This window comes from Talpa europaea, assembly GCF_964194135.1.
Source record: "Talpa europaea genome assembly, chromosome: 9".
In the NCBI taxonomy this organism is placed as follows: Eukaryota; Metazoa; Chordata; class Mammalia; order Eulipotyphla; family Talpidae; genus Talpa; species Talpa europaea.
In genome coordinates, this window is record NC_140076.1 from 74057982 (window position 1) to 74130070 (window position 72089).

A 72089-nucleotide genomic window follows, 5' to 3' on the forward strand; every position below is an offset into this window, starting at 1 on the left:
TCTACAAAAAGCTGATGAGACTCAACAAAAAGAAAGTTAATAATCCAGTCAGAAAATGGGCAGAAGAGCTAAAAAGAAACTTCTCCAAAGAGGTAATGCAATGGCCAACAAGCATATGAAAAAATGTTCAACATCACTTGTAATCAGGGGAATGAAAATCAAAACTACAATGAGATATTATCTTACACCAGTGAGAATGGCACATTAAAAAAAACTAGCAACAACAAATGTTGGCGAGGATTTGGAGAGAAAGGAACTCTCCTACACTGCTGGTGGGATTGAAACTGGCCCAACCACTATGGAAAGCTGTGTGGAGATTTCTTAATCTACTAAAGATAGAGCTTCCATATGCTCCAGCAACTCCACTCCTAGGTATTTACCCAAAGAACACAAACATTAATTCAAAAGGACACCTGTACCCCTATGTTTATAGCAGCACTATTTACAATAGCTAAGCTTTGGAAACAACCCAAATGCCCCAAAATAGAAGACTGGATCAAGAGGGTGTGGTACATATACACAATGGAATATTACTCGGCAATCAAAAAAGATAAACACATGCAATTTGCAGCAACATGGATGGAGCTGGAAGGGATCATGATCAGCGTAATAAACCAGAAAGAAAAAGAAAAATACCGGATGGTCTCACTCATAGCAGGAATCTAGAAAACTTAAATAAGGGACCAGGAAAAAGAATAACTATAAGAAAGTAAAAATCAAAATCAACAAACAACTATAGACCAGAGACATACTACAGTGGGGGTTGGGGGAGTAGAAGAGGGATTAGGGTCAGAAAAAGGGGTTAGGAATTGTATGGGGAATATAACCAAAATGAAAATGCATACATTATGCAAATAGAAAAATGATGTAAGAATTATATAAAATAACATAATTTATCTTTTTTGAATGCTGAGTAATATTCCATGGTTACACATGCAATTTGCAGCAACATGGATGGTGCTGGAAGGGATCATGCTCAGTGAAATAAGCCAGAAAGAAAAAGAAAAATACCGGATGGCCTCACTCATAGCAGGAATCTAGAAAACTTAAATAAGGGACCAGGAAAAAGAATAACTATAAGAAAGGAAAAATCAAAATCAACAAACAACTATGAACCAGAGACACTCTACAGGGAGTGGGGGGTGGGGAGGGGAGGAATTGGGGTCAAAATAAGGGGGTTGCAATTGTATAGGGAATATAAAAATAAAATTTATAATAAAAAATAAAAATCATGAAAATAAAAAAATAACATAATTTATTGAAAATATATATGTTTTCATGAAAAAAAAAAGAAATGGACAGAAGAACTTAAAAGACATTTCTCCAAAGAGGAAATGTAAATGGCCGACAGGCATATGAAAAAATGATCAACATCCCTTATAATCAGGGAAATGCAAATCAAAACCACCCTGAGATACCACCTTACACCAGCAAGAATGGCACATATCAAAAAAAACAAGCAACAACAAATGTTGGCAAGGATGTGGTGAAAAAGGAACTCTCCTACATTGCTGGGGTGGGGGGTGAAAACTGGTCCAACCACTATGGAAAACTGTCTGGAGGTTCCTCAGTCTACTAAAAATGGAATTACCAAAAGATTCAGCAATTCCACTCCTAGGAATCTACCCAAAGGACACAAAACCATTGATTCAAAAGAGCACCTGTACCCCTATGTTTATTGCAGCACTATTTACAATAGGTAAAACCTGGAAACAACCCAAATGCCCAAAAATAGATGACGGGATCAAGAAGACGTGGTACATATACACAATGGAATATTACTCAGCAATCAAAAAAGATAATCTCATGCCATTCACGGCAACGTGGATGGAGCTAGAAGGAATTATGCTCAGTGAAACAAGCCAGAAGGAAAAAGAAAAATATTGGATGGTTTCACTTATAGCAGGAATATAGGGGACCCAATAAGACATAAGTGTAAAAAAAATAGTGACAGTACAAAACACAGAAAGCAAAAACAGACTATTATGAATCAGAGACATACTGCAGGGGAGGAGGAGAGAGGGGGAGGAGAAAGAGGGAGGGCGGAGCACAGGGGACTGTGGTGATGGTGCCCGGGTGCCACGGGGAAGGAAATTCTATGGGGACTCAATCTGAGGGGGTGGAGGGAAGCAAATATTGTTTAAAAATAAAATAAAATAAAAAAGTTATAGTTGGTCTTAGTGATGTCATTTCCTAAACCACATCCTTTGGGTGCCATCTTCACTTAAAAATAGACTATTTTTAAAGAAGTTTTAGACAAAACTAGCAGGCAAACTATAAATTTGAGTCATATAGCAGGGGAGGGGTAGAATGAGGGTTTAAATTAGGGGAGGGAAGAGCATAAGGGACGATGGTGACAGTTCACAGGTGATGTGGTGGTGGGAATTTTATGGGGACTACACCTGAGGAGAGAAATCAAACATTGTACAAAAATGAACAATGATGTAAAAAAATGAATTCAAAAAAAATTTTAAATGACTTAAAACCCATTGTCTCCACATAATCAGCACTGGATATTTCAATAAATGATCATACCTTATCTGTCCATATACCCACGTATAAAATTTACATTATATTGAAAAAATAAGCAAAGTAGTTTTAGGTTTATAACAAAACTGATTATAAAGTAGTTTCCATATAACTCTCTCAACCGCCAGAGTACACACACAGGACTCAGCCTCTGCCATCACCAGCCCTCGCCAGAGTGGTACATTTGTCACACTGATGACACAGCTGTATCATCAGATACAATTGACAGTAAGCATCATGCAAAGTCTATGGTTTACATTAGGTCTTACTCTTGGTGTGATGTATGGTAGATTTTATGGGTTTTTGACAGAGGCATAAGTGCATGTAGCTATCATTATAGTAGCATAAAGAATACTAAAAATATCCTTATTCTATTTATTCATCCCTCTCTCTCCCTCTCTCTTCCAAACCCTAGAAAAAAAGATTTTTTTTTTTTACTGTCTTCTTAGTTTTCTTTTTTCCATAAATTCATATGATGGAATCAGACAGTATATAGTTTTTTCAAACTGGCTCCACTCATTTACCAATATTTATTTAGGGTCCTCTAAGCCTTTTTGTGACTTGATAAGACCTCCTTTTACACTGAATAATAGCCCATTGTATGACCGTCCTACAGTTTACTTATCCATTCATTAGATGGGTGATATCTTGGCTACCTCCAAGATAAACATTCATGTACATGTTTTCATGTGAACTTAAGATATCAACACATCTGGATAAAAATACCATGGAGTTCATTTGCTGGATAGTATGGAAAGATTATGTTTATTTTTGTAAGAAACATGTAAACTATCTTCCAGTATAGCTGTGCTGTGAGACCTGGGGTGCTCCACATTCTTGCCATCATATAATGCTACTACTGTGTTGGATTTTAGCTTAAATGTAGTATTTTCTTTCATGTTGCATTCTAAATATTTTCTAACTTTTATTGCAATCCTTTTGGATCCATGAGTCATTTAAAAATTGTTGTTACCAATTTCTAAGTCTCTAAACTTTTAAATTGATATTTAATATTAATTACATTATTGTTAAAAATATATTTTCTTGTCATGGTATCTGTAGAAACTTGCTTTATAATCCAATAGGAGATCATTTTTTTATCACATGCTTGAAAGATTGTACAATCTAACATCGGGGGGACCCTGATTTAGTGTGTAAATGAATGCACTTTACCTCCTCACCCCACCCTCAACCTGCCCAATCTGTCCTGGTACTTTTCCCATTGCCTTGGCTCCTTGAAGATTCAGGCCTTGTCTTGAAAGTTATTGTACATCTTGTTTCATGATCTGAGTCCTACCTTCAAACTTAAGAAAGGGATGGGCAGGCAGGATTAATTTAGACTGCCAAGCACTTAGGGATTTATTTCTCTCTTGGTTACTCCTTCTAGACATTGCATGTGTGCCTGGACAACCCACGGCCTTGTGCTGGGATGATTTTGCTTTGGGAACTAAATCCTCACTCCTTACACAGCTCTGCTATCAGTTTGGGACTGAAAAATGCCCTGACCTGTGTCACTGAGCCAGAACACACCTTTGACCCAAGAGAAATCCCTAGTTCAGTGCCCCACCCTTTCCCTATCATTACTTTCTTGTTATAAGATATATGTTTATGGTCTGTCAATAAAGGCTGTGTTCAAAGTCTAGGGCCCCATTCTCCTAACACATAGTCATGTGTGTGTTAAGAGACTATCAGAAAAACCGCAGTTTCCATCAGTTCACACTGAGACTCTCCATGATGGTGGCACCTGGGGTGGCTCAGCTGAATTCTCTTCCTTCTAATTAATCTACCCACATGTCCCTGCTGTCACCTGTTCCCCTGCTCGAGATCGACCTGAAGGACAAGCATGGCCCTCATACTCACTTTGGTTCTCAGTCTCCTCAAACTGGGTTCAGGTAAGCCATCAAGGCTGGATGTGTCCCTTTTCTTGCAGATGGACAGTTTTAGGTCTTGACCTACAATGGCCACAGCATGGTGGGATGGGGAATCTGTGGTATTTGGATTCCCCCTGCTTCTTCTTGCCCCTGCTAACTCTGTGCCATGGGTGTGGGGCGGGGGCAGTGTGCAGTGTTCAGGCACTGTGGAAACGATGATAATAGAAAGACAGGAGAGAACACTGAAGAAAGGCCGCGATGATGAAGAGGGCACACACCAAGGGTGTTAACATAAATAAATAAAATGTTTGTCCTTTAGGTAGGGGAGGTTTGGATTGAAGCACTAAGGTTTCTGATTTGGGTGCCAGGTGGAAGTATACATCACTTAGGACATTTGAGGAAAAAACAATGTGCCCAGCTGATGACACACTGAGGAGGAAACATCCTTGACAGGTGACCTGGGGTAGGGGAGTTGTCCAGATCATTAGTTAGGAATAACTTGGAACCTGGCATATTCTACGGAGAAAAACACTTTTTTTCCTCATTTCAATGACCATTGAACATCTCTTATGTAGGATATTGAGTAATTCAATAAAATCCCATAGGAAGATACAAGTTAGAGGTTCAAGGAGTCAGAGCTGTAAAAAAGAACTGTGATCACCACTTGCCTGATCAAATTCAGACTTGCCACATGGCTACCTATATCTGCTTAGCTGAAAAAGGAAATAGAGGCACTCAAAACATGCTCCATTTTCTACAACAAAATCCATGAGTCTTACTCATAAGAGAGTCGCTCATGATGTTAATTTTCATCCAACTTACAATGCATTTTTCTGACCGCCCTGTTTCCAGAAGAGGCAGTAGCATGTTATGGAAATGTCTTTATAGGCATACAGATTACTTTTTAAAACTCCCATTTCCTCTGCTTAGAAAGTGTGTGTCGTCTGACTCCACTGGGTGTCAGTTTGCTCATCACAACAATAAGATGATGTCACATACTGACAGTGCTGTTGTGAGAAGTGCACATAGCACGGAGCTCCACTAGCACAAAGTACATGTTTACAACAGGCACTTTTCTCTGATTCTTCAGGAAAGAAGAGTAAAAGTAGAAAGAGTTGCTGCAGGTGAGGAAAATGACAGCAGCAAGTGCTGGTCATAGGAACAGACACTACAGAACACATTCCACACCCCGGAAGCTGCACCGCTGGCTGCCCAGCTGAACCAGACTGGTCCCCAGCACAGAGCAGGGACAGGGTTGTATACAGGTGGTTTGTTTAGAAGAACAAAAGTGAGGGAGCAGGGGGAGTAAAATATGAATGGGGCAAGTCATAGAGGGAGTGAGCAAGTCACTGCCATTTGAAACTGGGACTCAGTTCCACTGGGACTTCCTGAAGAGCCATGCAGATTACAGCTAAACTCTTCCCAACAATACTGCATATGACATAGAGGTACAGGTTTGCACCCCTCAGGTTTATGATACCACACTACACCCACCACCAGAACACCTCTAGCCCTCCACCATAGTGCACTGGTTCCCCTCTCCTCTTTGCTGCTACCCCCGCCTTCTCCTTCCAGTAGTCTCAATTCTACAGTCAGATTTCTAGGGTTTGCTTTGATTTAGTTTTGTCTGTTTCCTTGTTTTCTTTCTTTATATTCCACATATAAATAAAATCCTTCATTATTGGTCATTTTCCTTCTTAATTATTTCGCTTAGTATAATCCCTTCCAGTTCCATTCATGTTTTTGTGAGTGGCACAATTTCATCTTTTTTCAGAGCTGGGTAGTATCCCCTTGTGTATATGTACCACATCTTCTTAATCTACTCATCTGTTATTGGACACTTCGGTTGCTTTCACAGCTTGCCTATTGTAAATAGTGCTACAAGAACACAGGTGTGCAACATTACCTGAATAAAAAATAATATTAAAAAAAATCTGCCCAGCATCCACTGTCTCCTGCCCCACTGGTGAGATATGCCCCAAGGAATATTATTATTATTTTTTGTTTCTTTTCTTTTTTTTATTTTTATATTCCCCATACAATTGCAACCCCCTGATTTTGACCCCAATTCCTCCTTTCCCCGCACCCCCACCAAAGTGTGTCTCTGGTTCATAGTTGTTTGTGGATTTTGATTTTTTCTTTCTTATAGTTATTCTTTTTCCTGGTCCCTTATTTAGGTTTTCTAGATTCCTGTTATGAGTGAGAACATCCGGTATTTTTCTTTTTCTTTCTGGCTTATTTTGCTGAGCATGATCCCTTCCAGCTCCATCCATGTTGCTGCAAATTGCAAATGTTTATCTTTTTTGAATGCTGAGTAATATTCCATGGTGTATAAGTACCACATCTTCTTGATCCTGTCATCTATTCTTGGGCATTTGGGTTGTTTCCAAAGCTTAGCTATTGTAAACTGTGCTGCTATAAACATAAGGGTGCAGTTGCTCTTTGGAATTAATGTTTCTGTGTCCTTTGGGTAAATACCTAAGAGTGGAATTGCTGGATCATATGGAAGCTCTATCTTTAGTAGGTTGAGGAAACTCCACACAGCTCTCCACAATGGTTGGACCAGTTTGCACTCCCACCAGCAGTGCAGGAGAGTTCCTTTCTCTCCACATCCTTGCCAACAGTTGCTGTTGCTAGTTTTTTCAATATGTGCCATTCTCACTGGTGTAAGATGGTATCTCATAGTAGTTTTGATTTGCATTTCCCTGATTGCAAGAGACGTTGAACATTTTTTCACATGCCTGGTGGCCATTTGTATTTCCTTTTTGGAGAAGTTTCTTTTTAGCTCTTCTGCCCATTTTCTGACTGGATTATTAACTTTCTTTTTGTTGAGTCTCATCAGCTCTTTATAGATTTTTGTGATCAGTCTTTTATCATTAGTGTTGGGTGCAAAAATGTTCTCCCAGTTGGAGGGGTTTCTCTTTGTTTTAGTTCTTGTCTCTTCTGCTGTGCAGAAGGTCTTTAGTTTGATGTAGTCCCAGATTTTTAACTTTGCCTTCACTATCACTGCTTTGGGTGATGCGTCTGTAAAGATCTCTTTGAGGTGCATGTCATGTAGTGTTTCGCCTATATATCCTTCTACATATTTTATGGTTTCAGATCTTATGCCTAGTTCTTTAATCCATTTTGAGTTGGTTTTTGTGCATGGTGTGAGGTAGTAGTCAAGCTTCATTCTTTTGCATGTAGTGACGCAGTTTTCCCAGCACCATTTATTGAACAAACTTTCTTTGCTCCAGTGCATATTCTTTCCTCCTTTGTCAAAGATTACTTGACCATAGATCTGTGGGTTTATTTCTGGGTTTTCTGTTTGGTTCCATTGGTTCACGTGTCTGTTCTGGTTCCAGTACCATGCAGTTTTGACTCTTATGGCTTTGTAGTATAGTTTGAAATCTGGGCAAGTGATGCCTCCATTCCCTTCTTTTTTTTTTTTCAGGAGGATTTTGGCTATTCAGGGTTTTTGGTTGCTCCATATGAATTTCTTCAATATTTTTTCTATTTCTTTGAAGAATGACATTGATATTTTAATTGGAATAGCATTGAATCTGTAGATTGCTTTTGGTAGGATGGCCATTTTGATAATGTTAATTCTTCCAATCCATGAGCAGGGGATGTCTTTCAATTTCTTTGTGTCTACTTCTATTTCTTTTAACAGTGTTTTATAGTTTTCTTTGTATAGGTCCTTTACTACTTTTGTTAGGTTTATTCCCAAGTATTTGATTTTTTTTGTTTCAATAATAAAAGGAATGGTTTTCTTGATTCTTCTTCTTCAGATTTATTGTTTGTATATAGGAAGGCTGCTGATTTTTGCATGTTGATTTTGTATCCTGCCACTTTACTAAACTGATTGATTAGTTGAATTAGTTTTTCTGTGGAGTTTTTGGGTTTCTCTATGTATATTATCATATCGTCCGCAAATAGTGATAGTTTGACTTCTTCCTTGCCTATTTGGATTCCTTGAATGTCTTTCTCTTGTCTTATTGCTCTGGCTAGGACTTCCAGTATTATGTTGAAAAGCAGTGGTGAGAGTGGACATCCTTGTCTTGTTCCACGTCTTAATGGCAATGCTTTCAGCTTTTCACCATTGAGAATGATATCGGCTGTTGCCCCAAGGAATATTATATCCTCAGTTTTTCTTGGTCTCCCTGAACCCCTGCTGAGCAGCTTCTTAAGAACAGAGGAAGCCCTCAACAGGGAGGCAGAGGCCAGGCTTCTGGGTGGAGCTGGAACTCGACATGGGTGGGCCTATCTCACTGCTGGAGGGCTCCGAGGTGAGAGAGAAGGTCACAGGTCTCAATGTCTGCTGGGCTTGGTGGCAGCTGAACAGAAATCCTGATCCCCATTTTGTTTCTGAGGACTCTCCTTCAAAATGCATGAGTGAAATACATTTCAGAATGATTTATGAAACATTTAAAATAAGAAATAGGGCCTCCCTGGTGGCGTAGTGGGTTGGGTGCAAAACTGCAAAGCTTTCCGCAGCCTCCACAGTGACAGTTTTATTCCCGGCCGCCCAGGGAGATGCCTAATTGGCGTGGCAGACCTCTCCTGTAGCGCCCACTGCTCTCCTCAGCAGTGTATTTTGGGCCTTCTGTCTGTTCTGTTCCCAGCTCTGTCTCTGGTGGATTCTCTCACCCTCCTGCACATCTGGCCTGTACCCCAGTGCTTGTATAAATAAATAAATCTTTAAATAATTTAAAATAAAATAAAATAAGAAATAATTGATTTTAAAATAAAAATATCCACTTATTTGAAAACTTGCCTATGATATGCTTTGCTCAGGTTACACATCAGTTCCTCCATGTGTCTGTACATACCACATACGAATATATGTGAATTTATAGAGTTGTTCACAATTAAAGGGGTGTGTGCATAAAAATTGAAGGGAGTGATTTTCCAAAGTTTGTGGTCTCTCTAAAAGAAATTTAATCGTGAAAAAATGATGTGATTTATAGCAGGAAAATTACTGGAATGCTAATAAGAGGATCTGCATTTATACAGGGTCTTTCACGCCACTAATTAGCTTATTTAGTCTCTTTGAGACATTGTCTTTTCATCCTGGAAATGGGAATATTAATAACACACACCACGAGGATGTTTGTGAGGACTGAATGAAATAACTGATGTGAACTGTGCAAGGCCCTGGGGTTAGAAGGAGAGTGTAATGAAATCTCCACCCACTGCCAAGCACATCCCCAGGCCACTCTGGCCCTGAGTGGACACTGGGAGGGATTTGCTCAGTTATCTGCTAGTTATCTGCTGTTTCCTCCCACAGGCCAGTGGCAGGTGATTGGGCCAGACAAGATGGTCCAGGTCTTGGTGGGGGAGGACGCAGTGTTCTCCTGCTCCCTGGCTCCTGAGACAAGTGCAGAGGCCATGGAAGTGCGCTTCTTCAGGGATCAAGTCTCCTCTGTGGTCCACCTCTACAGGGATGGGAAAGACCAAGTCAAGATGCAGATTCCAGACTATCAAGGGAGAACGGAGTTGCTGAAGGACTCCATGGTGGAGGGGCGTGTCTCCCTGAGGCTGGAGAAGGTCACTCTCTCAGACTCTGGTCTCTATGGATGTTTCTTCAGTTCCCAGAGTTTCAAGCAGGAGGCCTTCTGGGACCTGCAGGTGTCAGGTCAGTCACCGATTTCAGAGAACCCATGTCTTCGTTGTCTTGTAGAACCATCAGGAATTTTTGAAGTGTTTCTTGAAAAGGGAGTTTAAAAAAATATCTTAGACAATTTAGTTAGAAGACAACCTACTACACTATTTGTTCTATGTGTATAATTCTAAGTTATTTCATCATATGTGTAGATTTACGCAACCACCATGACATCAAGTTATAGATCTGGCCCAGCTCCACAAAGTTTACTGTATCTCTTTATAGTCTCACAAGTCTCTTTATCAACCACTTTCCCAATCCATTCAACCACTAAACTCTTTGCCATTTCTGCAATTTTGTCATTTCTTCAGTGTTATTCATATAGAATTATACAGTATGTAACCTTTTCAGATGGGCTCTTCCATTCAACACTGTGCCCTTGAGCTGCCTATACCAATAGTTCATTACTTCTTACTCCTGTGCAGTACACCATGGTGTATATGTGCCTGGATTACCAGCTATTCACCTACTGATGGATGCGTGTATTGTTTCCACTTTTACTTATACAAATAAGATGTCCATAATATTCATGTACAGGTCTTTGTATACATGTTAGGTTTCCATTTATCTAAATAAATGTCCATTAGTGGAATTTCTGGATCATATGGTAAGAACGTGTTAAGAATGATTTTAGTCAATATTTGGGGAGACAGACAGTGGGTTTATAAAAAAAGAATTTAGCTAGCCATCCCTCCCAGATGAACCCCATACAAACACTGATCTTTTACTTCAGTTTTTGTCTTTCCCAGAATTGCCATATACTTGGAATATTACAGCATATAGCTTTTTCAGATTGATTTATTTCACATTCCAATAAGCATTCAAGGTTTATCTATATCTTTTTATGACTTGATAACTATTTTTATAACTAAATAATTTGCATTGTATGGGTATATTTAATTTTGTTTATCCATTTGTCCATTGGAAGACGCCTTGATTTGGCAAGTATGATGAAATTACTATAAACATTATTATGCAAGATTTTGTGTGTATGTAAATTTCAACTCATTTTGATAAATAAAAACTAGTGGAATTGCTTCATAGCATGTTAAGAGTATGTATAGTTTTGGAAGAAGCTGCTAGACATTCTTCCAAAGTGGTAGTACTATTTTCAATTCCCATGAGCAAAAAATGAAAGATTCTGCTCTACCACATTTATTTTATTTTATTTTTATATTCTCCATACAATTGCAACCCCCTTATTTAGACCTTTCCCTGACACCCCCCACCAAAGTGTCTCTGGTTCATCGTTGTTTGTTGATTTTGATTTTTTCTTTCTTAGAGTTATTCTTTTTCCTGGTCCCTTATTTAGGGCTTCCAGATTCCTGCTATGAGTGAGACCATCCTGTATTTTCCTTTTTCTTTCTGGCTTATTATGCTGATCATGATCCCTTCCAGCGCCATCCATGTTGCTGCAAATTGCATGTGTTTATCTTTTTTGAATGCTGAGTAATATTCCATTGTGTATATGTACCACATCTTCTTGATCCAGTCATCTATTTTTGGGCATTTGGGTTGTTTCCAAAGCTTAGCTATTGTAAATAGTGCTGCTATAAACATAGGGGTGCAGGTGTCCTTTGGAATTACTGTTTTTGTGTCATCTGGGTAAATACCTAGGAGTGGAATTGCTGGATCATATGGAAGCTCTATCTTTAGTAGGTTGAGAAATCTCCACACAGCTTTCCATAGTGGTTGGACCAGTTTGCACTCCCACCAGCATGCTGTACCACATTTTAAACAGCATTTTGTGTTGTCATTGTGAGGGAGTTTAGTTATGCTTTAATTTACAGTGCCCTAGTTACCATGCCTTATGCTTTCTTGATATCTATAAATATTCTTTGGCAAACTATCCAGGTATTTTGTAATTTTTAAATTAGGTAACTTGATTTTTAATTAAGAATTATATCAAAATATAGTTGACAAATGAAGTTCTGTACATTTAAGATGTAAAACACAATTTCATACTTTTATATAGTGTAATATGATTACTGCTATAGCATTAGCTAACACCTTATCACGTTGAAAATAGTCATTTTTCATTTGTGGTAGAGAATTAAGATTTAATTTCTTGCAACTCTGAGGTTTATACTAGAATATCATTTTCTATCATAACTATGCATTAAGTATTTTATCTACTAATTGCCAGTTTGTACCCTTAAACAACAATCTGAAAATTTCCCCACTCCAGCCCCTGGTCAGCACCATTTCACTCTGATTGTTTTGACTTTTTTAGATTCTACATGTAAGTGATAGCACTCAGGATTTGTCTTTCTCTGTCTAACTTATCTCACTCACTTAGCATAATATCCTGAAGGTCCATCCATTTTGTCACAAGTGGCAGGATTTCTTTTTATCTTATGGCTGAAAATATTCCAATGTATATGTATATTTGGAGATTAGAGTATATGTATATTGTTGATTAGAGTGAGCAGTTAAAATCATGGAAAACTTACCCCATGTAAAGAAAATTCTATGTCAGTCTGCTCCCCTAGCCACAGTAAAAACCAAGAGTGTCTCTTCCCTAGAAAGAGTGTCTCTTCCCTTACCAAATGAGTTTTGTAAGTAACAAATTTTATCATACATTTTGGTGCATGTGTGATGTTATTGGTCTTGACATCTGATTCAAATTTTGGGTGGGCATGGTGGGGTTCTCCTCCCACTACTGGAAGGTGATCACAACAGTATATATTTTTTCATCCTTTTACTTTTACTCCTGTCATTGTATTTGATATGACTTTTTTATAGTTGGGTCAATTCTTTTCTAACCTATTCTGCCAAATCCCAAGGTTTAATTGGTTTGGTTGACTTATTTAGATCATTAACATTTAAGTAGTTGTGGAGATTTATGACTTCATATGCCATTTATTTCTGCTTGTTTCCTTTAATTCTCCTTCACTTTTTTCTCTTTTTGATTCTGTGACTTACTGGAACTTTGTTTTTAAGACAACATGTTGACTAATTCATGGTTTTTTGAGCACATCATTTTGTATAGTTTTCTTAGCAGTTATTTTGGTTATAACAATATAAATAAATATTTTATCACATTTACTGCTACCAACATTTCATCACTTTAAGACAAACCTTACTTGGGTCTTCCTACTTTTGAAATAATATTGCCTTGAGCACCTCTATGATAGTGTTATAAATTTTGATTCAACCATCACATGAATTTTCAAAACTCATATGGATAGTCTGGTTTGTTTTTGTTGTTGTTGTTTTAATTTTACTTCTTTCTTGATGCTTTAAAATCCCTTCCTTTAATATTAATTTTGTGTGAAGAATTTCCTATATACATTCTATAAGGTTATGTTGGCTAGCAACATATTCTCTAGTTTTTCTTCTTTGGAGAATGTCTTAATTTCTCCCTCATTTTGGAAGAATAGTTTTGCCAGATGTTAGATTTTTCTATTGACAGTTCTTCTATCACTTAAAAGATGTTGTGTCATTATTTTCTAGCCATCAGTGTTTCTGAGGAGAAATCTACCGCCATTTTAATTGATGTTCCTATATATGTAGTATGCCTGTTCTTTCTCTGGATGCTTTCCTGCTATTTTCCATAACTTTAGTTTTCAGAATTTTAATTATCATATGTCTAGATGTAACTTTTATTGTTTTTTTAATTTGGTATTCACTCAGCTTCTTGAAACTATTGATTTTTGCTTTCCACCAAAATTGGAGTTTATCTGCCATAATTTTTTCTAACATTTTTTCAGTCCCACTATCTCTCTTCTTTCTTTTTTGGGACTCTGATGATACAAATGTTTCAACTTTTGTCAGAGAACTGAAGGCCCCTGAGGGGTATATCCTTTTAAAAACAATTATGTTCTTTCTGTTGCTCAGACTTGATAAATTTGATTTCTCTATCCCCAAGTTCTATTTTCTGTCACCTCTACCCCTCTGTTGAACACATCCAATAAGTTTCTTATTTGTTATTTAATTTTTAAGTTATATAATTTCTACTCGATTTTTTTTTAAGATTTTATTTTATTTATACAAGAGCTGGGGTACAGGCCAGTGGTACAGGAGGGTGAGAGGATTCACCAGAGACAGAGTGGAGAGCAGAGCAGGCAGATGGATTAAAAGCACTGCTGAGGGGAGCAGTGGGTGAGACAGGAGAGGTCTGCCTCACTATGTGGGAATCTCCTTGGCCGGCAGGGAATCAAACCCGCACTACAGAGGCCGCGGACAGCTTCACAGCCAGGGAGGCCTCGATTCTTTTGAAAAAACAATTTCTATGATTTAGTGAGGTATTCCATTTTTCATTTGATTTGAGATAAATTGTAATCATTTCTTGAAGTACTTTTCCTGACAACTATTTAAGTCTTTTTCAGATATTTATCTCAGTGTTGACTTAAATAAATTGTCTATTATCATATAAAATAATATATTCTTGATTCTTTGTACAATGAGTAATTTTTAATTGCAATCTGGGTGTTTTGGTTATTATTGTATAATTAAGTGAACACTATCTAAAATTTCTATTTTAGTATATAACCATGTTGTTTAAGTCTAATTCTGAGTTTCCTGGCATGCTTTGACTAGTTGTCCCTTGATGGACAATTCAATTTTCTGATATATTCTAGTGTTGCTTGTTGAGTAGAAAGTGTGTCCCAGATGAGACGCTCTGTTGTACATAGCCTCACACCCATTCTTCCTCACACATCACAGTCTAGAAATGCTAAATGCTCATATGTTGCCTCAGTCAGCTAGAGCTGCTATAATAAAAATATCACAGACTGGGTGGATACACAACAAAAAATTATTTCTCATTGTTCTGGAGATTGGGAAAGTTCAATATCAAGCTACTAGCCAATTTGTTTCCTGATGAGAACCTGCTTCCTGTCTTATAGACAGTTGTGTTTTTTTGCTTTTTTGTTTACGGTAAGAAGTTTCCATAAGAGTACAATGCCATCATGAGAACTCCACCTTCTTAGTCTAATACTTACCAAAGTCCCACCTCCAAAATCCATAACATTAAAGGTGAATGTTTCAACAATTTAATGTTTGGTGGACAAAACCATTCAGTCCACAGCATAGGTCCTTAAACACAACATGACTTGTCTGTTTTTTTCACCATGGTATAAAGCTGAGCTCTGTTTGGCATGTTTCTCTCTCTACTCTCCCACATGCAAAACACCCATTAATCTGACACAGCAGGATGCAAATATCACCTCCAGGAAAGTGTGACTTCTCCTGACATTACTCACTCTCATTTCAGTGCTCAGTTGGCCATGCTTCCCTAGGTGCATTTTTCACAATGAAATACAATTTTTATAGTTGCATCCTCTTTTGGCAATGAGTTCTGAGAGCCTGGTTCCTGTTATTTTTAAGGCTTAATCATAGGAAATTACAAAGGTTTTAACTGATAGGCCGCATGGGGGAAAGCTCCCTCCCACATCAGCCTTAGTGTATAGACAGTGTTTTACAATCTCTGAATGAATTCATTGTAGTCAAGGCTCAGACTCACTGGCTATTCATGTTCTCATGAATATTTATATTCTAACCCCATGTTCCTTCATTCCTAGTTGTTATCTAAAACCTTGGGAAGTGTTATCCTCAGGCATCTCTGCCAAAACCTTCTTATCAGAAAGAGGAAGGAAAACCTTGAATATACTTTTCCCCACTCTGATTTAGTACCCTATAGTTTTCTACAGCTCCCCATCCCTGTCCTTTTGAATGCAGAGTCCATGAAGGTGCTGGAGGTGTTTGTTCAGGGCACTCCCCAATAGTGACACAGTCCCTATTTCTGCATTGATACATTTATTCCCAGGCTAGCATGTCATTACATGAGGGGAAAATGGAACAGGGAGGAGTCACCATGTGTATATGCTGCAATAATAAAGGTTAAAATTTCACTGCTACTTTGATTTTGAGTCATTGCTAATTTAGACAATTTATTCTGACAGTTGGCAATTTAGATCTCTCTCCCTTATTCCCCACTATGGTCCTGAAAAGTTCCTTATTAGAAGGAGTACAATCTTTTTCATATTATACTTAAGCCTTATCAGTATGCATGCTAACTGAACAAAGATCATGGAAAATCTTCTCTCAGTGTTGTAAGTGTATATATGTATGGAAGAGAGACAAATGCAGGAAGGGTGGTGTTAGGTATTCAAGCTTCATGAATTTGGCTCAAACAGCTACAGCCTTGTAGTTAATCTTTGCATTCACTTCTCTCCTGTTTTCTCAGAACCTGGCTCAACTCCTCTCATTTCCATTGTGGGCTATGTTGATGGAGGCATCCAGCTGTTCTGTCAGTCCTCGGGTTGGTTCCTTCAGCCCACGTTGGTATGGAGAGGTCCACAGGGACACGATTTGCCCTCGAGCTCCAATGTAAGCAAAGATATGCATGGCCTATTTGATGTGGCGACCTCTCTTACAGTCCAAGAAAATGCTGGGAGTATATCATGCTGCATCCAGCTCACTGACCAGGGTCAAAAGGTGGAATCCAGAATATGGATAGGAGGTGAGTGGGGATAGAAGAAACTAAGGAAGTGGGTGCTTAGGTAATCCAGGGGAAGAACAGAAGCATCTATTTCAGAGTCATTGTGTGATACTGTCTAATTTTAATGATTAGTTTTTAAAGCCAAATATTGATGAGTTATAAAAATAAAATTACAAACATTTAATTTGTTGGACATAAGTTTATTTACAATTCTAGAGGTGGTGAATTAGGTGTTTCTTTCACACATGATCATTTTCATGGCACATGCCTCCAAAATCTACATATGCAAATTTAGGGAAGATAATGTTAGGAACACGAAAAAAATGCTGACTTATTTTCTAATAATAAATGAAAATAATAAAACACTACTCTATAAGACAGAATTTCAGGAAGAGAATTTCAAGAAGAATTTTATTTTTTTAAGATTTATTTATTTATAGAAGGGCTGGGGTGTAGGTCAGAGGAGTAGGGGTTGAGAGGATTCACCAGAAATAGAGTGGGGAGCAGAACAGGCAGATCTACTGAAATACGCTGCTGAGGGGAGTAGCAGGTGAGACGAGAGAGGTCTGCTGTGTCATATGTGGGTCATGTCCCTGATTGGGGATCGATCTCAGGCCACAGTGGTGATAGTGCTAGGTCTTGACCCCTAGGCTACCAGGGAGGTGCCCCTCAGGAAGAATTTTAAAGATAATTTCAGGAGGATTTTAAAATAGTAAGATAATTAATGTAAATCCAAGTATGTTAGTAATCACAATAAATATAAACATACTTGACTTGCCAATTAAAAGAATGTTAGATTGGATTAAAAATAATAACAATAGGGCCTCCCCGGCGGCGCAGTGGTTGAGCGCTGGGTTGCGAAGCTGCCGGCGACCTCTGCGGCGCCGGTGGTTCGATCCCCGGCTGCTCCCCGGCCACCTGAGGAGGGTCCCACATGGCGCGCAGACCTCTCCTGCCGCCCGCTGCTCCCCTCAGCAGTGTGCTTAGGTCCTTCTGCCTGCTCTGCTCCCCGCTCTGGCTCTGGTGAATTCTCTCACCCTCCCGCGCTTCTGACTGTACCCAGTGCATGTATAAACAAAAAACAAAACAAAACAAACAAACAAACAAACAAACAAATAAATAAATAAATAAAATAATAATAACAATACAAAATACAACAAAACAAAACAAAAACAAACAGACAGTTATAAACCAGAGACATCCTACAGGGGAGGGGAAGCAAGAGGGGTCGGAGGGAGGGAGAGAGGAGCACAGGGGACTGTGGTGATGGTGCACAGGTGCATTCGTGGAGGAAATAATATGGGGACTACACCTGGGGGAGGGGGGAGCAAACGTTTAAAAAAAACAATGATGTAAAATATATATAAATAAATTTAAAAAATTAAACTCAAGGTGTCCTCCCTGGTGGCAAAGGATTAAGTCTCAGGGGGCTATCACTTCGATGGCCTGAGTCCAACTCCCCCACTGCTCCCCTCAGCAGTGTATTTATTTCAGTTAATCTGCCTGTTCTGTTCCCCACTCTGTCTCTGGTGAATCCTCTCACCCCCCACACCTCTGACCTACACCCCAGTTTTCTGATGCAAAAATAAATGAATAAATTTTCAAAAAAAATGAACTCCAGTGTTACAATTCATGAGGAAAAAATGTAACACATATGAAAAATTTTCAGTAGCAAAAGCATAACAGATAAATGTTAACCAAAAGAGCACCACAACAAACATATTAGTGTCAAGAAAAGCAAAAAAAGAAAAAAAAGTTTTGAGGGAAAAAAGGCCTTATTAGAACAGGTATTTCATAAAAAGTTTATAATAAAACTTTCAAACATCTATGTATATTAAATTATTTCTATTAACATCATTTAACTGAATTATATCATGCTTAGAGAGTGTTGTCTGAATGATGCCAATTCTATGACATTTTCTGAAAGCCACTTTATGTCCTTGTTCTTCGTGGAAGCTTACAAGGAGAGAGATGTAATTTTTTAGGTAATGTGATGAAATATTTTAAAGGTACCATGTATTCCATAATTTACCTATGTGTTTAATATAATTCTATTGAAAATTTGAACAGAGTATTCTTGGAACGAGAGTATTTGATTGAAAATTTATGTGACTGAGTAAATGGCCAAGAATTGCCAAGACACAGCAAAGAAACTGAAATGCTTCCTCTGATGATGTAAGACATTTCTCAGAGCAGCGATGATGAAGCCAGTCAAAATATGGGCACAGGGATAGACAAACAGACAGTGTTACAGAACAGAGAACCAGAAAATAATCCACACCTGAACAGAAAGTGCTGTGCCAGAGGTGACGTTACACATAGAGGTGTGTGAAGAAAATTCCATTCAAACAACATGTAGGAGAAATTATAGAAAAACATATCTTAAATCAAGCTATATTTCTATTCAGAAATAACTAAAGGGTCTGTGGGTTATTTTTCAGAGATATTTTTCCAGCCCTTCCCCTGGAATTTGGTGTCTCAGTCACTGGGAGTTCTCTTCCTTGTTCTATATGGTGTTATCATTGGTCTGAGCATTTTCTTCCACAAATACAACAGTAAGTGAGATAAAGCATGGGGCCCTGACTCATTCATGCATCTAGCATGGCCCGGGTCAGGGACCCGGGTTTGTTCCTCCTGGGTTTTGTTCCTTGACCACAAGGACCACAGTCCTCATCCTCCTCCAGGTTGACCTGAAGTCGCTCCCTTGGAAAATGTCCCTTCTACCAGGCCCATTCTACTTCACAGAGGGTCCACAAATGGGGATGGAGAATTATTTCAGTACCTATAGGACTGGCATACATTTCTAAGAACACCAACAAGAACCCAGTAAAGAAAGTTTCAATGTAGTTGAAAAGACTTAATAACAGAGGAAATAAAAGTGAAGAAAATATGATCAAATAATAGTCCATTTCAATAAGAGTTTCTTATCCCAAGAATGAATTTTCTCCTCCTTGGGAGTAATATTGCTCTGGAGAATGCATTCCACAGTCCCACCTCCCTCCCAGCTGCCTTCTCCCTGATGATCCCCATCTCTACTTCCGGAGAGTCCTACGTGTCATTTCCCCTTCGTCAGGGTGAATGTTTCTGATCTCTCATTTTACCCCAGATAGAGATTCTCAGTACAAGAGCTGAGACTGGGTTCAAAAAGCAGTTCTAGGGTACCCCTACCTTTACCCACAACTCACCCTCCTGAGTGGAGCTAGAACTGTTTGTACCTACACTTCTCTGGGTCAACCTCTGGATATTGTGTGTTTTTTTCCAAAGAATATCCAGGCAGAATTGGGTCAGTATCCTGTCATGCTGTGAGCCTTCCAATCCTGGTGCTTCTGGGTCCCTCCTGTTCCCTGGGTTGAGTCATCTATGAGATGTCTTGCTTCCAAGCTGGACAGGGTGCATGGGGAAACCAGCCAGAGCAGCTGACTTGCCCTCCCATCTATTAACTCATCCTCAGACATTTGGGGATTTTTAAGATGGCTGTTGGGATCCTGATCCTTCTAAAATTGCCTGCAAATTATGACTATTGGTACATTCAGTAAAGTGAGGAGCTATGGACTTCATGAGATCTCTTTGGGGGTATAGACCCAGAGTGATGGATCCCTTTGGGAATCACTTCCTCCTACCTGCTGTGATGCTTTGCTTTGTGCCTTTATCCAAGTTTGTATCAAACATGAAATAGTCTTCTTTTTGTATTAGGGAAACTGCACATAAACCAGGTAACAATGTTACCCAGAATGGTTTCCTCTCTCCCTTGGGAATGTGTTACATGATATGAGCCTCTCTTTTTTTTATATATATTTTATTATTTTTTATATATATTTTATTTTTTTTTATTGATATAAACCTGCAGGTAGGCAAAGTCACACATCCAGACCCATGACTAATGAGAACTATTTCTAAAGAAAATCGAATTTCACCCTATTTCTTCTCTACTCCCCTATCTACCTGTCCTTACATATTTCTATCTGTAAAGAGATATCTGGAATTGCACTCAGCAAGAGATGATAATCACTGTTATTGGGTGGTGGAATTAAACTTTTTTTTTTTTCATACCATCTTTCTTTTTTTTTTTTTTTTTTTTTACAATTGCAATCCCCCCATTCTGACCCCAATCCCTCCCCTCCCGCCCCCCGCCCCCCAAAAAGTGTCTCTGGTTCATAGTTTTTGTTGATTTTGATTTTCACTTTCTTATAGTTATTCATTTTCCTCTGTCCATTAGAATACTTATTTAAGTATTCTAGATTCCTGCTATGAGTGAGACCATCCGGTATTTTTCTTTTTCTTTTTGGCTTATTTCACTGAGCATGATCCCTTCCAGCGCCATCCATGTTGCTGCAAATTGCATGTGTTTATCTTTTTTGAATGCTGAGTAATATTCCATGGTATATATGTACCACATCTTCTTGATCCAGTCATCTATTTTTGGGCATTTGGGTTGTTTCCAAAGCTTAGCTATTGTAAATAGTGCTGCTATAAACATAGGGGTGCAGGTGTTCTTTGGAATTGATGTTTCTGTGTTCTTTGGGTAAATACCTAGGAGTGGAATTGCTGGATCCTGTGGAAGCTCTATGTTTAGTAGGTCCAGAAATCTCCACACAGCTCTCCATAGTGGTTGGACCAGTTTGCACTCCCACCAACAGTGCTGAAGAGTTCCTTTTTCTCCACAACCTCGCCAACATTTGTTGTTGCTAGTTTTTTTAATATGTGCCATTCTCACTGGTGTAAGATGGTATCTCATGGTAGTTTTGATTTGCATTTCCCTGATTGCAAGTGATGTTGAACATTTTTTCATATGCCTGTTGGCCATTCGCATTTCCTCTTCAGAGAAGTTTCTTTTTAGCTCCTCTGTCCATTTTTTGACTGGATTATTTTCTTTGTTGTTGTTGAGTCTCATCAGCTCTTTGCAGATTTTTGTGATCAGTCCTTTATCATTAGTGTTGTGTGCAAAAATTTTCTCCCAGTTGGTGGGGTTTCTCTTTGTTTTTGTTATTGTCTCTTTTGCTGTGCAGAAGCTCTTTAATTTGATGTAGTCCCAGCTGTTGATCTTTGCCTTCACTATCACTGCTTTGGGTGATGTGTCTGTAAAGATGTCTTTGATATGCAAATCACATAGTGTTTCGCCTATATTTCCTTCTATGTATTTTATGGTTTCAGGTCTTATATGAGCCTCTCTTATGTTGTCTGTTTTCAGATCCGAGAAGGAAGCATGGAGTGGAAGGTGAGAGAAGTTGCTCCTCCCACAAACCATTTATTTGTCACTTCTAAGGCCCTAGTTTATGATTTCTTAAACCTGAGGCCTATGGGACTCTGAAGAGGCAAACTTGTAATTTATTGCAGATGCTATGCATTTTGTATGGCACGCCATCATTTTCATCAATTTCTGGTGGGTCTAGGACACCAAAAATGGGCGCCACCCTTGGTATTTTTCCTCTCTGTTCCATTGCTCTCCATTTGAGCACTGACCATCCTACTCTTTTGCTTTTTTTCAGAATTGAGAAAGGCCCAACAGTATGAAGGTACCAACACCTGGGGAATTTGAGTGAAACAGAGCCTTGGGAGGGCATGGGAGGCAGAGCTACAGAGATGGAACAACTGAAGGACGTTGAAAACCACCTGGCTACAGATGATGAGTCACTGACACCTAAGTCCACCCAGGGAACCACTCCCCCAGACCCACTCTGAATGTGGGAGTAAAGAGGCCTGGGGCAGTGTCAGGTAGGGGTAGTTACAGGGAATTGATGGCACTAGTAAATGACCAGGGAACTGGACTGAAGGGAAAGAAGTGAAGTTTGGCAGAATTGAGAAGGAAGCTGGATATAGGAGACAGAGGGAATGATTAAGCCCTGTAAAGTCAAATAATGGGTTTTACTAGTAGAAAAATAGTAGGGTTTGGGTGATATACAAAAGTTGGTTTCATAATTGGGCATTACTGGGCATTGATGACGCCCTTAGCTTCACTGAGATGGAAGAGGGGCTGAAGGCACAGTGTGTGGAGAAATTCTGCCTCTGTGACCTCCCCTGGCCACACCCTGCGTTGGTCTACAGTGACCTCTGGGCCTAGCCCAGGTCTCTCCCCAGTAACTTGTGTTTTCTCTCTCAACACACCCAGCGGACGTGACTCTGAACATGGACATGGCTCGCCCCCAGATCTACACTTCTGAAATCTATAGGAAGAAGGATCCCTTCTTAAAGAAGAAATTTAATACCAAGATTGTGGTGGCTCCTCAGAGTTTCCAGGGAGGGAAACATTACTGGGAAGTGGAAGTAGGACACAATGAAATGTGGTGTTTGGGTGTGTGCCTGGATATGGACAGGAGGGTAAATGAAATTTTGTCTCCCTACAATGGTTACTGGGTCCTTGGGTTGGAGACAGAACATGAGTATTTCACATTTGATCCCCACAGAATCATCCTCTCTCTCAGATTCCCTCCTACACGAGTGGGGATTTTATTAGATTATGATGGTGGGACCATCTCCTTTTACAATATAAATGATCAATCCCTTATTTGTACATTGAAAAATCAATTTGAAGGCTCATTGAAGCCTTTTATCCTATATGGTGAGAAATACAAGACTCCCATAGTCATCTGCCCAATATCCCGGCATCAAAAAAAAGCCCATCCTCAGAGGAACCCCACCCCGATAGAAACAGAAAATCTAGAGCCCTCCTCACAGGTGAAAATGCCCCTCCTCTCAGGAGTGGGACTCAGTGGGAAAACATCTCACACTCCCCTCCAGGACACTGGCCTCTCTCAAAAACCAGAGCCCTGTGGCAACCACCAGTAACAGCTTCCAAATGAACAGAATTTGGACAGTCATGTGGGAGTCAGGGTGGGGAAGAAAGAGGTTGACAGTGAATTGAACTTCCACCAACTCTGCATACTCAGATGACTTTTTGAAAGTCACAATTCCCCAGGTTCCTCACCTGCTAAGACATTGATTCCCCCCTGAGGGTCCTATTGCAGGCTTCTGAGACAATGAATTTGAATCAGACTGCATCTTGAGAATGCAATAATGTTTACTAATATGTGTTTTATATTAAAACATTTTCTCAAATAAGATCTCTTTATTTATTATATAATTCATTTTTCTCTATTACAAATCACTCATGGAATAGTTTTGTATATTTCCTCTGTACCAAATCAATATAGTCAGAATAGTTGAAGAAGAGGGATACTTCCCTTGTTAAACATTTTATAAAACCTATTTGCCTTGATCCCAAAATAAAAACATAAGAATCAAAAAGGAAAGTTACAGGTCTATATCCCTCAAGACCTTAGATGCAAAAGTTCTAAATAAAATTGTGACAAACTGAATCTACTCTGTATTCTAAGGATAACAAATCACTTCACAGGTAATTTATCCCAGGACTACAAGGCTGGTATAATCAATGTCTACTACTGTAATTCACTACATTAAAAAATTGAAGAGAAAAACAAATCATCCCAATAGATGCAGAGAAAGAACTTCACAAATCCAGCATCCATTATTGATTATAAAAAAAAAATCTGTCAGCAAAGAAGTCATATTCATCACTAATAAGCACATGAAACTATGCTCTACATCATTAGATGTTAAGAAAATGCAAATTAAAACAATGAGATGTCCTAACCACCAATTAAAGTGGGTAAAATTTTAAAAATACTGACCAAACTCAGTGTTGGTGAGGATGTGGTGAAACTGAAATGCTCATTCATTATTTATAGGAAGGCAACATTGGACCATCACTGTGCAATACAGTTTGGCAGTTATTTTAAATGTTTAACAGTCACATACTATGTGATCCTATTGTTACACTAAGAATTTGTCAATAGAAAAGGAAATACTTGAATATTCACAGCAGCTTTATTTGTTTTTTTTAAAGATTTATTTATTTATCCATACATACAAGAGCCAAGATTCATGGGAGGGTGAGAGGATTCACCAGAGACAGAGCAGGGAACAGAACAGGCAGACTGATGAAATACACTGCTGGGGGGAGCAGTGGGTTAGGCAGGAGAGGTCTGATGCGCCATGTGGGACCCTCTCTGGCCGGCTGGGATTGAACCAGCGCTGCAGAGGCTGCGGACAGCTTTATAGCACTGCGCTCAACTGCCTGAGTGACCAGGGGAGGCCCAGCAGCTTTATTTTTAATTGCCAAAAGTAGAAAAAGCCCCAAACCAGCCAAGTATATTAACACATTATCATTTCATATAGCTACATTTTTTGAATGTAAGTGTTTTCGATCTCTTCTTTTAAAAAATTTCAAGTTATCAATGCAGTGTTATTAACTATGGTCACCATGCCTTCCATTAGACCCTCAGAATTTATCTACCTTAAAACTGTAAGTTTTTACCCTTTGACATACATGTCCTAATCTCCTCTTCCTCAGCCTCTCACAATCACATTCTACTCCCTGTTTCTATAAAATCAACTTAAGAATCCCACAGTAAGAGTTATTCTGTGCATTATATCTCTTCCTCCATCTGGCTTGTCAGTTAGCATAATGCATTCCAGCTTTATCCATGTTGTTGCAAGTGGAGACATTTCCTTTTTTAATGAGTGAATGATATTTGAATATATATTTCATATTACATTCATCTCAGATATATAATCCCATTTCTAGGATATACATCTGAAATAAGTAAAATCAGTATCTCAAAAAGATATCTACACCCAAAGGGGGAGCGGGCACCCACTGCCAGGGCAGACCAGGTACGCAGGGGAGTGTGTACCCGCATTGCCATTTTAGAACAGGGACCTTTCCTCAAACCGTCAGAAGGCTCCCTGCGGAGCCAGAGGTGAGCTGGGAAGTTCGCCCACACTAGGCCCCTTCTGGCCAGCAGTAGGAGCCCAGAGGGGGAACAGAACCCAAGGCCCTGGCAGACAGGGCAAGTAGGGGAGTGCTTACGTGCATTGCAATTTTAGAACAGGGAACTTTCTTCAATAAAGACTGCTTGAAACTGACAGAAGGCTCCCTGCGGAGCCAGAGGGAGAAGGTTCCCTGCACAGTCAGAGGTGAGCTGAAGGCTGGTCCTGCCTGGCAGGAAGTTGGAGCCCAGAGTGGGATCCAGTTTTTTTGGAACCCAGAGTGCAATCCAGCTGCCCCACCTCCAGGGTGGTTTGTGGGACTTCAAGACACACCTTTGTAATTAAACACAGAAGGAGAAAATATTCTGTGACAGTGACCATTAACATACTCAAAGTACCACAGCCTCACTAGACTTCTGGCATAAGAGAATTTGACTCGTTTGGACCACCAGTTTCCGAAACCCCACAAAAAGCACACCAAAAAGATGCCGGCCAGTACCAGCGGCACAGTGTCCAAATGCACACAGCAAATGAGAAGACAGGCAGCAGGGAGAAGAAAAAATACATGCAACTTAGCAAATCCTCAGGAGAAAGACACACCACAAAAAGAAAACCACCCACCATATGGCAATGACAGTGACTTGGAAGAACTTCTGAGCATTCCAGAAAGAGAATTTAAAATTGCCATGATTAAAAAACTGATAAGTCATAAAGGAAAACAATGATAAGGGGAAAATAATCAATGATCAGAAGAATGAAATTGAGTCCCTAAAGAGGGAAGTAAAAAAAATGCAGGAGATCAAGAATTAATGGAGGCCAAAACAATTCTGGGAAAAGCAATGAAAGCAGAATAGATGAAATGGAAGAACAAATAAGTACTCTTGAAGACACAGAAATAAAAAGAACCAAAACAGAAAAGGAAAGAGAAGTATGAATGAAAAAGACTGACAAAAGACTTCAGGAACTAATGACTCCATGAGGAAAGGAAATATAAGAGTTATAGGAATCCCAGAAAGAGAGGAGAGAGATGTAGGAACAGAGAAAATATTCAAGGAAATAATTGAAGAGAACTTCCCAAACATGAAGGAGCTGAAAATACACATACAAGAAGCAAGAAGAACACCAAACTTCCATGACGAAAGGAAAAATACAGCAAGACACATAATAGTAAAGCTCCCAAGAATCCAAGACAAGGAAAAATAATGAAGCTGACAAGAGGGAAGAAACAGATAACATTCAAAGGAAAACCAATCAGACTGACATCAGACTTCTCCGAAGAAACACTACGGACAAGGAGAGAGTGGAGGGACATAGTCAACAGGCTCCAAGACAAAAAATGCCAACCAAGAATACTCTATCCCACAAAGGTTTCCTTTCCTCTATAAAGAAAGAATAAGGACCTTCCCAGACAAACAGAAACTCTGGAATATCATAACGACTAAACCCCCACTCCAAAAAAATACTATAAGGACTCCTAAAGCCATAACCAACAGAGGGATGAATAACAACGAAAGAAGACCCAAAAAAAATTATTAAAAGAATAAATAAATAAAATCAGAGGAAAGACAAACACAATGGCAAATATAGATGCTAACATATCAATATTAACTCTAAATGTAAATGGACTAAACTCTTCAATAAAAAGACACAGAGTTGCAGGCTGGATTAAGAAACAAAACCCAACCTCTTACTGTCTCCAGGAAACACATTTAAGTACAAAAGATTAAAATAGACTAAAAGTTACAGGATGGAAAACAATCCTACAAGCAAATGAACCAAAAAAGAAAGCAGGAACAGCTATACTTATATCAGATAAAACAGATTTCAAACTCAAAAAGGTAAAAAGAGACCCCAACAGTCACTACATAATAATCAAGGGGACAATACTTCAAGAAGAAATAACACTCATTAACATATACTTACCAAATGAAGGAGCACCAAAATATATCAGACAACTATTATCATCTTTGAAAACAGACATCAGAGAAAACACGTATGTAGTAAGAGACTTCAACACACCACTATCAACAATGGATAGATTAATGAGACAAAAAATAAATAAAGACACTAAAGCTCTAAATAAGGATCTAAAGCACTTGGGCTTAACAGACATCTACAGAACACTAAACCCAAAAAAATCTGAGTACACATTTTTCTCAAGTGCACACGTATCATTCACCAAGATTGATCACACACTGGGACATATGACAAACATCAACAGATACACCAAGATCGAAATTATACCAAACATCTTCTCTGACCATGAAGGTAGCAAGCTAGAAATAAACCATAAAAAGAAGGCAAGGAAGTCTACGACCTCATGGAGATTGAAACCCACACTACTGGAAGACCACTGGACGAATGAAGAGATCAAAGAAGAAACTAAAAAATTCTTTGAGCTGAATGACAAGGAGGACACCAATTTCCTAAATATATGGGATGCAGCAAAAGCAGTAATAAGAGGAAAATATATAGCAGAAGAGGCTTACATCAAGAAACAAGAAAAAACTCAAAGAAACAGCCTAATCTCAAAGCTCAAAGAACTAGAAAAAGAACAACAAAAAAACCCTAAAACCAGAAGAAAAGAAATAATAAAAAACAAAGCAGAAATAAATGAAATCGAAACCAAAAAAAAAAAACAATCCAAAAGATCAATGAAACCAAAAGCCTATTCTTTGAAAAAATAAATAAAATAGACAAACCCCTAGCCAGGCTCAAAAAGGAAAAATGGGAGAAAGCACAAATAAACAGGATCACAAATGAAAGAGGATAAATCACAACAGACACAGCAGAAATCAAAAGAATAATCAGAGACTACTATGAACAGTTATATGGAAACAAGTTCAACAATCTAGAAGAGATGTACAAATTCCTACGACTCTGCAATCACCCAAAGCTAGATAAAGAAGAAATAGAACACGTAAACAGACCAATTACAAGCAGCGAAATTGAAATGGTAATCAAAAACCTTCCCAAAATAAAAGCCCAGAACCTGATGGATTTACAAATGAATTCTACCAAACATTCAGAAACGAATTAGTGTTTATCCTTCACAAACTCTTCCAAAAAAATTGAGAAGGAAGGGATAATACCAAACACATTCTATGAAGCCATCATTACACTAATACCAAAACCGCACAAGGACAACACAAAAAAATAAAACTACAGGCCAATCTCGCTAATGAACACTGATGCAAAAATCCTCAGTAAAATTTTAGCTATCAGAGTCCAGCAATGTATCCACAAGATAATTCACCACGACCAAGTAGGATTCATTCCAGGGACACAAGGATGGTTCAACATCTCAAATTCAATCAACGTCATCCAACACATCAACAAAAAGAAACATAAAAAACATATGATAATATCAATAGATGCTGAGAAAGCTTTCGACAAAGTACAACACCCATTCATGATAAAAGCCCTTGAAATTCTTAGGATACAAGGAACGTACCTCAACATCATAAAAGCCATATATGACAAGCCAACAGCCAGAATCATTCTCAATGGTGAAAAGCTAAAAGCATTTCCATTAAGATCTGGAACAAGACAAGGATGTCCATTCTCACCACTGTTTTTCAATATAGTACTGAAAGTTCTAGCCAGAGCAATAAGACAAGAGAAAGACATACAAGGGATCCAAATAGGCAAGGAAGAAGTCAAACTATCACTATTTGCAGAACACAGAGAACCCCAAAAAGTCCACAGAAAAACTAATTCAACGAATCAATCAGTTTAGTAAAGTGGCAGGATACAAAATCAACACACAAAAATCAGTAGCCTTCCCATACACAAAAAATAAACCTGAAGAAGAAGAAGAAATAAAAAAAAAATCCCGTTTATTATTGAAACAAAAAAAAATCAAATACTTGGAATAAATCTAACAAAAGAGGTAAAGGACCTATACAGAGAAAACCATAAAACACTGTTAAAAGAAATAGAAGAAGACACAAAGAAATGGAAAGACATCCCCTGCTCAGGGATTGGAAGAATTAACATCATCAAAATGGCCATCCTACCAAAAGCAATATACAGATTCAATGCTATTCCAATAAAAAGTTCAATGACATTCTTCAAAGAAATAGAACAATTATTGATGAAATTCATATGGAATCACCAAAAACCCCGAATAGCCAAAGCTCTCCTGAAAAAAAAAAAGAAGGGAATGGAGGCATCACACTCCCAGACTTCAAACTACTACAAAGCCATAATCATCAAAACTGCATGGTATTGGAACAAGAACAGACACACAGACCAATGGAATTGAATAGAAAATCCAGAAATAAACCCCACAGGTTTATGGTCATCTAATCTTTGACAAAGAAGCAAAGAATATGCACTGGAGCAAAGAATGTTTGTTCAATAAATGGTGCTGGGATAACTGGGTCGCTGCATGCAAAAGAATGAAGCTTGACTACTACCTCACACCATGCACAAAAATCAACTCAAAATGGATTAAAGAACTAGACAGAAGACCTGAAACCATAAAATACATAGAAGAAAATATAGGTGAAACACTACATGACATGCACCTCAAAGACATCTTTACAGACACATCACCCAAAGCAGTGCTAGTGAAGGCAAAGATAAACAGCTGGGACTACATCAAATTAAAGAGCTTCTGCACAGCAAAAGAGACAATAACAAAAACAAAGAGAAACCCCACCACCTGGGAGAACATTTTTGCACACAACACTAATGATAAAGGACTGATCACAAAAATCTGCAAAGAGCTGATGAGACTCAACAAAAACAAAGAAAATAATCCAGTCAAAAAATGGGCAGAAGAGCTAAAAAGAAACTTCTCTGAAGAAGAAATGCAAATGGCCAACAGGCATATGAAAAAATATTCAACATCACTTGTAATCAGGGAAATGCAAATCAAAACTGCCATGAGATACCATCTCACACCAGTGAGAATGGCGCATATTAAAAAAACTAGCGACAACAAATGTTGGCGAGGATTTGGAGAAAAAGGAACTTTCCTGCACTGCTGGTGAGAGTGCAAACTCGTCCAAACTGGTCCAGCACTATGGAGTGCTGTGTGGAGATTTCTTGAACTCCTAAACATAGAGCTTCTATATGATCCAGCAATTCCACTCCTAGGAATTTACCCAGATGACACAGAAACAGTAATTCCAACGGACACCTGCACTCCTATGTTTATAGCAGCACTATTTACAATTGCTAAGCTTTGGAAACAACCCAAATGCCCAAAAATAGATGACTGGATCAAGAAGATGTGGTACATATATACAATGGAATATTACTCAGCAATCAAAAAAGATAAACACATGAAATTTGCAGCAACATGGATCATGCTCATTGAAATAAGTCAGAAAGAAAAATAAAAATACTGGATGGTCTCACTCATAGCAGGAATTTATGAAACCTAAATAAGAGACCAGGAAAAAGACTAATTAATACAAAGTAAAAATCAAAATCAACAAGCAACTATAAACCAGAGACATACTATGGAGGAGAGGAGGAGGGAGGTCGGGGAAAGGAAGGACTAGAGTCAAAATAAGGGGGGAGGTGCAATTGTATGGGGTATATAACCAAAATGAAAATGCATACATGTGCAAAGATGAAAAAAGATGTAAGAATTATATAAAATAAAATATTTAAATAAAAAAGATATCTACAATCCATGTTCACTACAACATTATTCACAATAACCAAGTAATGGAATCAACCTGTCTGTCAATGGATGAATGGATGATTGGATAAAGAAAAAGCTTTATACATATAATATATATTAGATATATATAACATTCATAAGGCATATATTAGATATTTAAGCAATATATTATATATACTCATATTAACCCCCTTATCAGATATGTTTTGCAAATATTTTCTTTAATGGCATAGGTTGTCTTTTCATTTATTTGGCTGAACTTAGTTCCATCAGCTGAAGTCAGCACTGGGGCAGGTTATAGGGGTCCTCAACAGCCAAGTCTATTGGTATCTTTGGTGGCAGCAAAGACTAGTGATCTCTGGTGATGAAGACTGCTGATAGCCTCTTGATCTCTTCTCTCCTCTCAGGGGATAAAGTGGCTGAAGTGATCCATCTTGCTACTGGGTCCAAGTTGTAGGAGTTCTCGCAGTTGAGAGGGCACCCATGTCTGATTGTGCAGCAGCCATGGAGCCAGGGGCTAGAGTGCAGGGACTTATGGAGAAATAATACTTCCATATTCTGGGAGCAACAGACACAGGCCAAGTGCCAAATGCCACAGCTTTAGGGTCTGAGGTATGGACAGGATTAGGGGGTGCTGGTATCCCTGGATCTATCATAGCCCACAGAAGCTCTTTCTGGGAGCAATGAAACAGTGTCTCCTTCTCTGAGGGTTCCTCAATGGCAATGATTTGTCTACATCAGGGATGAAAACTGCTGGTATTTGCTGGGGGATACATCTCTGTAGTCCACACCAAAAAACACTGCAGGGTCCTCCTCTAAGTATGTTACAGGAAGTACTTTGTTGCCATGGAGCTGCTCAATCCCTCAGTGGCAAAAATCAGCCAAGGTCTTGGGGGCCATGATTGTGGAAATTACTGCATAGCTGATATTCATAACCCCAGCTCTTCTTTTTTCCTGTCTGCAGATGACTCAGCTAAAGGGATCTCCTCAAAGATCATTTCTTTTATTCTCTATTCTTCACTGTATTTCTGTGGATTCTCAATTGGACTCTTCAGTATCCCAGAACAGTTGAACTGATGGGTGGCTATCTAATTGTAGTTTTCCATGCAGGTACAAACGCTAGTGCCTTCTCCTCTCATTTGCTGATGTCGCTGTCATTAACAATTTTCTTTCTCGATCAAGTATGGGGGCACCTCTGTATGGAAGGGGAAAAGGATGGACTCCTTAATGTGGTATCTCTGGACATCCCTATGTGGGAGGAGATGACCACGTCAGCTATTACTGTTAAAATCATTCTAGCCTCAGGCACAGAGTAAAGGGGTAGCAAGTGCACAGGACTTTACACAAGCCTCACCCCAGTACCATGAAGAGTGCCTACAAGCAACCTTAGATAGAACACTACTTGACAATATAAAAGAAACAAAGTGCTGATATATGCAACTCTGAAAGGATCTTGAGGGCATTGTATTAACCTAAAAAAATCTAATTGCAAAAGTTACATTCCACATAGTTCATTTATATAACATTCTCAAAATGAAAACACAGACATGGAGATGAAAAGTGGTTTCTAAGTTTTAGGGAAGGGAAAGAGGGGTGACTATCAACGGGCAGTATGAGACAGTTCTTTAAGGTGGTAGAACAGTATCTTGACTATCGAGGCAATTAAATGAATCCATTCATGTGATAAAATTACATAGAATTAAGCACATACACAACACAAATGAATGTATGTAAATTTGGTAAAATCTAAATTGGGCCTGTGATATAATCGAATGTTAGTCCCCTCAAACTCATGTTGAAATTCTAATGCTCAATGTGATCATATTAAGAGGTAGGGCTTTGAGTGTTGATTAGGTCAAGAGGGTGAAGCCCTAATGAATAAAATTATTGCTCCTATTAAAGAAACCACGTGAAGCTCCCTCCCCCTTTGCTATACATTGTGATAGCAGCGCCAGAGGACTAAGGTGGCCAGCATGCTATAGCATTCTAACAATGCCAGTTTTCTGGTTTCATAGTGTACTGTAGTTATATAAGATGTTCTATTGGCATAAGGTAGGTGTAAAGTACACAGCACTCCAGTATTTCTGCACCTCCCTGAGCGACTGCAGTCATAAATAAAAATTTTAAAAGAAAATAAAATGTATTTTTCCCCAAAATTTACTGTTTTAAAATGAAATTTATCTTTAAAAGTTGATATAAAACAATGTGATGACAGATCATGGGTGCCACAGTGGTGGAGAACTACAAGGTCTACACCAGAGGGGAAATGTCAAATACTACCCAAAAATTAACAAAAATGAAAGAAAATAAATAAATTGCTGTCAATCTACAATTACCTCAAAATAACAAGCTTAGTAAATAGAGTGATTCAACTGAGTTGCATTCTCAAAATGAAAAAACTAGTATGTACAGCAATGAAAAATGACATGAAGTGTTAAATAGAATCTCACTGATTCAGCTAGTAGTAGCCCACATCAAATAATGAATCAGAAGTCTTTAAAATCCTATATTTTCAACTACTAAAACAATTACCTTTAATTAATTTAAACTGTAAGGTGTCATCCACTGTGTCATTTAAAGTAAATAAGGATTAAAATAATGAACAAGAAATCTTGTATGGATAGGCAAAAAGTTAACATTAATGTACTGTGGTAGTTGAATTAGAAATATTATGAGTGCCAATATAATGAACATATGCCCCCCAATTCCTGACCACAGGTTGCTTTTTATAAATAAGGTGATTAGAGCAAACTAAGGAAAGGCTCCTTAAGTAAGGGCCTATGCAGGGCTGTTGCCTCCACCCAGGATGGTGTCGGGGTCAAATCACTGCAAACCTGGACTACTGCAAGTTCTGAGGACCATGTATTCAGGGGCAGCTTTCTGGGTCTCCTTTCCTTAATACTACTTAGTGCAGTAGGGCCTATATCACAAACCCTATTCTTGGAGAGGAGACAACAGAAGAGGAAGCAGAGCAGACTGAGAAGGATGGACAGAGTCCAGGGTGCCACGTCTCTGAGCACTTGATGACTAACCAAGATGTGTCTCGTTACGACGTGTGGCAATTGATGAAAAAGGATTACTCAGAGTCCATGTCCAGAACAATGAGAAGCATAGAAGGGCTACACCAAGAGAATGCAGTCCAGCACCAAGAGCAGTCTCATTTCTATTTAGAATCAGAGAGAAAATAAAAAAAATCAGGGCTTTCCTGGTGGTGCAAGGGGTTAAGCGCTGCACTACGAAGCAATCCACAGCCTCTGCATCATGATCGCGATCCCCAGCCAGCCAGGGAGAAACCCACATGGCGCAGCAGACCTCTCCTGTCTCACCTGCTGCTCCCCTCAGCAGTGTATTTCCATCAGTCTGCCTGTTCTGTTTCCCACTCTGTCTCTGGTGGATCCTCTCGCCCCCACATCTCTGGCCTGTACCCCAGCTCATGTATGCATAAATGGGTGAATCTTAAAAAAAAATAAAAATAAAAAAGATCAAAGAAGCAAACAGGCAAACAAGGAATGCACAAGTGTATGGGGGGGGGGGGGGTTGCATAACCAGCTGGCCCCAGCCAAAGTGGGGAAATAGGGAGAAAGTCAAGGAAAGTCTCAGTGTTTATGCTACTCTAACCATAACACCTATTGCTGTTTCTGCACATGCTGTTTTCAGCATGCATAAAGCCTCACACCAGGACTTTTGCCCTCGGAAGTTTCTTACCTCAAAATCTCCCTGTTTCTGCACATGCTGTTTTCAGCATATATAGTTCCTCACTCCAGGACTTTTGCCCTGAGAGGTTCCTTATCAACTTGCCCTGTTTCTGCACACTGAGAGGCACAGAATGGTCAAAGCAAAGAATAATCAAGGCAAAGATAGTTGAGGCAATAGTTGAGGCAGAATAGTTGAGGCAATTAATAATACAAGCTCCCACAAAGGTGATGACTGGTTCCTGTGTCCTGCAGGAAGTTATAAATACAACTAACAAAAGTCAATCTCAAAAGAAATGGGGGTGAGCTGGGTCAGCGTTTGTCTGGGTCAGTGAAACAAAATGGTCAGTTCAGGAGACACTGTGGAAGGAGGAGTCGGCAGTGTGGCTCCTGGGAAGAAAGGAAGGAGAAGCTACATACATGCATGCACGCCCTGTTGCTGGACAGGGTGAGAAGGACAGGGTGCCCCTGGTTGTAGGGGCAGGATGGGCACTGGGCAGGTTTTCTAAGATTCAAGCAGACCAGGTAAAGGAGAGTCCTGGAACCCTCGGTGGCTTTCTCAGGCTTTAATTGAGCTTTACATGTAGCATAGCAAACAGGTACATGGGCGTGGTGGAGGGGTAGGAGGCCTCCAAGCCCTGGCAAGTCTTCACTCTGGGCCTCTCTCTCTCTCCTTTGGCTTTCTTTTTCTCTTGGTGACTATCTCAATTCCCCTCCCATGGCCCACAGAAGTAAATAAGACAGTTTGCAACAATGTAACAAATGCAAGGGCCCCATTAGGCAGGGCAAGCCTAATGGTGGGAGGGCAGAAAAGCCTGAAAACCAAAATACCCTACAATGCTCCCCAGCCTGATCGCATCCTACAACACAAAACAGGCAGATAAGGTAGTCTCTGTCCAATGTTCTTCCTGTCAGGAGTCAGAGGGATGGACCTATGGGTCCCACTCCCAGGACAGGAAAGGGATCTTGAAACCCTCTCGCCAACATTGAAAAAAAAAAAAGGGACCCCCTCCCCAAAAGACTAGGCAAGGATTTATTGATCATCAAAAGAACAAGAAATGAATGCTCTGGGGAGACCAAGGTGGGCATGAGAGACTCCCAGAAGTGTGGGGACTAAGAGGTCTACTTAGGTTTTAGAAATGGGGTTTGTGAACAAAAGAATTAAACTTTATTGGCTGAGAAAGCAAGGAGAGTGGGCTTGGTTAACGTCCATTTTGTTGCTAGTCGTGGCACCTTGGTGGTGGCACAGGGCTCTCTGCACAGGACAGGTTACTGTCTCCAATGTGGGCGTCTCATGGAGGCCGTGTGCCTGCAGCTCCAGGTTGAACCTGTCTCATCTGAATGTCTGTAACTCCCTTCTTCTGGGTCTTTTAACTCCCCCTTCCCCATAGCAGTTAACTTGATAAACTGCCGAAAGACAGCTCAGAAATGCCCGAAGGACATTAGTGAACAACAACAAATGAGTCAAGGAAATTTATGGCAGCAGGTGTCTGGGCCTAGAGTCACTAGTGCTTAACCTCTTGTTTACCAGTCTGTGGGAACAGCAAAATCCTTGTCAAATTTTTTACTTTGATTCCTGTCCTGTCCCAGGACCCTTCCTGTCTCACTCTCGCCTAAGTAATCGCATGCACAAGTATATGAAAACTATTAAATACCTAGGAGCTAATCTAACAAAGGAGGTAAAATATCTTAACAAAGAAAACCGTAAAAGAACATTAAAAAGCTGTCGCCATGGGGCCTTTTACTTGTGCTGTCTGGAAATATGCATGTTGTTAGAAGAGACACCCACAGAAATTTGGCTTCCTTTTCTGTTCTTGGACGCACAGGACTCTGCAAGGCTGGCTGCTTCCTTGTCTACTTTTGGTTTTTGCTGTTGTTTGTTTTAAATTAATTAATTTTCTCGCTGTGACGACATGAGGATTCTCTCCACCGGGTATCACCTCTTCAGGGTACCCATCACGGAACCGCCCGAGTCCCACGCCACAGTCCACTGCGCTCCCTCTGCCTCCCGGAAGGATTCCTGTGCGGGCGGGGCAAAGGCTAGAGGCGATTAAGTACGGCCAGCTGCGCCCATGTAGTTTTGAGGTTCCGTTTGACCTTTAGCCCCTAGAGTCCTGAGGTAACCACACCTGCGCTCAGGCCTTCTGCGCAGAGGGATCTCCGCGCTGTGAACTGCAGGCGGCACCTTCACCCAGACTCGGCTTTCTCTGTGGCCAGTGGGCACACTCAGCTCCACGCCGACACCAAAACTCGCTCTTCTCTTAGGAGCTGGTGAGACGCCACTTTGGATTGAATACAGGCCTAAAAATAGAATTCTAGGGCTGTAAGTCAGATGTGGGAACCTGAGTGCTCAACTTGGGTGTCAGGGCTGGAACAGCTGAGGAACGGGACAGCTTCTAACTAATTGGGATAATGTTAAGAGGCCAGTCTGAGAGTGAACTTTGTTCCTCTGAACTGTGGAAAGTCAGTGTAAACGTCAGGGTGTCCGTGAACAGGGGCTTTCCCCAAGCGCTTCCGCCATCGGGTTCCCCCTCCCCCCATCTCATGTTCATCGTTCTAGAAATTTTTCTGTGATACTATTTTTTTAAGTAATTAATCTTTTATTTTCTTTCTTAATAATGAAGACTTAAGCTGAAGCTCATTTTTGGCCTCTTGAGTTGAATGTTTAAGTTATTAAATTCGCTCACTCCCTCATTCCCCACCCGCTCCTCCTCCCTCGGTCTTACTTAAAATTTCTTGAAGTACTTCCCATTATCCTCCAAAATTCCCTCAGAACCTAGCCTCAGATGACCACTTAACTTCTTTTTGTCCCTATAGATTAATTTTGCCTTTCCTAAAATTTTATGTAAATAAAAGCATGGTATGTATGATTTTGTGTATGGCTTTTTCCACTCAACAAAAAGCTATTTATTTATCTATTTATTTAATAGGTTTTCTTTTTTTTTGAGAATACCAAATGAAAGCTTTTCTCTTCTGAAACAGTTGAAATTACATTAATTTAGGTGGACCTCAATCCCTACCTCCATTATCACAAAGCATCTTACCTGTCTATGTATTAAAATGTCTGCCCTTTTTTCCCCATCACCATCCATCATGCATTCTTCCTCCCCATCTTTCTTAACCTCAATTCTTCTTTAAAGGTCTGGTAGAATTCCTTTATAAAGTCTTCTTTAAGATGGATCAAAATGTTACTCTTATCCTCTTCTATGTTGTAATTATTTAGGTATCTGTCATCTCTATTTGTAGTTCTGTGGCTTTGTAATAACTCTTTTAGAACTTTTATGTGTGGCATGGTATTGAAAAATTCTTTTAGTCTTTGCTTTTCAGTGAAGCTTGTTATCCTTCCTTCTGTCTTGAATCCTAATCTTGTGAGGCAAAAGATTCTAGACTAGAAATATTTGTCTTTGAGTATTTTCAATATCTCTACCACTGTCCTCCTGGCTGTAAGATTTCTATTAAAATTTCATAACCTGTCTAATTGGTTTTTCCTTTTAAGTGAATGTTTTTTTCTCTCAATGTTTTTAATATTCTGTCCTTGCCATTGCTTTTAATTGTTTCATTAAAATGTGTGTGTGGGTGTGTGTGTGTGATGTTACTTGTTTGGAACTCTCTGAGTCTTTTGGATCATGACATCTGGTGTTTTTCCAAACTGAAATGGTTCTCATTAATTATTTATTTAAATGAATTTTCTGTACCATTCTCTTTCTCTCTCTTTTCTCCTTTTGGGACCCCCCCCCCACCATGATACAGTTGTTTCTCCTTAGGTTACCTCTAATACTTCTTAATTTTTTCAACTTTTTTTAATTCTTTGTTGATATATTTGTGTGTTCTTTTTTTAAAAGATTTATTTTATCTATTTATGCATACAAGATCTGGGGTATAGGCCAGAGGTGTGGGCAGGGATGGGGGGCGCAAAATAGGCAGGCAAACTGGAATACACTGCTGAGGGGAGCAGCAGGTGAGACAGGAGAGATCTGTGAGACAGGAGAGGTCTGCTGGGACATGTGGGTCAGCTCCCTGGCCAGGGATCCACTCCTGCCGCAGTGGCTGCCAATCGCTTGATGGTGCTGAGACTTAACCCCTTGTGGCACCAGGGAGGCCCTATTTGTATGTTCTTTACAGCTGTGCTTTCTAGCTCACCAATATTCTCCATTACTTGTGGACATCTAGTATTGAGGCCCTCTCTTGTACTTTAAAATTCTGTTGTGCTATTTTTTAGATCCATTAGTTACAGCACTCATATTTTCTTGATCTTTATTGTGTTCCTATTTTATAGCATCCATAGTTTTCCTTAATTCAGCAAGTATGGTTATAAATATTACCTTAAACAACTCTTTACACATTTTTCTGGACTCTGCAGGATTGAGGCTTTCTCTTGTGGTTCTTTTGTTCCATCATTTGTAATTTTCTTCTATGTCTTCATTTTTAGCTTTTATGGGTTGTAACAGGAAGTTTATTTTTCTTAACTTAGGAAATTGACTTTATATCCACCCTTTAAGAAGTTGGATATAATCCTAGGTTTTTTAATTGTCTGCTATTTTACAGACTGCTGCCTTTGCACTTGTTCAGATGCTAGAGAGTACAGAGTAGAGCTGATAGGTAAGAAAGAAACCAGGGCAGCAGGGTGCATACAGGTTACCTCCAGTGAGTATCAAGGATTCATGCTTTTTACTGTCTGCAGGTAATTGAGTTGTGTGGTTGGGGTCCACAGTGATCCTCCTCTTGGCTAACCCCTTGGCCTAAGTGTCCCATATTGTCTCATGCCTGCCTCTCATGATATGTTTAACCACTAGATACATTGCTAGGCGAGGATTATAGTTTGAGACAGGACCAAAAGCTGGGAATTGTCCTTTTTACTTTTAGAGTACAAAGTCTTACCCTGGAGCACTTACTCCTGTTATTAAGATCTATATGTATAAGCCCTAGTTAATGAAAACATTCACTTGTTTCCTGCATTTGGACCCTATCTTGGGTAAGGCATGTGTTTTGAATATTACAACTTCAGGTGGCAAATAGTAGCTCCTTTGATGAGGAGTCACAGGTGAATACCTGGTTCTCCTTGTCTCTTTAGTCTCTAGCTGTTCTAGATTGGGACCCTCAGGTTCAGGTGGGTAATGAATGCTCTGTACCCCTATCCTCTAGTTCTCCAGTTGCTTACCCTTTCTCCTACACACCAACTCATGTGCCCCTATTTCCAGTGCAGTGCTGTATTTCCAAAATCCTCAATTTGGGCATGTGCCCCTGAGTCGCAAACAGCAGAGGGGGCTCTGTTCATCCCTGACCTTCCCTCTTGTGGGCTGTTCTGCTCCAGTATCACTGCACACACAGTTTAAATACACTTTTTCCTTATCTTTTAAGGGTCAGCTTTGCTTTGCTGCAATTTAGTTATGGATATATGGAAGAGATGGTTCTTAGCATGTCCCGTGTGGAGTTGCATGTTTTCTTAGGACATGAAATATATACCCTAAATATAATACTTATGTTGTTTTTCTGCTCCATAATAGTCTCTTCAGCACCCTATCTCATGAGTTGGCATATATTCTAGTTAAAAGAAACCACACTTGCCACCAGTACAAAATTTTATCTTCTGATGAAGATACATACTATTTCTTCTGAAAAGGAAATAAACCACTCATTCTTATAGATCTACCTCATAAGAAAAGGAAAACCTATTACATGGTGATGTTGAAGATTATAAGAAGTGGATTTACTCCTAGATGTTTACCCTATGAATGCAAAAGCACTCAAAGATATAAATGCACTCCTATGTTCATTACAGTGCTATTTATAATACAGCCTATGTACCCAATGACAGATGAGTGGATAAACATATGTTATATATAACCAGTGAAAAACTACTCAGCTATTAAAAAAAATTAAATCTTGCCTTTTGTGACAACATGGATTGAATTGGAAGGGTTATGCTAAGTGAAATAAGTAAGAAGAAGAAGACAAATACAGGATGATATCATGCATGTGTGGAATATAAAGAAACAAAACAAAAGAACAAACTTTAGAAATATGACTGTAGAACTGAGGTTACCAGAAGGGGAGTGGGTAGCAAAGGAGGAAAGAGGGCCCAATGGGCTATGGTGGAGGTTATGGGTGCTTTGGTGGTGGGTGTGGTAACATATATCTGAAGAGGTGTGAACTTACACCTCTAAATTATATACAGTATTTCAAACCAACATTACCTCAATAAAAAAAAATTTAAAAAAAAAAAGAAGTGGATTTCCCACACTACCAGTGGGAAGAGATGTGGTGTTGAGTGCTGCTGCTATTTTATTACATTTGCTACCATGAACAAATATTATTTCCAAAACAATAAAAAAAAATTAAAGATCAATAAACAATGTGGGCAAAATATTTGGATAGAATCATCAGATCTTAAAATTATTCTTGAAAAATGAAAAGCTTTTTAAAGACAGAGGCTTTCCAAGTTAAAGAAAGGGTCTGATTAAAGGCAAACTCTGAATCAAGGTAAGAAGTCCAGGAAACAACTGGAAAGAAAGAATGCTCATGGGTACAATGTGGAGCAAAGGGTTCTGTTTTTCCCTAACAGCACATCCCAAGTCTCCCCTTGCCATACTTAATCTGAGCAGCCATCCTTTTTCCTCCCTCTAGCATCCTTTCCTGCTCCCAGCCATGGGTCAGTCCTCCACATCCATAAAAGATCATGAGTTGGCCTCCAGCTTTGATGCATTTTTAAAGAATTTCAAGTCAGAAAACACAATCCTTTCTCCAAAAAACATCAATTTGATTAAATCATGTCTGAAGAAGGGGAATGTTCAAAAAACAGCTGCTAGTATCAATAAAATATTAAAAGATATTGAAGATGCTCCAATAAACATTGCTGTGACAGGGGAATCTGGAGCAGGAAAATCAAGTTTCATCAATGCCCTGTGGGGAATCAATCCTGATAATGAAAATGCAGCCAACACTGGAATGGTAAAGATAACAATGGGAAGAACTCCATACCAACATCCACGGTTTCCCCAAGTGATAATATGGAGTCTGCCTGACATAGAGACCACTAAATTTCAACCAGAGACTTACCTGAAGGAAATGAAGTATGAGGATTATGATTTCTTCCTTATCATCTCTGCTTCATGCGTCAAACAAAGTGATATAGAATTATGCAAAGCAATTAAGAATATGAAGAACAATTTCTACTTTATTCGCACTAAAGTAGACAGTGTTTTATACAATCTACAAAGGAGTAAATACAGACCTTTCAATAAGATGGAAAAAGAAAAATACCTTCAAGAGATCAAAAATGAATGTCTGGTGCAACTGCAGAAGACCGATATGACTGACCCTCAAGTCTTCCTAATATCCAGCTTTGAAGTGTCTTGCTATGATTTCCCAAAACTGGAGGCCACCCTTCTGAGCAAGCTGCCAGCTGAAAAGCGCTACATCTTCAGGCAGTGCCTTCCTGGCATTTCTGAGATTTCCATTGACCAGAAGAGGGATTCCCTGAGACAGAAGTTCTGGCTGGAGGCCCTAAGGGATGGAGCACTGACCAGCATCCCTTTCATGGGTTACATCAGCCACAGTGATGTGGAGAAGCTAGAGGAGACCTCAACCTACTATAGGTCTTACTTTGGACTGGATGATGTTTCCCTGGAAAACATGGCCAAGGATTTGCACATGTCAGTGGAGCAACTCAAGACAAACATTATATCTCCCAGTTTGCTATCAGTTGATAATAGTGATGAGGTCTTAGAGAAAAAACTGTTGAGATATTTGGAAACATTCTGCTTTTTCAGTGGAGGCCTTCAGGCTACTGGTGTTTATTTTCAGAAGATTTTCTATTTTCAAAATTATTTGCTTGATACTATGGTGAGTGATGCTAAAATTCTCCTTAATAGAGAGGAGATTTTTAAGGACTCTCTGGCCTCTGGACAGTCCTATCCACTTCAGCATGTTGGGAATGAAAATGAGTATAGTGAGGCAGCCAGCTCCTGATTTCCCCTCAGTGTTGGTGTGGCATTCATGCCTGGAAAGGGCTTAGAGCTCTTGAAGCAAACCTGATACACCACTCCCGGGAGCACAGCATCACAGATGTGTCACAGAAACACTCCTGAAGCAACCATCACCTCAAAGACTTTTCTTTGAGAATACGAGCAATTTACAATAAAGAATTGTTCTGAGACATTATCCTTGGGAAAATAAGTGACAGGAATCTGCAATGATATGCTAAGAGGAGAGCTCACTCTCTGTACTTACTTTCTACCCAGGAATGGTCTTAGTTCATTACTAAGATATACTGACAAAAAGAAAGAAAAAGAAAAACACCAGATGGTCTCACTCATAGCAGGAATTTAGAAGACCCAAATAAGGCATCAGAAAAAAGACTAATTATGATAAAGTAAAAATCAAAATCAACAGGCAACTATAAACCAGAGACACACTACAGGGGGGAGAAGGGAGTAGTCTCAAAACAAGGGTGGTGGGAATTTTACAGGGACTATAACAAAGATAAAAATGCATGCATTGTTTGAAAATGAAAAATAATGTAAAAAATATATAAAATAAAAAAATAAATTTCATTGGTGAAGGAAAAGATATACTGGCAATAAATAAATAAATATGCTAGCAAACGTTAGGTCCTCAAAAAAATATTTTTAGTGAATGTTTACATAGCTTTTTCTTTGCATTCCTTGTATTCTCTTATAAATATATGTATTCTGATCATGAACAGTCCAATTAATATTGAGTGATATCCTCCTTGTGCTTTCTAGGATTATTATTTTATTTGAAAAACATGAAAGAGAGTGAGGGGAACACTGTGTCACAGGTAATGTAAAAGAATCATTAGCTAAGGACAAATACCCATTTGGGGTACTTTGAGAGAAGGGCAAGTGCACATTGTGGGAATATAGCCCAGGGGGTTAAATATTGCAGACCTGGACACTCGTTGATTGTTTACAGAATATTTTGCACCCTAACTTGAAAAGTTAGGGAATACGTGGAAATGCAAAGAAATACATAAGGTTCTCAAGTATTTGAAAAGATGCTCAGTCTCTCATATGATAAAAGATACACAGGTTAGAAATGTCATCTACACCAAGGTATCATTTCTCTCTTTAATATTTGGGGAAATTGAAAATTTTAACACAGTGGGTGCAACTGTAGAAAAATAGTTAGCATCATTCAATGCAGTGAGTGTACAAGATAATACAGTCTCTAATGTGAAAAATTAGGCAATTTCTAAGAAAATTATACACACATTTACTCTTAGACCCAGTGACCCCACTTTGAAAAATCTATACCACAAAAAAATTGGAAAAATTATAAAAAAACATGTATGCCTAAAGCCTTTAGTTGCACTTTTTGGAATGGGAAGGGGCAATTTAAATATTCTTCAGTCAGGAATGATACAGAATAGATGATTTGACTATCATAAAGAGGAGTGAGGAATACAATATGTAATTCTAGAGTGTCATCTCCAGGAAGATATAGAGACATGTGTATAGCATATTTCTGCTGATATAATGGACTTAATATGAATAAATATTTTTATATGCTCTTAAACAATGAATTTTATTTAGAATAAAATTTTATTTTATTTAGGAATAAAATACCTCTTTAGGAAGGGATGGTACTGGTTAGAGGTGCAGCGCAAAAGTTATATTTCATTCAATAACTTATTTTACTTTAGAACATATAAATGCTTCATGTAACTATATAATTTTTATTCTAAAAACAGAAAGCAAAATAACAGAAATTAATCCAAGCCTAATGTTATCATAACCAGTTTTTCAATATTAATTTGGAATTAAATTTCTACTGGAATATATCCCAAGAATTGAACATGGAAGTGCATGTAATTGTAAAAACTCATAACCTATTTGATCTTTAAAAAATAACATTTTCAGGCCTCCCTGGTGGCGCAAGGGGTTAAGCACCACACCATGAAGCAATCTGCAGCCTCTGCAGCACAAGTTCAATCCCCAGCCGGCCAGGGAGCAACCCACATGGCGAGGCAGACCTCTCCTGATTCACCCATTTCTCCCCTCAGCTGTGTTTTTCCGTCAGACTGCCTGTTCTGTTCCCCACTCTGTCTCAGGTGGTTCCTCTCACTCCCCGCATCTCTGGCCTATACCCCAGCTCTTGTATGCATAAATAAATAAATCTTTAAAATAAATAAATAAATAACATTTTCTATGAACCCTCTTACAACACTGGTGGGAAGGTAAACTGGTCTAGTCTCTATGGAATTCATTATTTTATTTTTTTAAAGATTTATTTATTTATGCATACAAGAGCTGGGGTACAGACCAGAGATGCAGGGGGTGAGAAAACTCACCAGAGACAGAGTGGGGAACAGAACAGGTGGATTTACTGATACACACTGCTAAGGGGAACAGCAGGTGAGACAGGAGAGGTCTGCTGCACCATGTTGGTCTCCTCCCTGGCCAGGGAGTGAACTTGTGCTGCAGTGGCTGCAGATAGCTTCATAGTGCTGTGCTTAACCCCTTGTGCCACCAGAGAGGCCCTGGAATTCATTATTTTAAAATCTGGTAAATAAGGAAATGGATCCAGCATTTATAATATTTTTAATATATATAAAAGATTGAACTTGGCTTTCCTAAACAAATTGTATAGTAAGAAATATTTGATGAATGGAAATTTCTTTTTTTGTCGGTTTTCCTTCAATAAATGCAGAGGGAATTATGGGATTAGCATATTCACACTTTGCAAACCTTAAAGAAGTAATAGACCTAAGTGGTGATCACCTATGACTGCTAAAGTTACACAAAGGACACAATCCTCCTAATGGAGTACATAGTCTAATAATATAAAGGCTTTTTGCAAAAAAAAAAAAAAATCAAAAACAGAGGAATCAGAAAAATCCTTTACAGATCGCTCAAAACAACAACAACAATGACAAAATCTCAAAAAACATATGTATGAGAATGCCAAGAAAAAAATCAAGGACCCTTTAAAGGATACTTTCTGATGTGAGGACATCCAGAAGCCACAAGACATTTGAAAATATTGTTCATCATCACTTCTGATAAGAGAGATTAAAACTATAAAGAGATGCCATCTCATACTCATGAGAATGTTATATATTAAAAAGACCCCCAACAAGTGTTAGAGAGGATTTGCAGAAAAAGTAACCTTAACATATTGTTTGTGGAAACATGAACTAGTGCAACCATTACAGAAAACAATCTGGATTTACCTTAAAAAACAAAAAATGGAAAAAATCTCTCCTGACCTCTGTGTATCCCCTTTCAGAGTTTATCTGGGATGTCTCCAAGCTTGTGAACTGACGGTGACATACAGAGCTTAACTTGGTCCTGAGTCTAAGGAAAACACTCAAATTCTGCATGCTGAAATGCGGCAGAGCCCCAAACAGGGGCAAATTCTGTTTGTAATCTTCCTGTGTGGGGACCCCCTTCTACTGAATGTTTGTCTAGCGGGTGCTGTGGACACTAGGTCATGCAATCAGTGGTTAGTCCGGATTTTTTAGGTATTTACTTGCTAACTAGAATACAGGGTAAATGAAGTCTGTTGGGGCATGTCTTTTACTTCTGTTTTGAGCTTCATATCCAAAAGGTAACCTACTACTCAGAAGTCTTTCATCAACATTTGTTGACTGAATGAGCAAAATCAGGACGTGGTTTTGAGTTCCAGCTGTTCTACCTCCATACCATGTGGCAGGTGACTTAATTTTAGAGGGCCTCAATGATGTTTTCTAAAATAGGAAAAAACACAACTATCTCCATGGCTCCTGAGAAGGGGACAGTAAGCAGTACTGCAGGCATGCTGGAGGCCCGCCCGAGCACAGCCCTGCAAGTCATGTGAACTCATCAACTCTGGTGTCTCCACCCTTTGCATCATCCTCTGCCAGGTCTCACACCCCCTCCTTTGAACACAAGAGTAGTGACATCAAATGGAAATAAATCTATAGTTATCATGAAATAAATTAATAGTCACAGGTACTGGCCGTGGGGAGGGTCTAAGGAGTCACTGTAATTGACATTTGCACAGAACCCAGAAATCCTGTCACATGAATCTTACTTTTGGAGTAAAGGCTCAGGAAAAAGTGACATTTACCCAAACTTTATATTAAGTTGATTCTGTATGCTTTTTTTTTTTTTCATTACAAGTCTGAAGTTTCAGAATTGACCTGTTTTCTCAGTCTCTTCAATTTTTTTTTAAAGATTTATTTTTATTTATTTATACAAGCACTGGGTACAGTCAGAAGCACAGGAGGGTGATAGAATTCACCAGAGCCAGAGCGGGGAGCAGAGCAGGCAGAAGGACTGAAGTACACTGCTGAGGGGAGCAGCGGACAGCAGGAGAGGTCTGCACACCATGTGGGACCCTCCTCCGGTGGCCGGGGAGCAGCCGGGGATCGAACTGGCGCTGCAGAGGCTGCGGGCAGCTTTGCAACCCAGAGCTCACCCGCTGTACCACCAGGGAGGCCCTCGGGCTCATCAGTTTTCTTGAAATCGACTGAGTTACTGGGAAGAGAAACAAATGCTAGTTGAGTTTGCACTTTGATATTATTGGTAGTGCAGTAGACTTTGAATGCAGTTAATTGCTCTCTCCTCTGTGGTTTGTTGGTTTCATAATGAGAGGGGACAGGAGCTGGAGGAGTGTGTAAGTCCAGTCCAGCTGTCATGCCTCATGGCTTTAAGGCACCAAAATACAGAACCTCCTTCTATCTGTGACAACTCCCTAGGATAAAAGGACATGGGTCCCAGAGGAAGAACTTAAGTGCAGCAGAGGAAGATTTTAGTGCCTGAACAGTGACAATGAGCACATGACCAGGTCCAGAATTTTGTGGTAATTCAGAGCCAACTTCTGATTTAAAAGATCTCTTTTCTCAAAAGGGCTTGTGGAAGCCACAACATTTTAGCAGCATGGGTTGGAAAACTGAGATATTTAGTTGGCAAGTCTGGAGCCATGGGCTGGACACAGCATTACTGCTTGATGCTTGGAGCTAATTCCTCAAGCTAAGGGAGATCTGTAGAAAATGCTTTGGATGTTATTTACATGGTAGAATTTATCCAGTTGCTTAGCCTCCCTCTAGTGCCTCCTCCTGTAGTAACTGAAAATACATACGTCAGAATATGTGTTAAGGATTATTGTTTCCATCCTCAGGTTTGGCTAATCCTCACTCACAAGTCAAACACAAGAAACAAGGGCTGGAGTTAGGAGAGCAAAGGCTTATTCACAAACAAGTACACTGAGGGGATAATCAGACCAGTGTCCCAAGAAACCATCTCAAACTGAGTCAGAAACAAGGGTTTGGAGAATGTAATTTTGTGGAGTTGTGGAAAAGTGCTACTTTTTCTTGAGTTTTCTTTAGACCTCCAGGCCCCATCCCAGGATTGTAGCAAAGCAGTAGCTTGCCTATCACGGCCTTGTTTGGCTACTACCTCAGACATTCTTGTTAGTCTCACTTCACTGTAAGGAGTTAGTAAATTAGCACTGACACAGCTAATCATTTTCTCAGGATTGTTTGCTTGCTGGGAAGTGGGGGAAGCTAAGAAAAACAAACAAGTTAACCTAAGATTTTGGCTAGATGATCCTGGAGCCTCTGCTCTGGGGAGGGGTGCACTGATTGGGCCACCCTCTTTCACTTTCACCACAGAAAATAAGAGATTTGTTGTGTCTCAATACTACTGTATTCCAAAATCATATTTCTCCATTCATTTAGCACATATCATTCCTTACAATTGTTAATTAGATGAACAATTAACAGGGTACCCCCTCTTCCTGGCCCCTCAAAGGGGCACAGCCAGACTGGCCTTGCAAAGCTGTGTCAATGTCAGCAACAAAGTTATCTTCAGGACGATCAGTGACTTCCAGAAAAGATAGACATCAAGGTCTATGGCATTGTTAAAACTCCTAGTTCCCAGAAGATAAGGTTCTAAGTAGATAAGGAAAGTTTTAATAACTCTTCTTGTTTTCCTTAATACATAGACACCATCAAATAGATACATTAACTGGACACACCTGTCATATTTTCTCCATTAAAATCCTTGAAAATGTAAAATGTTTTCCTTGCAGACTGCATAAAATCTCATTGTGAGTCTCAGACTCCAGACATGTCCCCAAGACTCTGAATCTGTCTTTCCCAGAATTATGAGGACTGTTCTTGGGCTGTAGTTCTCAGAGGTGATATTTTAATAAACTCACTTTTGCATGGATTAATTTGTGTAAGTCAAGAGATTTCAGTGAACATGACACTTGGAGGAATTATGCTTTACACACACACACTCTCACCCCTACTTGTTCTGCTCTTAACTAAATGTACATTTTCTAGTATCTGGAAGTCTTTGTTTTGTTCTTTCATTGTGCAGTGGGAACAGTAGTTATCTTCTCTTATACTGATGAAAAATGTCAAGATGCATTGCTAGAGAGTTGAAAGATGCATCATTTATAACTACTAGATCTCAAATTCTTTCTCTCTTTTTGTGTTCATACTCAGTAGAGCAGGCAGTTGAGGCATATTTTAGAATGCCTACCTTTTGCCTGAACACATGAGGCAGGGGAATTAACAGGGTACCATTTAGGACAAAAAGTCACTAGAAACCCTTTATCTGTAGTCCCTCAGCATACTCTGGTTCATACCTGATTAGGTATGCCTTTCTGTCCTAGGTGTCACTGTGGTTTGTGTCTCTGTGACCACCTGCAGACTCAGGCTCACATTACATTCTCCTTACCTATATCTTTCAGGTTGGAAGCAACATGTGGTCTCCCCTTTAAGCCTTGGCCTTGACTGCTGCTTCCTGCTGGGCTTCCCCCAGTCACAGCTCCTCTGCACTCCAGTGCTCTAAGGATGCTCCCCTCCACCCTCTCCGAGCCTGCCTGCCTAGGGTTGCACAGCTCTCTGGGTGATCTCAAATTGGGCCCATGTGCATTATTGTTGGGCCCTTGAAAAAATAGTTTTCTTAGAGTTTCCCAGACTGTTTTCCACCACAACCTTCCAGCACAGGTGGCCTAGCAGATAACATGTAACTTTATATAGTCCACACTAGGCAGTCAATAATATGTAAACTTATGTAACCTATGCATATATTTGACCCTATGCAGGCTTTGTCTATAAATCATATAGAAGTTAATAGGCCTCCTGGGAGTTGGGGAGGGACACCCACTGCCACCAACTGGTACCAGACACTGAGTACTGGGACTGGGGAACACTACCGCACTGCAGCCCAAGGGTGCTGCAGCCACTGACTGCTGCCACTGCCATTGCTGCCTGCTGCTGCTGCTGCCAGGGCCAGGAGGCCAAGGCTGCCAAAGGGGTTACAGACATTGTAAATTGTTGCTGTTGCCTGTGTCTTCTCTCCTGCTGCTGCGATAAAGACTTGTTGCTCCCCTGCCAGGACTTTCTGATTCTGTTCTCTTTTTTTAATTAATATTTTATTTTATATAATTCTTACATCATTTTTCATTTTTGCACAATGTATGCACTTTCATTTTGGTTATAGTCCTTATACAATTGCACCCCCCCCTTATATTGACCCTAGTCCTTCTCTCTCCTTCCCTCCTTCCCCCCTGCCACTATGAGTGAGACCATCTGGTATTTTTCTTTTTCTTTCTGACTTATTTTGCTGAGCATGATCCCTTCTAGCTCCATCCATGTTGCTGCAAACTGCATGTGTTTATCTTTTTTGATTGCTGAGTAATATTCCATTGTGTATATGCACCACATCTTCTTGATCCAGTCATCTATTTTTGGGCATTTGGGTTGTTTCCATAGCTTAGCTATTGTAAATAGTGCTGCTATAAACATATGGATGCAGGTGCCCTTTGGAATTAATGTTTCTGTGTCATTTGGGTAAATACGTAGGAGTGGAATTCCAGGGATGCAAGGATGGTTCAGCATCCAAAAATCAATCAATGGTATCCAACACATCAACAAAAAGAAATATAAAAGCCATATGATAATATCAATAGATGCTGAGAAAGCTTTTGACAAAGTACAACATCCATTTATGATAAAGGCCCTTGAAATTCTTGGGATACAAGGAACATACCTCAACATCATAAAGGCCATATATGACAAGCCCATAGCCAGTATCATTCTCAATGGCAAAAAGCTGAAAGCATTTCCATTAAGATCTGGAACAAGACAAGGATGTCCACTCTCACCACTGCTTTTCAATATAATACTGGAAGTCCTAGCCAGAGCAATAAGACAAGAGAAAGATATACAAGGAATCCAAATAGGGAAGGAAGAAGTCAAACTATCACAATTTGCAGATGATATGATAATATACATAAAGAACCCCAAAAACTCCACAGGAAAATCTAATTCAACTAATCAATCAGTTTAGTAAAGTGGCAGGATACAAAACCGACACACAAAAATCAGCAGCCTTCCTATACAGAAACAATAAATTTGAAGAAGAAGAAATCAAAAAAACCATCCCTTTTATTATTGATTCTGTTCATTTATCTGCTGGTATCATGAAGCCAGGCAAGCTTCCAGGCTGCCATGCTGCCTGCTCTGTCTATCCTTGTCCCCTCCTTCTTCATTATCCTTTCCCTCTTTTCTTATTCTCTTGGCCTAAATGAGAAGTAATTCCTATTTGGCAGTAGTAATTTGGCAGAAGTAATTCCTATCAGCAGTATCAGCAAATTTCCAATATTTACCTAAATTGTAATCTTCTCCCTACAATCAAAGAAAGAACTGGAACAACTCCCCTGTACTTCCTATGTGTTTGTTGTTCCCCAATCAGACTTCATTTATTTAGGAAAGTAATTTCTTCCCAGATTGTCCTTCTCCCCCAACAGTCTTCTTCCTAGGCCTCCTGCACTGTGCTGTGCTGGATAGCATGACTGGATTGTTCCCTCATTACCACAGAACAGGGTCTCCCAGCCCTGGCACCACTGGCACTGAAGTTGGATAACGCCATGTATTGTAGCATGTTTTCTAGCATACCTGGTGTGTATGCAACAAATTATAGTAACATCTCTTTGCCCAGTTATGACAAAAAATGCCTATAAACACTGGCAAATATGTCCTGGTTGAGAACCTCCACTGGAGGCATGTACATGTCATCAGCTTGGCTATGATCTGGATGATTGTTTCTGTGTCTTGGTGACTGGGAACCTTTTCTTAAAGTACTGCCATTCTATGCTGAGAAGCTCAAGTGACCACCTTGCATCCTGGGTGTTTAAGATCTGCCTTAAAAGACTGGTTCACTTAACACTTTAATCTGCCTGTCATCACCTTTATCTGTAGTCTGTCTTGTCACTTTCTCTCTGATTGGGTACACTTTCTCCCTATCATGTACCTCACCACTGTAGCTTGCTATTATTAAGAGTACTAAGGCTAAGAGTTGACTTGACTCTTTGATAAAAAATATGAATTCCAATGGCCAAGTGTCACTTACATGAGTTCATAACATCCAAAGGGCTTTTTTGCATATCTTTTTTCCTCCCATTTTTTAAAACAGACACCTCAGCTGATTGTAGGCCATGTTGGTAGCAACTTCCACTTAGAGAAACAAGGACCCGGACCCAACTGTCCTAAGCAGAGCTAACAGGTTTCACTCAGGTTCTTTGCCTTCCAGCATTATCTAGTTTTCCTTAGATTGAACAGGGACTGGGTTTGGTTTATGTGGTTAATATCTATCTTATTGCATTGGTTTATACATGCAGTACCTGGTCACTCTGAGAGCAGTCCTATCTTCTAATAGGGTACAGTTTGATGATGAGAATCATAATTTCTATTCTCTATAAATGGATAATCTTTAAGGACTCTTGCTGGCTGGAACCAGAGAGTAGGCTGTTCACAAAAGCACTATGGATCTTTATGGGGAAGCTTGAGAAATAATAGTAATAGGAACTATATTGTGTCCACAATAAAATTAAAATATTTAATTTATATATATAACATCATATATATTTATATATAACCCCCATACTTCAGAATGAACTGTATTTTGAAATAAGACCTTTAAAAAGATGATTAGGTTAAAATGTCATTAGGGTGGTTTTTAATGTAAGCTGACAAATCCTTTCAAGAGGAGGAAATTAGGACACAAGATAGATACTAAGGATGGTTATGAATAGAGGAAAGGCCGTGTAAGTACAAGGCAAGAAGGCCGCCATCTATAAGAAAGATCTAAATGGTGTAATCTAACATCCGAAGAAACTAGTAAAAGAAGAACCAGTGAAACCAGAAGTCACTAGAAGGAAGGAAATACAAAGAAAATTAGAGTGGGAAAAATGAAACACATATTTTAAAAAGAGTCCTAAAAAATTCAATGAACCTAAAACTATTTGAAAAATAAGCAAATGTTCTGGCAAGACACATTAGGAAAAAAAGTGAGAAAAATCTAAAATATTGATTCATAACCAAGAGGAGGTGTTACAAAGTCTCAGAAGTACAGGGGATCATTGGAGACTATTATGAACACTTTGTGCCAATAAATTTGATAACCGAGGATAAATCTTAGAAGCATACAGCCATCCAAGACCAAATAGGAAGAAAGGAAAAACCTGAACAGAGCAGCAGAGAAATTGAAGAAGTAGTCAAAATTCTGTGTTCTCCCCAGCTGACCACCCCTCCCCCACACCAAAACATTTTAAAAGCCAGAAAATGTCGCTTCACCAATGAGGTGTACTAAAACTTACAAAGAAAAGTTAAAACCTCTGCTTCTCGGAGGGCGGAGCAACATGGCGGCGAGGAGACGCTGCGAGTAAGATCTCCCATTAAAAAAAGTTAATAGGGAGGAAAAGTGGCAGGTCCCAGTGACAACTGGGACACGGAAGATAAACGGACGACTCCAGCAAACTACCCGAAGAAGAAAGTTGCCATAAAAGAGGACCAGAAGGGAGGAAAGCGCAGAACCCTGCTCCCCTCCCCCACCCACAGAGTCAGCACTCTCCGACCAGCAGAGAAGAGGAAAAAAAATAACAAACCAAAACGACCAATAAGAACAAACTACGCAGCAAGCGGGACTGTGAGTGGAAAGGAACTATTGCAGCCACCACACCCCGTGAACGGGAGCTGCAGAGAACCCTGCAGGATTCGCCGCGGAGGTGAGCTCCAGGCGCCATTAAACAGAGACCCCGCCCCCCAGGAGGAGGCCAGCACCAGCACACAGCCCCGGGCCACCCGGTAAGCTTGCCTGGAAAAGCGGTGTGCTGGAAAAGCAAACACGGATCGGGATCGCGGAAAAGCGGCGGGCTGGAAAAGCAAACGCGGATCGGGATCGGGATAGCGCGGAAAAGCAGCGCTGTTGAAAAGCAAACGCGGATTGGGATCGCGGCTGCCCAGGTCCCCGCGCCTGCGACCTAGGCTTGCAGGGAGACGCACACGAAGACCCTCGCTGAGGTGAAAGTCCCTCACTGAGTATCCAGGAACCAGGCACCCAGGCACGGGAGCGGGGTGCAAAAGACGCCATTCTGTGGACACTGAACTGGGCTACAGCCCGCGTCCTGACCTGAGGGCTTTGGAACTGAGATCTGGGGCACAAAATTCGGGGCATGGTTTCTCCACGACGGTGGGGCACAAGGCAGACACAGCACCCCAAAGCCGTTGAGGTTTACCCTACCATTCCCGCTGTTTCCTGTCCCACGGGGTGAAAAAAAAAAAAACAACTCCCCAAGGGCTCTAGGAGAGATCTCTGGCGCCACCTAGCGACTTGAAACCACCAGAGGCTCCTGGAGGAGCCAGAGGCCAGCTGGGAAGTTAGCCCACGCCGGGCCCCTGCCGACCAGTAGTCTGAGCCCACAGCGGGTACCCAAAGCCGGGGCAGACCAGGCGCGCAGAAGAGTGTGCCTGAGACTGGACACACAGGGAGTGTGTCCCGCATTGCCACTTTAGAACAGGGACATTTCTTCAGTAAAGACTGCCTGCAGAAGTCTCCCTCAGGAGCCAGAGGTGAGCCGGGGAAGTTCGCCCACACCAGAACACCTCTGGCCTGCAGTCCAAGCCTAGAGGGGGAGAGGGAACCCACCGCCAGGGCAGACCAGGAGCACAGGGGAGTGTGTCCCCACATCGGCATTTTAGAACAGGGACCTTTCTTCAGTAAAGACTGCTTGAAACTGACAGATGGCTCCCGGAGGAGCCAGAGGGGAGCAGAGAAGCTCACCCAAGATGCCGGCCAGTCCCAGCAACACAGTGTAACAATGCATACGGCAAATTAGAAAACAGACAGTAGGGAGGAGAAGAACCACACGCAACATAGCAACTCCTCAGGGAAGAAGCACACCACAAAAAGAAAACCAGCCCCCAGCTTGCAATGACAGTAACTTGGAAGAACTTCTGAGTCTTCCAGAAAGAGAATTTAAAATTGCCATGATTAAAAAAATGACAGAACTCATAAAGGAAAACAATGATAAGGGAAAAATAATCAACGATCAGAAGAATGAAATTGAGTCCCTAAAGAGGGAAGTAAAAGAAATGCAGGAGATCAAAGAATTAATGGAAGAACTAAAGAATTCTGGGAAAAGCAATGAAAGCAGAATAGATGAAATGGAAGAACGAATAAGTTCTCTTGAAGACACAGAAATAAAAAGAACCAAAACAGAAAAGGAAAGAGAAGTACGAAGGAAAAAGAACGAAGAAAGACTTCGGGAACTATCGGACACCATGAGGAAAGGAAATATAAGAGTTATAGGAATACCAGAAGGAGAGGAGAGAGATGTAGGAACAGAGAAAATATTCCAGGAGATAATTGAAGAGAACTTCCCAAATGTGAAGAAGGAGCTGAAAATTGATATACAAGAAGCAAGAAGAACACCGAACTTCCATGACGAAAGGAAAAATACAGCAAGACACATAATAGTGAAGCTCCCAAGAATCCAGGACAAGTAAAAAATAATGAAGCTGACAAGAGGGAAGAAACAAATGACATTCAAAGGAAAACCAATCAGGCTGACATCAGACTTCTCTGAAGAAACACTACGGGCAAGGAGAGAGTGGAGGGACATAGTCAACAGACTCCAAGAAAACAGATGTCAACCAAGAATACTCTATCCCGCAAAGCTCTCCTTCCTCTATGAAGAAAGAATAAGGACCTTCCCAGACAAACAGAAACTATGGAACTTCATTACCAATAAACCCCCACTCCAAAAAATACTACAAGGAATCCTAAAGCCAGAACCTCAGAGGGACGAATAACAACGAAAGAAGGCAAGGAAAAAAAAAAGATATTAAAACAATAAATAAAATCAAAGGAAAGACAAACACAATGGCAAATACAGATGCTAGCATATCAATATTAACCCTAAATGTAAATGGACTAAACTCTTCAATAAAAAGACACAGAGTTGCAGCCTGGATTAAGAAACAAAACCCAACCTTTTGCTGTTTCCAGGAAACACATTTAGCTACAAAAGATAAAAATAGACTCAAAGTTAAAGGATGGAAAACAATCCTACAAGCAAATGGACCAAAAAAGAAAGCAGGAACAGCTATACTTATATCAGATAAAACAGAATTCAAACTCAAAAAATAAAAAGGGATCCCAACGGTCACTACATTATGATCAAAGGGACAATACTTCAAGAAGAAATAACACTCATAAACATATACTCACCAAACGAAAGAGCACCAAAATATATTAGACAACTGTTGTCATCTCTGAAAACAGTCATCAGAGAAAACACATATGTAGTGGGAGACTTCAACACACCACTATCAAGAATGGATAGATCAACAAGACAAAAAATAAGTAAAGAAACTAAAGCTCTAAATAAGGACCTAGAGCATTTGGGCTTAACAGACATCTATAGAACACTAAACCCAAAAAAAAACGGAGTACACATTTTTCTCAAGCGCACACGGATCATTCTCCAGGATCGATTACATACTGGGGCACAAGACAAACATCAACAGATACACCAAGATTGAAATCATACCAACCATCTTTTCTGACCATGAAGGCATCAAGCTAGAAATAAACCATAAAAAGAAGGCAAGGAACTTTCCTACCTCATGGAGACTAAAAACCACACTACTGGAAGACTACTGGACTAATGAGGAGATCAAAGAGGAAATTAAAAAATTCTTTGAATTGAATGACAAGGAGGACACCAATATCCTAAATGTATGGGACGCAGCAAAAGCAGTAATAAGAGGAAAATATATAGCATTAGAAGCTCACATCAAGAAACAAGAGAACTCAAAGAAACAACCTAATCTCGAAGCTCAAAGATCTAGAAAAAGAGCAACAAAAAAAACCCAAAACCAGTAGAAGAAAAGAAATAATAAAAACCAAAGCAGAAATAAATGAAATTGAAACTAAAAAAACAATCCAAAAGATTAATGAAACCAAGAGCTGGTTCTTCGAAAAAATCAATAAAATAGACAAAACCCTAGCCAGGCTCACAAAGGAAAAAAGGGAGAAAGCACAAATTAACAGGATCATAAATGAAAGAGGAGAAATCACAATGGACACATCAGAAATCAAAAGAATAATCAGTAACTACTATGAAGAGTTGTATGGAAACAAGTTCAACAATCTAGAGGAGATGGACAAATTCCTATAACTCTACAATCACCCAAAGCTAGATAAAGAAGAAATAGAACACCTAAACAGACCAATTGCGAGCAGCGAAATTCAAATGGTAATCAAAAACCTCCCCAAAAACAAAAGCCCAGGACCTGATGGATTTACACACGAATTCTACCAAACATTCAGAGATGAATTGGTGCCTATCCTTCACAAACTCTTCCAAAAAATTGAGAAGGAAGAGACAATACCAAACACGTTCTATGAAGCTAACATTACACTAATATCAAAACCGAATAAGGACAACACAAAAAAGGAAAACTACAGGCCTATCTCCCTAATGAACACTGATGCAAAAATCCTCAACAAAATTTTAGCTATCAGAATCAATCCAACAATGTATCCATAAGATAATTCACCACGACCGAGTAGGATTCATTCCAGGGACACAAGGATGGTTTGACATCTGGAAATCAACGTTATCCAACACGTCAACAAAAAGAAATATAAAAACCATATGATAATATCAATAGATGCTGAGAAAGCTTTCGACAAAGTGCAACACCCATTCATGATAAAAGCCCTTGAAATTCTTGGGATACAAGGAACATGCCTCAACATCATAAAGGCCATCTATGAGAAGCCAACAGCCAGTATCATTCTCAATGGTGAAAAGCTGAAAACAATTCCATTAAGATCTGGAACAAGACAAGGATGCCCACTCTCACCACTGCTTTTCAATATAATACTGGAAGTCCTAGCCAGAGCAATAAGACAAGAGAAAGACATCCAAGGAATCCAAATAGGAAAAGAAGAAGTCAAACTATCACTATTTGCAGATGATTCTCTAATATACTTAGAGAAACCCAAAAACTCCACAGAAAAACTAATTCAACTCATCAATCAGTTCAGTAAAGTGGCAGGATACAAAATCAACACACAAAAGTCAGTAGCCTTCCTATACACAACAATAAATCTGAAGAAGAAGAAATCACAAAAACCATCCCTTTTATTATTGAAACAAAAAAATCAAATATTTGGGAATAAATCTAACAAAAGAGGTAAAGGACCTATACAAAGAAAACTATAAAACACTGTTAAAAGAAATAGAAGAAGACACAAAGAAATGGAAAGACATCCCCTGCTCATGGATTGGAAGAATAAACATTATTAAAATGGCCATCCTACCAAAAGCAATATACAGATTCAATGCTATTCCAATCAAAATTTCAATGTCATTCTTCAAAGAAATAGAACAATTATTGATGAAATTCATATGGAATCACAAAAAAACCCCGAATTGCCAAAGCTCTCCTGAAAAAGAAAGAAGGGAATGGAGGCATCACACTCCCAGACTTCAAACTATACTACAAAGCCATAATCATCAAAACTGCATGGTATTGGAACAAGAACAGACATACAGACCAATGGAATCGAATAGAAAATCCAGAAATAAACCCACAGATTTATGGTCAACTAATCTTTGACAAAGGAGCAAAGACTATGCATTGGAGCAAAGAAAGTTTGTTCAATAAATGGTGCTGGGAAAACTGGGTTGCTACATGCAAAAGAATGAAGCTTGACCACTACCTCACACCATACACAAAAATCAACTCAAAATGGATTAAAGAACTAGACATAAGACCTGAAACCATAAAATATATAGAAGGAAATATAGGCGAAACACTACGTGATTTGCACATCAAAGACATCTTTACAGATACATCACCCAAAGCAGTGATAGTGAAGGCAAAGATAAACAGCTGGGACTACATCAAATTAAAGAGCTTCTGCACAGCAAAAGAGACAATAACAAAAACAAAGAGAAACCCCACTGACTGGGAGAACATTTTTGCACCCAACACTAATGATAAAGGACTGATGACAAAAATCTGCAAAGAGCTGATGAGACTCAACAACAACAACAAAGAAAATAACCCAGTCAAAAAATGGGCAGAAGAGCTAAAAAGAAACTTCTCTGAAGAGGAAATGCAAATGGCCAACAGGCATATGAAAAAATGTTCAACATCACTTGTAATCAGGGAAATGCAAATCAAAACTACCATGAGATACCATCTTACACCAGTGAGAATGGCACATATTAAAAAAACTAGCAACAACAAATGTTGACGAGGTTGTGGAGAAAAAGGAACCCTCCTGCACTGTTGGTGGGAGTGCAAACTGGTCCAACCACTATGGAGAGCTGTGTGGAGATTTCTTGACCTACTAAACATACAGTTTCCATATGATCCAGCAATTCCACTCCTAGGTATTTACCCAAAGGACACAGAAACATCAATTCCAAAGAACACCTGCACCCCTATGTTTATAGCAGCACTATTTACAATAGCTAAGCTTTGGAAACAACCCAAATGCCCAAAAATAGATGACTGGATCAAGAAGATGTGGTACATATATACCATGGAATATTACTCAGCATTCAAAAAAGATAAACACATGCAATTTGCAACAACATGGATGGCGCTGGAAGGGATCATGCTCAGCAAAATAAGCCAAAAAGAAAAAGAAAAATACCGGATGGTCTCACTCATAGCAGGAATCTAGAAAACTTAAATAAGGGACCAGGAAAATGAATAACTATAAGAAAGTGAAAATCAAAATCAACAAAAAACTATGAACCAGAGACACTTTTTGGGGGGTGGGGGGCAGGAGGGGAGGGATTGGGGTCAGAATGGGGGGAGGTTGCAATTGTATGGGGAATATAAAAATAAAATTTATTATAAAAAAAAAAAGAAAAGAGTAAGAAGCAGATGAAACAGAGAGAAGACCTTGTGAAAACCTATTGGCAAGGCGGCCAACTGCAAGCTAAGGAAAGTTCTCAAAAGAAATGTACCCTCCTGACACCTTGATCTCAGACTCTTGTCCTCCTTGAACTATGAAGAAGTAAATTTCTGTTGTTTAATCTGCTCAAAAAAAAAAAAAAAAAACCTCTGCTTCTAAATATCTTCCCAAAAATTGAGGAAGACAATGCCTCCAAAGACATGTTATGACTCTAATTTTACTCTGATACCGAGAGAAGAAAGGGTATCACAAAACAGGAAAACTACAGATCTGTATTCCTGATGAACACAGATGCAAAAGTTCTTAATAAAATCTTACCAACTGAATTCAACAATATACTAAAAGGATCATAGATCATAACCACGTAGGATTTACTTTTGGTGCAAGTGAGGTTAGTGCAAGCGGTGAGAATAGAATAGGAAAGTCTGGGAGTAATATGGAGGGCTCCAGGATGAGGAGCAAGAGGACATTCCTGGACAAGGACAATAAAGATAAAAGATAAGGGCTGGGACACGGAGATTTAGTTCTGGGCACGGAGACATTCCAAGAACTAACCACTCACAAAGAGACTGGTGGAGCTTTAGAATAATTAGGGGAAGGTGTATATTCCCTGAGATACAACTCCACTTCAGCTTCCTTGCCCCTGCCTGGCCTGCTTTTACTGGCCTGAGAATCCCACTTTTCTCCTCAATAAACATTTTTCTTTCTCTAAACAAATCTGCCTCTTCACTTGCTTGCCTGAGTGTCTGCGAAGTTCCTGCTGCAGCTTCGTGAGACACCAACCCGTGGTGGTCTAGTGGCCAGAACTCAGTGCTGCCTCTGCAGCCTGGTATCTGTTCTTGGCTGGGAGACTAGACCTGAAAACCTGAAATTATGTTATCACAAAGATAATTGAAGATGTTCAAATCAACCAAGGTACTTCACCATATCAACAAAAGGAAACATAAAAATCCCTTCACAGCTATAGATGCAGAGAATGTCTTCGACAAGATTCAATTGTTGTAGAGACTCCCTCTTGACACAGACCTGAGTCTGAATCAGATTTAAAAAGAGCCTTTATTAGCTGGCTGGCCACTATCCCTCTTGCAGGGAGCAGCCCTGAGCAGGGAGTGACAAGGGTTTTTAAAGCCGAAAACCGCATCTGGGAAGTTGAAGGTGCCAAAAGCAAGTGGGAGTACAGAGCCAAAATGTACTGTTACAAGCAGCGCGGCGTTTCGCCTTGCTCTGGCTTCCTAGTATGAGGATGGTGGGGGGGGGTTGTGTACAGGTACCCTGTGTTAACAGGAACTCGGCCCCTCATTGTCTTGAACTTGGTCTGGAATTTTCCTACAGTCCTTAATTGTCCTCCTGAGATGGCTCAAGCTTAAGCCTTGCGTGGGCTGCTACATTTCACATTGTCCCCATTTCACACAATATTCAGGTATTATAAAAAGCCTCCAAAAATGGGGACAGATAAAATATAGAAAATTAAATTGGAGGGTGGTACTTAAATTTGTGGAAATAAATTAAATTAGAACTAGAATAAGGAATTGGACTGAGCCTTGGAATGACCCCAAACTTAGAGATTCAAGAAGCTATGAGGTCAGATTTTAACAGTGTTACAGGGTGGTGCCCAAGAACAGGGGAGGTTCCAGGTTCCCTGCCCCACCCAAGGGAGAGTGGAGCTGAGCAGAGAGGAGAAGAAGCTGGAGAGGAGAGTGAGGAAGGAAGGAAGCAGGATGGAGCCAGAAAGAGACCTGGAAGAGGAACATGGAGCCAAGAGACACTTGAAGAAGCTGCACTTGCCTTTTGGTCCTGGACTGGTTGAAACAGATGTGGGTGAGAAACCCATGGGGAGGTGACAATGGCAGCTTTTATATCTTGATTTTGATTATGCTCTTTTCCTCCCAGACCTGTCTGGTTGTTTCTGATCTTTTTCTGTGGGTCCCTGCTAGAAGGTGGTTTAGAGTTGTGGCAAGCCTTGGACTTTGCTCTGGGTCTAACCAGTTTGGGTGGACTTATACCCACAAGGGGGTAGGTAACTTTGGGTACTTGATTTAGAAACTATGTTCTTTGTCTTTTCTGCATTGTAACATTCATTGTATTAAAGTTCCTTTCCATTAAAGGTCTATATGGTTTGTCTTGATGTGGCAGATGATAGAACCTATTTAAAGCAGGCAGGTTTGGGATTCTGGGGTGCCCCTCTCCCTGTCCTGTAACAATATGGTACCCGAAATTTATGGTTTAGGAAACACTATCATTAAAACTAACCATGTCGGGCCTCCCCAGTCGCACAGCAGTTGAGAGCTGGGCTGTGAAGCTGCCCACAGCCTCTGCAGCCCTGGTTAGATCACTGGCCGGAGAGGGTCCCACATGACATGACAGACCTCTCCTGCTGCGCCCGCTGCTCCCTTCAGCAGTGTACTTTGTCAGTCTGCCTGGTCTGCTCCCCGCTCTGGCTCTGGTGAATTCTTTCACCCTTCCATGCTTCTGACTGTACCCAGTGCTTGTATAAATAAGTTAACTAATTAATTTAAAAAAAAAAACTAACCATGTCTCTCTTTTGTTGTTGTTGTTGTTTAAATATTTTGAAAAAAAAAACAGCTTTACTGATGTATAATAGATATAAAATAAGCTGCACATATTTGAAGTGTTTACTTGTTGTTTTGATTTATACATTTATCCATGAAACCATAACCATAAAGAAGATAGTGAACATTTCTGCATCTTAAAAGCATCCTTTTGCCCATTAAAAATACCTTCTATTCTATTAATATTATCCCCTCCAAGAACCCATCATGTGCTTTCTGTCATTGCAAATTAGTCTGCATTTTCTAGAGTTTCATTGAATTTGCTTTGCTAACATTTTGTTGTGGACTTTTGCATCTCAACAGTGAAATTGGTCTGTAATTCTCTTTTTAGACATGTTTGTCAGATTTTGGTATCAGAATGATGTTGGCCTCATAAAATGTGTTTGGAAATGTTCCCTCTTTCTTTGTTTTGGAAGAGTTTGAGAAGGTATTAGCTCATCTCTGAAGATTTGGTATAACTCACTTATGAAACACTTGAGCCCAGACTTTTGTTTTGTGGCAGACTTTTGATTGCTGTTTCAATTTCTTTATTTGTGATTGGTCTGTTCAGGTTTTGTATTTCTTCCTGATTCAGTATTGAAGGGTTGTGAATTTCTAAGGTTTTCTACATTTCCTCTTCGTTATTCAATAGGTTGGCATATAAATGTTCATAGTTCTCTCTTATGAGCCTTTGTATTTCTCTAGTATAATTTCTCCTCTGTATTTTCTGATTCAATTTATTAGATTTTTCTCCCTTTTTTCTGAGTGAGTTTAGTTAGGGTTTATCCATTTTGTTGATTTAAAAAAAAATAGCTTTTGGGTTAATTGATCGTTTGAGTTGTCTTTCTGATTTCTATTTCATTTATTTATCTGATTTTTGTTACTTCCTTTCTACTGGATTTTGATTTCATTGTTCTTTTTATAACATCTTGAGATGAGACTTAAGATGGTTTATTTTGGCTTTTTCTTGTTTCTTGATGTGGGCCTTTATTGTTATATGCTATACTCTTTTACCACTTTTGCCATGTCTCATAGGTTCTGATAATTTGTGTCTTCATTTTCATTCACCTCCAGGTATTTTAAAATTCCTTCATTGATTTCCTCTTTTATTAATTAATCATTCAGAAGTGTGTAGTTTAATTTTCATACAGTAGCAATTTTTCTTTTTGTAATTGATTTCTAGCTTGCCACCATCATTATAAGAGAAGATACTTGGTATTATTTCAAATTCATGAATTCACTGATTTTTTTAGTGATCTAGCATGTACTTCAGCCTGGAGAATATTCCACGTACAGTTGGTATTCAGCTTTTTGGGGGTGCAGTATCCCATAAATGCCCATTAAGCTTATGCGATTTAATTCCTCATTTAAGACTTTTGTTTCCTTGTTTATTTTCTGTTGGTTGATCTATCCTTCGATGAAAGTAGGTTTTTGATACTCCCTACAATTGATTGTGTTACTTTAAATACCTGGTTTCAGATTTGATAACGCCTTACATATTTTGAAGCTCCTTTGTTGGAATAAATATATTGATTACTGCTTTGTCTTTCTGACATATTGATCCCTTAATCATCATATAATGTCTTTCTCTGTTTCTAGCTGGAATTCTATTTTATCTACTATAACATAGCTTTTCGTGGCTTGCAGATATGCTCTGTGGGGCAACTTGAAGAGTGGAAAGGAAAAGCTATGCAGAGAGAGAGGTGGCATTCACACATGGAGACTTTGGAATAGTTTTGAGCTGGACCTTGGGAAAAAAAATCTTGAGCTGGCAAAGAGAAGGGCTGGGTGGGACACCATGTGGAAAAGCATGGGGACTTGCAGGTCACAAGTGTTTTGCTGGTGAATACTGGGGACTAAAAATAAAAAGAAGGAAATGCTGGGATGAACACTGATAGGTAGAGCAGACACAAATTCCTGTGAAGATGAGGGAAAACATTTTACTTTCCAATTCAGGAGATGGTGACCTCCCCTCTGCACCCACCCTCCCAAATCTCCACTGTGCTCACCAATCTGCCTGAAAAACCACCCTTAAAAACCATCCATGCAAGGTGTGAGAATGGCCTTCGTGCTTCCACATCCCAAATTCCCTGACCTCCTCATGGTGAAGCCTGGTTCACATCAAAGGAAATTGGTCAAATGACCCAATAGTGAGTCCATAGTGGTGGGCGCTCTGCAGCCCATGCACAAGTGAGAGTCCTTTCCTTCCCACTTGGAGCCCCCCAGGGGTCCAGCCAAACTCTCCTTTTGGGTTCAGTATTTATGTTCTTCCTGAGGTCTCCATATGCAGCTGATGGACAAGGCACAGGCCCTGTTCCTACAGGAGGACACATCCTGATGCTCAGGCAGCAGCAGGTGGGGTCCCTGTCACCTCCCAGCAAAGGTGTGTCTGGGGTCTCTGACTGCTGCCTTTGCAGTCCTGCAGGGATAATCTCACCTCTCCCCAGGCAGAGCAGAGGACCTTGAGACACGCAATAAAAAGCTCGGGATTTATGTTTCCAAATGGCCTCTCTGCACAGCCATTGTCCTTCACGTGTCTGAATCATTTCAGGTACTGTGAACTTCCACAAGCCTCTTGGCTGCCCATGGAACAGTGTTCCATTTCCCTGTGTGATGTAAAATCTCTCTGAAATTTGGTCCCGTCTATTTTTTTGTCCAATCTTCCTTCCCCTGGTGAGCTTCATAAACTCATATGAGCTTCTCCAGCAAGCTCATAGCTTTTTCCTGCCATCACACATGCTAACCACCTCCCTCCACCAAGGATGTCTGACCCTGCCCTCATCACTTCATGGATCCTGCTTTTTGCTCAGTGACCACTTTAAGTTTAATCTGTCCCTGAGATTAATCTGCCCCTTCTCTGTCTCCCCATCCCAAGGGGCTTGCACCCACCATTTGAACTCACCACTCGGTCCCCTTTGCTGTCCTAGGGCGTCTTCATGTATCCATAACCACAGGTGACGCCCCAGCCCACCTGAACACTGAAGGCCACCTTCAAGAGGTGTCCCAGAGTTCACTGTGCTCGCCTCTGGTAACACCCCAGAGCCCTAGCCCCTACACAGTCCTCTCCCAAACAGCAGGCATTTCTGGGAGTCCCTGTTTTGTGCGTGCTTGAGCTACCCTGTGCCCGAGCTCTGAGCTGCCCCCTAGGGAGGTTGTCAGTGTGAACTGCAGGCAGGTGACTGGCACCATGGTCCACTGGACTCCTCTCCCACTAATATGGCCTAGGGCAAGGAGAGGCATGTAGTAGTGTTTTCTTCTCTTTTACTTCCCCTCCATGAAAGGCAGTCCATGCAGCATCTCACTTTATTTCCAAGTCATGTATGAACAGCCCTTGCAGGTTATATTTATGGCAGTGCTCCCCAGCCGTCTTCCTTCCTGCCCTCACCCTTCAGAGGAGAGTGTAGTTGGCTAAGAGTTGGGCACCAGCCTTTCCTAACCCTTAGCTGGAGGGTGGTCCTGTCCAGGCTCTGTATCATTCACTGTGACAGTAGGAGAGGGAGGCTAACCAAGTGTGGTCATCCTGCCTCCTTGGAGCCCAGAGACCCTGAGCAGCAGCTCATTTTCTCCCCTCTTTGAGTTTCTATGACTAGAAGTTTCTGCAAAGATCCCTGCTACCTTTCCCCTCCTTCTAAGACTATGGAGGAACATTTTCCATGGAAATTCAATTTATGATTTTCCTCACAGAGACAGGATGTGACTGAGACTTCCTCGTTTTGTTCTATCCATCTAGGTATTAATAGCAAAGGGCAGCGCCAGTAGCATATATCTTAAGATGGGTAATCTGTCACAGAACAACTGACCCCCTGAACTCGCTGCCCGCCCATGTCTACGGAGCCATAGCACCTGGGACCAGGACGCTTTACCACGACCATCTTCTGTGAGGGGTTTGAGATCGCCAGGACTCATCTGCCAGTTTGAACCTTTTGTCACTACCTGTCAGGTAGGTGGCTCGTTTTCATCTTTTAGAAATGGAAAGCAGGGAATGAATGGTGGGAGGCTTTGGAGCGAAAGCATTTCATCAGCTGGGCCCGGCCGAGGATGGGGCTTTCAAATGAGGCTCAGAGAAGAGGTCTGTTCTTGCAGTTCCACCTGCATGAATGAGGGGGCAGGATTCTGATGCGTGCACCCCATTCTTTCGTATGCCATGTCAAGCTTCATTAAGAAATCTTTCTTAGGGCAGTTCATCTCCCTTACAGACTAGGAGTGGAAACCCTCTTCTGGGGCAATTGAAATCAGACCAAAGCAATCCTGCAAGCATTAAGTGATAGCTTGTAGAGGGTAAAGCACTGCAATGGAGACCGGAGGGGGAGAGTTTGGGAAAATGCAAAAGTCCTACCCCTCAAGGCTGCAGCTTAGGATGCAGGGAATGGGAAAAGGACAGAGCATGTAGCAGTACCAAACTCACGAAGTACCAAAGGTGAAAGGTAAGAATCTTGAAAGGGAGACACTCCATGGTTGAGGGGCTGGAAATCAAGAGAACAGCAGGTTTTGTTGAAGAAACAAAAATGCAGGAGGAGACGCCAGAACGAGGTTGGAGTGGGGCCAGGGAGAAAAGAGGAGGAAGAAAAAGAGTGGTGGGGGGAGAAATGGGGTCCCCCTGGGTGAAGAGCCGTGGTGTTTCTTCAGCATGGTGGGCACGACCCTTCGTTCTCCCACATGTCTTCAGGAGGGAACATCCCAAGACCTGCTGGGAGGGCAGGGAGGATGTACCCACCAGCAAAGCTCAGCTGCAGCCTGGGTTGCTTTTTGGTTGTTCTCCATACTCCACCTTTCCCCAAATATCCACAGTGCCCAAACGCTCACCTTCCCTCCCCAACACAGATCTGAAACCCATTTACACTGTGCTGTGAATAGCTAAAATCAGGAAGTGTTTCTTCTCACAGGGATGCGTACATCACACTCCAGAAAGGATTGGAGACTTGAAATTGCAAAGTGGGGTTGGAAAGTGTGAATGTCAGGCAGTGAGTGGGGAGGAGAGTGCCCTCAGCCCCTCGGAGGCCCCACTAACCATCTCCCTCTCATTAGGACTTCAAGGCCATGTGCCTGCATGTTGGGAGCAGGAGGATGCAGGGGCTGCACCTCCTGTTTAAGAAAGTCTGAGGGAAACTGGTTTTGAGTTGTTCTATCAGCAATGGAATTTTCAGATTTTTATTCATGTGTATGTTGGTTGGTTGATTTTGTAGCTGACACCTGCTTCTCCAGTGCTTGTGAGATGCTGTCAGAGTGAAGACGCTGAGTCTGTGGCCAGGTGGTCCCTAACGGGGGTCATGGTTTGGAGGACAAAACTGGAGGGTGCACCCAGCCCTGATACAGCACAGCTGGCGAGGAATCTGAAGAAGCATAGATTTGAGAGAAATGCCCCTCCCCAGCACCTTCTAGCAGGGGAGAGGAGGAGTTGCAAGTCACTTAGTTCTGTACCTCAGTTTCCTTGTCTGTGGTTTGGGCCTCATATTAATAATATTTCTGGTACAGGTAATATGGGTAGCACATGCTCAGCTGGTTTTGGTTCTTGTTCCTGTAGGCATGTGTGCACACATGCGTGTTTACAGCCTCCTTCTCTGCAAGCCCAGAGGTGGGAATCCTGAGTGCATCATAACTGATCCCCTCCCGGAAGTGCCCAGGAAATGTGGGCTACAGGAGGAGTCTGTGCTCCTCCTTTGAGGCACCCCAACCCCACTTGTGAGGCCTGGCCAATGCGCGTCTGTCTCAGGAAGCACCCCAGTTACCACCTACCACAGGTCCTGACTAATTCCTCAAAATTCAGTCAGTCCATAGGGACCTATAAATGCTCTTTGAGCCCCTCTCATTTTGTAAGGCAAGAGTGGGTGCTGATATACCCTCATGGCTTTGCCCTCCAGGGACTCAGTGAGTGCAGGAAAAGAAAAAGAATGAGGCACAAAAGAAAAAAGGGGACTGGGAAAGGGAGAGAGCATGCAAAGCCAGTGTGAAGCCCCTGCTTTGGGGTTCTTCGCTGCCAGTTTCCTTGGCCTGCTGCAGACACATTTCTGCCATCAGCTAAAAGGGCAAGAGCTAGACTGCCTGCCTGGAGCCTTGACCCTGTCCCGAGGCCTCTGTTCTTCTGTTCATCATGTTGATAGTAATCCCAATAGCATCTAAAACAGTCCAGCCCTGCACAGGGGACTCTGATCTCCTCCCTCTCCGGGGCCACAGCTTTCTCCCTACCATCAGAAGGGCAGTACTGCCCAATCCAGGCCCACTCACCTCATAGACTGCCCCCCTTATTGTAATCCCATCTGCCCAAGCCCTTCTAGCTCAGGGCTCACTTGGGGAGCACCCCCCCCCCATTAACTCACCCATATACCTCCTCTCACCCCTCTTCTTCTAGATGAACCAGCAGCTTTTATAGCCCTTTATCTACACCCTGCCAGAGGCACTGCTGATGGAGTGGCCGGGGCTCTGCAGTCAGAGGTCCTTGGAATGTGTGGGGAGAGGAAAACCAAGCAAAGGAATGGGGTGACTGAGGAAGAGGGGAGAGTGAGGGCACTAGAGAAATCTACCAGGCCCCTTCCCTCATTGGGGTGGTATGGCAGAGGAGGCGGGGAGATCACAGCCCCTGGAAGAATTCAGAGAGTAGAGCATGGATGTTTGGAAGGGGGAGGCAGAGGAAGGAGGTGTGACTTGTATTGTAAAAGCACCCAGCCAACACAAGGGAGAGCACTGGTTTCTTCCATTATTGAAGTATAGAAATTGAAGTTCAGCCAGTTACAGAATCTGTCTAAAATTGCACAACCAAACAGAGGATAAATGTGGAAAAAGTTATCTTGTCTTCCACGATGTGTTGGCCACGCCATTGCTGGCTACCAGACTGTGCGGCATTACTCAGGTCCCGGTGGCCACCAGGAGTGAGTGGGTCAGCCCTCACCTGTGCTGGGGCTGGGTCCCCTGGACCACAGGTGAGAGGTCTGGGTTGTACATGCAGCAACAATCGCCAGCTGTCCCGCAGGATGGTCCACCTGAAGCCTGGGTGCTGGAGGGAGGAGGCCCAGGGGTGGTTGCTGTTGGCAGGCAGCTGCCAGGCATGCCTCCCACTTCTGAGAGGTCAGAACTCTGTGTTTGTTCCTCTCTTCTGTGGACCTGATGTTCCAGGCCAAAGGGAAGTGGAAGCAAGGCAGGGTAATGGGAATGAAAATGCATCTGGAAGTGCTTATAGATTTCCCTTTGTTAGGGGAAATCACTAAATCCTACTGAGCCCCCACACAATGTGTGACTCTATTCCTGGCTCTAAACAATACAAAATTCAGAAACCGCTTCCTCTGGGACCCTTCAACCCTGCCCCCTCGCAGTAGCTCTGTGAGTCCCAGCAAGGCCAGTGGAGCCATTAGCAGCCATAGCTGGAAAATTAGAAGTAGCTCTCACTCCCCCACTATGGCTTAAAAGAAAGCAGGCACTGGGACTGGTAGAAACAAACAAACCAAATAATCAACTGAGGCACAAAAGTGTCCTCAGGGTTGATGGGCCAAGTTCCATCTTTCCCGTGTCTCTCTGGCATCTTTTTGTCCCCCTCCAGGTGGCTACCACTGCGGAGGAGATGGTGGATTTCCCAGTCACCCTGGACTCCCCCCAGCGAGTGCCTCTGCCCAGCCGTCTCTTCTTCTTCACCCACCTCCTCCTCCTCTTCCAGCCTGGGAGGCTGAACCCAGGTAGTGTACCTGACCTGTAGCCTATCAACCAGGACCTAAGCATACCTGCTTTCACCCAGCCCTCCTGCCAGGTGCTCCCAGGTAGCCTGTATCATGCAGGCCAGGTGCTAAGATACAAGATTTCCATTGCAGTTGTTGAAGAGCCACAGCCCCCAGAGTACCACCCAGTCCCACATACAGCTCTCCCCCACCATCTCTCCAGCCACCCAGCACCCCTTACACATGTCCCACAATCCCAAAAACCCCAGGCACAACAGGGACATAGCAGAAGAATACCAGTACCAGTATGGGTCTGTCTTGGGCTGAACCAGTTGACTCCACTTCTGCATATACACCATGCTTCCAAAATGTAGTAAGGCCTTCAGGTCTATCATCCATCATGAAAAAAGCTGCCAACATAGAGCATAAAGTGATTATGCAAGTGCAGTTCCCTAAGCTTGAAATAGGAATTCCATGGTGACGAGGCACAGCCTTCAAGCAGCTCATGGTCAAGAGAGAAGGACAGATGTGATATTAACAGATGTGCAGCTCTGTGTGGCCCCAGCTGCAAGGGAAATGTGCCCAAAGGCTTGGGAGCCCAGCTGAGAGAATAATTTGCTTTTTCTGGAAAACCAAGGAGAACCACAGAGTGGAGACACAGTTTGAGCAGAGCCTTGCAGGACTCACACTCTGCAGGAAGAGGACAGGTGGAGTGCGTGCCCAGGGAGAAGGCAGGCAGCAGGTGTGGGGTGGGGCTGCTGAAGAGAAGCTAGAGAGGAAAGATTGTAGGAAATGTTTGGGGCTTCACCCAGCAGCAAAAAGGGGTCTCAAGTGAAGGAATGAGAGGAACCCATGGAGGGAGAGCTTTAAAGGAGGGAAAGGAAGGACACAAAAGCCAGGGAGAAGAGTGAGGACATGTCAGTTAGCAGGCAAAAACACAAGAGTAATTTGCTTTTTCTGAAAAAAGAGGCACTGCCACAGAAACAGCAACTCTTGTGGAAACTGCAGAAGACAAACGCTTCTGTGGAAGAGGGCCACAAGGAGACACCGCTGAGGAAGAGGAGCAAACTAAAGATCCTCATGAATAGAAATCCCCAAAGCAGGATTTTAGCTAGAAAACTAATGAAACAGGGAGCCCCTGTAGGTCATTTTAATACCCTCTGTTATTACAGAAGTTGTACGTGTACGTTATGAAAAAATAGAAAATCAGACAAAGTAAAAATAATAAAACTTCTATTCTCATTATGGAGAAATTGATCTGTCTTCTATCAGATCTTTTCTCTGAGCATTTATGCAAATATGCATTTTATAGTAAAATAAGAATATAGTATAAACATTTTTTCAGACTTACTGGGATTTGGGGGGGGTGCAGGCAGGGGAGAGGTCAAAAATTCTATTTCATTTAATGTCCTGACCATATTTAAATATCCCCAAAGTAACATTTGCAGCTGGTTGGTTCAGCCCAACAGCACGCACTGTATCTGTTCCCTGTGCACTTTTCAATCTGGCGCGTTCACTTTTTTAATGACAACTACTCATTCAAGATTGTCCTAGAGAGTGTGTCACCTTCCTCATTTAAATGGCTTACTGCCGATTCCTGAGCTGCAAAGGAACGTGATGAAGTCTTATATTCAGAAAAGCTGATTTTAGCCCTTGTTCTGGCTCCTCCTCGTAGAGGAGGTCAAGGTGGTCGGCCCCGGGGAGTCCATCCTGGCGCACGTCGGGGAGGATGTGGAGTTCCCGTGCCACCTGTCGCCGTACCAGGACGCCGAGCACATGGAGATCCTCTGGTTCCGCAGCCGGGCCTCCGAGGTGGTGCACCTGTACCAGGAGGGCCAGGAGCCGCACGGCCGGCAGCTAGCGCAGTTCCAGAACAGGACCCAACTCATCACCCACGACATCGCAGAGGGCAGCGTGATCCTGCATCTTCACAGCGTCATCCCGGAGGACGAGGGGGCCTACGGGTGCCGCTTCCTCTCGGGCCGCTTCTCTGCGGAAGCTCTGTGGGAGCTGGAGGTGGCAGGTGCGGGAGCTGCCCAGGGCC

The 72089-nt window shown here is 40.8% G+C and overlaps 3 protein-coding genes across 3 annotated transcripts in view; all 3 read left to right on the forward strand.

Moving 5' to 3' along the window:
- Nucleotides 1-4372: 4372 nt before the first annotated feature.
- LOC311176739 (butyrophilin-like protein 8) lies at nt 4373-22025 on the forward strand (the record flags this gene model as incomplete). Its single annotated transcript, XM_084242385.1, has 5 exons — nt 4373-4421; nt 9670-10017; nt 16235-16510; nt 21678-21704; nt 21976-22025. 5 exons carry the CDS (start codon nt 4373-4375, stop codon nt 22023-22025), a joined length of 750 nt encoding a protein of 249 aa, XP_084098511.1.
- Nucleotides 22026-22612: 587 nt separating this feature from the next.
- Nucleotides 22613-42577, forward strand: LOC311176740 (interferon-gamma-inducible GTPase 10-like; the record flags this gene model as incomplete). Its single annotated transcript, XM_084242386.1, has 2 exons — nt 22613-22804; nt 41234-42577. The coding sequence occupies 2 exons, from the start codon at nt 22613-22615 to the stop codon at nt 42575-42577; spliced, it is 1536 nt and encodes a 511-aa protein (XP_084098512.1).
- Nucleotides 42578-69954: 27377 nt separating this feature from the next.
- BTNL9 (butyrophilin like 9) overlaps nt 69955-72089 on the forward strand; it is a gene marked incomplete at both ends in the record, with an annotated part of 11828 nt that continues 9693 nt past the window's right edge. Inside the window, 2 exons of the mRNA XM_084242387.1 lie at nt 69955-70066; nt 71721-72068. Coding sequence (XP_084098513.1) covers nt 69955-70066; nt 71721-72068 — 460 coding nt within the window. The remainder of the gene's footprint in view (nt 70067-71720; nt 72069-72089) is intronic.